Here is a 72,089-nt window from a genome sequence, read left to right on the forward strand (position 1 = left end):
CATGTGGTTAACCGACACATTAATTGGAGTTGATAAATGGCATCGAGAGTGCCAAGCATATTTGTATGGTTATTCACATCTTGTTTGTGATCCTCGGCATCCTAGTCACAAATAGAAGAGCATAATATGAGATTAAACATGCCATTTATAAGAATCAATGAATCTCAAAAGATCTAGGAGTTTCATAGTTCAAAATTGGTGAATTGCTTTTACCTACCTTCATAAATTCACGATAAATTACGGCATCCCTCTTCTTAGTTGTCAATTGTTATTTTGGATCCTAGCCTTAAATATTAATTATGGGTTAAAAATATTAAGGATGATTTTCATCTAAACTAAACTTCTTTTTCTCTATAGATGTCTACTTCTGGTGATGCTTCTACTTCTCAAAACTCCACCCACAACTTCTCGCTTCTCTCGATCATGTCCAAGTTGACATTGGAGGGCACCAACTACAATGATTGGATGCGCAACATCAATAATGCTCTTCAATATGAGGGCAAAGAGTATTTCCTTGATAAACAACTCATTGAGATGGATGAGGTAACTGCTACTCCTAAAGAAACAGCCTCCTACAAGAAACACTGTGACGAAGCGACTAAGGTTGCTTGCATCATGGTTTCCACCATGACTCCTGAGTTGCAAAAGTTCTATGAGGACTACTGGCCATATGAGATGAACCTAGATCTTGTGGAAAGGTTTCACAAGAGAGCTTGTCAAGAAAAATATGAGGTCGTCAAAGATCTAATGGCTTGCAAATTGAAGGAAGGAGAGTATGTCTGCAACCACATGCAAAGAATGTAAAGATACATGGAGCGCCTTGAAAGGCTAAATGTGAATTTCGACGAGGAGTTGGCAATTAACATGGTCCTTAACTCTTTGACACCTTGTTATCATCAGTTCATTGTAGCTTATCATCTTAATAACACAGAAACCACATTGGCCCAACTCCATAACCTATTGTGAACGGTTGGGTCAGGAATGAAGAAGAATCAAACTCCTGCCTCTACTAATGCTCCTATCCTTTCCATTGGTAAAAACAAAGGAAAGAAGAGGAAAGGTGTTCCTAAACAGAACTAGAAGGTCAAGGCCCATGTTGGGTCGTCTTGCATGGCCAAAAAGCAAAGCCCAATTTTGACATTCCTTCTATCAGTGATCCCAAAGATGCCATTTGCTTCTATTACAATGATAAGGACCATTGGAAACGAAGTTTCCCCAAGTACTTCCAGGACATCAAGGATGGAAAAGTGAAGCCATCGTTGGCATGTATTTACACTATTCAAACTAATAACTCACAACATACTCGTTCTTGGGTCCTTGATACAAGATGTGGTTTTCACATTTGTTTTGATTTCCACAGGCTAAAAGAAAGTGAAGAGGTGGAGCATGGAAGGATGAATCTAATCATGGGAAATAGGCGATCTTCTCCTGATACCATTATTGGAACTTATAGTCTTATGCTTAGTGCTGATGTTAGATTAGATTTAGTTAACTATGGCTATTCGTCAGAAATGACGCGAAATATTATTTCTTTTCATGCACTTTTTAGACAAGGTTTTCGATATTTGTTTAATGATTAAAAATGGATCGATTTTGGTTTATAAGAATGGTAGTTTTATATTTGAAGCTTTACCTTGTGATGGTGTGTATAAAACTATGATTTGTGTTGATATCTTAGGTAATAGTGTATTCAATACTGATTCGTCTAATGGTTTAAACAAGGCATGCTTGTGGCATTGTCTTCTTGTGCACATTAACAAGAAATGCATTGCCCAACTCCAAAAGGATGGAGTGTTGGAATCGTTTGACCTAAGGCCAAATGATGAATGTGATACTTGCCTTTTGGGCAAGATGACAAAATCACCTTTCACTGGTTCTTGTGAAGGAGGTGTAGGTTTGTTGGATCTCATACATACATATGTGTGTGGACCCTTCAAATCTGCTACAAGGGATGCTAATCGATTTTATGTGACATTTACAGATGATTATAGCAGATATGGTTATATCTACTTAATCAAACATAAATCAGAAACCTTTGAAAAGTTTAAAGATTTTAAACATGAAGTCGAGAATCAATTAGGCAGAAAGATAAAGATGCTCCAATTTGACAAAGGATGAGAGTATCTCAGTATCGAGTTCCACAACTGTCTCACGGAATGTGGAATAGTTTCACAATTGACTCCTTCTAGGACACCATAACTTAATGGTATGGCTGATAGGCGCAATCGGACCTTGTTAGACATGGTTCGTTCCATGATGAGTCGAGCTTCTCTTCCCGTTTCTTTTTGGGGGTATACCTTAGATACATCCGCCCATATCCTCAATCTTGTCCCTACCAAGAAGGTTGCCAAAACACATCACGAGATGTGGACAGGGAAAATTCCATCGTTAGCAAACATCAAGGTTTGGGTTTTGAAGCTTTTGTTAGACGAGAGACTCACAACAAGCTAGAACCTAGAAGTGAGAGATGTATTTTCATTGGTTACCCAAAAAAGTCCTTTGGATATTTGTTCTACAGACCTAGTGAGAACATGGTCTTCATAGCACGAAGGGGAGTCTTTTGTGAAAGAGAGCTCATCATAGTCAACCCTTTGAGTTTGACCTTCGCAACCAGTCTTGCCTTAAAAGTGTGCATATTTCCTTCCATGTCGGTCTTCTTCTTGAAGATCCATTTGCAACCAACCGTCTTTCGACCAGGCTGTTGATCAACAAAATTCCAAACTTGGTTGTGATACATGGACTTGATCTCGTTGTCCATTGCCTCCTTCCATTAAGCTGCCTCAGGGCCTGCCATTGCTTGCTTGTAGTTATCTAGCTCATCCAAATTTATCAGTGTTTGATCACTGATAAATGTATCACCATCCAAAGTTATATGGAAACCATAGAACTTAGGTGGCATGCTAACTCTACTGGAACGATGAAGAGCTAATGAATTGTCAACTGGCTCAACTGGAATTTTTTCCTCTGGTTGAGTGTTAGTGTCTTCTAAGGTTCCTTCATTGGTTGACTCTTGAATCTCTTCAAGGTCAATTGTGCTCCCATTTTCCTCTTTTCATATGAGCTCTCTCTCTTTCTCTCACGAAAGACTCCTCTTCGTGCTACAAAGACCACATTTGCACTAGGTGTATAAAACAAATATCCAAAGGAATTTTGTGGGTAGCCAATGAAAATACATATCTCACTTCTAGCTCCTAGCTTGTCATGAGTCTCTCTTCTAACGAAAGCTTCACAAGCCCAGACTTTGATATGTGCTAACGAGGGAACCTTCCCTGTCCACATCTCGTGATGTGTTTTGGGCGGCTGTCTCTAAGGCATACCCCCAGAAGGAAATGGGAAGAGTGGCTCGACTCATCATGGAACGAACCATGTCCAACAATGTCCGATTGCGCCTCTCAGCCACACCATTAAGTTGTGGTGTCCTATGAGGATTCAATTGTGAAACTATTCCACATTCCTTGAGGTAGTCGTCGAAGTCGATACTAAGATACTCTCCTCCTCAATCAGATCGGAGCATCTTTATCTTCCTGCCTAATTGATTCTTGACTTCATGCTTAAACTCTTTGAACTTTTCAAAGGTTCCTGATTTATGTTTGATTAAGTAAATATATCCATATCTACTATAATCATCTGTAAACGTTACATAAAATCGATTAGCATCTCTTATGCTAGATCTGAAGGGTCCACACACATCTATGTGTATGAGGTCCAACAAACCCTCACCTATCTCATAAGATCCAACGAAATGTGATTTTGTCATCTTTCCCAAAAGACAAGATTCACATTCATCATTTGGCCTTAGGTCAAATGATTCCAAGACTCCATCCTTTTGGAGTTCGGTGATATGTTTCTTGTTAATGTGCCTAAGATGACAATGCCATAAGCATGCCTTGTTTAATTCATTATACGAATCAATGTGAAATACACTATTGCCTAAGATATCAACACAACTCCTAATTTCATACACACCATTACAAGGTAAAGCTTCAAATATGAAAACACCATTTTTATAAACTAGAATTGAACCATTCAAATCATTAAAAGAGTAGCGAAAACCTTGTCTAACCAATGCATGAAATGAAATAATGTTTCGTGTCATTTCTAAAGAGTAGCAACGATCAATTAAACTAATCCTAACATCACTACTAAGCACAATTTGATAAGTCCCAATCTTGGTAACAGGAGAAGAACGCATATTTCCCATGATCAGATTCATCTTCTCATGCTCCACCTCCGCACTTTATTTTAGCCCCTGCAAATCAAAACAAATGTGAAAATCACATCATGTATCAAGGACCTAAGAATGAGTAGATGGTGAGTTATTAGTTTGAATATTGTATATACCTATTGACGATGGCTTCACCTTGCCATCCTTGATGGATTGTAAGTATTTGTGGGCAGCTCCTCTTCCAATGCCCTTATTATTGCAATAGTAACAAGTGGCCTTTTTTGGGGTCACTAATAGCTTGAATGTCTGATTTGGGCTTTGCCTTTGGCCCGTTGCTTTTTGATCCAACTTGGGCCTTTTTTTTCAGTTGGCTTTAGGAGTAGCCTTCCTTTTCTTCCCTATTCCTTTATCAATGTCAAGAACGGAAGCTATAGTAGAAGGAGCCGAATTCTTCCCATTTAATCCCGACTCAGCAGTCTGTAGCAAGTTATGGAGTTGATCTAATGTGGTTTCTGTGTTGTTCAAATGATAAGCTAATATAAACCGATCATAACAACTTGGCAAGGATTTTAAGACCATGTATATAGCCAACTCCTCGTCAAAATGCACATCGAGCTTAACTAGGCGCTCCACGTATCTTTTCATTCTCTACACGTGGTTGCAGACAGACTCTCCCTCTTTCATCTTACAAGCCATGAGGGACTTGACCACTTAAATTTTCTATTGACGAGCTCTCTTGTGGTACTTTTCCACAAGTTCATTGTTCATCTCAAATGTCTAGTAGTCCTCATAGAACCTCTGCAATTCAGGAGTCATTGTGGCAACCATGATGCAAGCAACCTTTGTTGCATCATCGTAGTGTTTTCTATAGGAGGCTAGTTGTTCAGGAGTAGCAGTTTTTTCATCGACTTCAACGAGTTTCTCTTCAAGGACATATTCTTTGCCCTCGAATCGAAGAGCCATCCTTATGTTGTGCATCCAATCATTTTAGTTGGAGCCATCAAATGTTACTTTGGGCATGATGGAGAGAAAGGAGAAACCCGAGTGGTGGGTATAAGATGATGGAGCAGAGGCATCAACAGGAGTAGACATCTATAGAGAAAAAGAATAGTTTTAGTTAGATGACAATTATCCTTAATATTTTAACCCATAATAAATGATTAAGGCTAGGATCCAAAATAACAATTCACAACTAAGAAGAGGGATGTCGTAATCTTATTACGAATTTACGAAGGTAGGTAAAAGCAATTCACCAATTTCGAACAATGAAATTCCTAGATCTTTTGAGATTCATTGAATCTATCAATGACATGTTTAATCGCAGATTATGATCTACTATTTGTGACTGGGATACCGAGGATCGATGTGAATAACCATACAAATATGCTTGGCACTCTCAATGTCATTTATCATCTCATTTTAGTGTATCGGTTAACCACACGCGCTCCATTAATCAATGATAATTTTCGAGATGCCCATTATGACTCTTTATAGTCACTATTAGTGTGTCGGTTAACCACATGTGCTCCACTAACTACTATAAAGTATAATGTGCAATTTTATGGATTAGCATATTTTTCATATTTTCCTAAAGTAACTAAGAGTGGGATTTTATAAAAAGTGTTTTAGTTACTTTAATAGCATTATACTTTTAATGAAGTTAATGTAATATCATATCTGTTCTGCTAACGACCCTCCACTAAACAAGGAAGCGGTGGGTGATAGTGGACACCCATTCAACTACCATTTTATAGGCAGTTTCCTTATACCCCTCTTATAGTTCGGCTTCATGAATGAGGCATACTAGAGATCTGACTAACTTAGTCTTATACATATAGTAATTAACTTTTAATATTATATGAAAAAGTTTTAAAATACACCTTATATATATATATATATATATATATATATATATATATATATATATATATGTATATATATATATATATATAAAAGGTGTATTTTAAAACTTTTTCAAAAATACTAAGTTTAATTACAAATTCAAAATTAATAAAATTAATTCATCTTAAATTAAACCAATAAGGATTAAACAATTTATTTACCATTAAACAATTAATCAAATAAATTTTAATCCTGATCGAATACCCTCTAATTTCAAAATTAGGGTTTGGGATTTAACAAATCTATACTTATCCAAATTTAAGGCATTTAAAACTAATAATTATCAAAAACAAGGAAACCCTACCAAAACCCTAGCACATTTCGAAAATCAAAGAAGGAGGCTAGGGTTTCTAAAACCCTTTCCCAAATCGAAAACCATCAAAAGTGATTTTGATCTTATTGAACTTTGTGCAATATCACAGAGAACATACACTTTAATACCACTGATGGGTTTTATAGATAACAAAAATCATATTTTTGGCAGAAAATACAAAACCATAAATTCGCATACACCCTAAAGGATCTATGTTCTCACTATGATTTGCAAACAACAATTTGAATTCAAGAACCCTAAAGTACAATTCTATTTTTGAAATTCACAAAGGTTTAATAAAAACATACATGTTGACTATACTGGTAGATAATCAACCAAAGTAACCTTCTTGTAGTTTCTTGGAAGCAAGCACCAGAAATCTAATGTCTCTGATGGTTCACACCCAACCCTAGTAACTAGAAGACTTAAAGAGAGAGGAAAGTGAGGTAGGATTTTTGGCCTTAGCTTGATTATAGGGGATGGCTGAAATATGAGGCTATGGAAGGGTTTATATAGGTGATCAAGGAGGCTGGATAAGGCAGGTTTCCTTGGATAAGCCTTATCCCTTTTGCTTTCCCCCCAAGTTTCCTTAGAGCCCAAGAAAGGCTCTAGAAACTATCTAAAACTCTTCCTAGAATTCGTACAACCCTAGGAAGTTCTAGAATTGTCCAATGCTCAATCTTTTGAACATTTTCACCATTATGCCTTCCACTTTTAATTATTCCAATTAATCTCAGAATTAATTTCTGATTAATTTAGAATTAAACTATATAATTTCTAATTAATATAATTTTCTCAAAACATATTAATAAATTATTTATTTTGATTTCTAATTAATTTATTAATCATATAATAAATTAATAAATCAGTCTCTCTCTCTCTCTCTCTCTAAAAGTCATTCTATTCAATTACCAAGTTTGAGGGAAACCCAAAAGGGTTTTGCTAGTAATTCAAGTTTATGATAATTTAGTTAATAGCTTAGACACCTAATCCAACACTATCAACATGCTCAAAACATACAAAGAGACTTCAACATTAAAATGCTAAAACATAAGGCTCTTTGAAATACATAGATATATCGAAGTTACGTAAACTTTGATGTAGGAAATAGACACTACTATGATACGTTGACCCTAAGAATTTGATACTAAATATCTTCACAACATTCGATACTCTACACACTACACAAATCTTTGGATCCCAGCTGGATATGAGCACAACATATCATCCGCAAACTGATGGTTAGAGTGAAAGGACCATCCAAACATTCGAGGACGATCCACGCTTGTGTTATTGACTTTGGTAATGCATGGGATACTCATTTACCATTGATTTAGTTTTCCTACAATAATAGTTATCACACTCGCATTAAAGTCGCGCATTTTGAGGCCCTCTATGGACGCAAGTTTCGCTCACCGAGATGTTGGGATGGATACGGAGATACCCAGCTGGCCAAGAAGCTTGCAGGAGATATGTTGCTTAGGGGCCCAAAAATAATTCATGAGATTATAGAAAATATTGTGCAAATCAAGGACCGAATTAAAGTTGCACGTGACCGTCAAAAGAGTTATGCTGACGTGAGACGTAAGCCTCTGGAATTCCAGGCTGTAGACAGAGTAATGTTGAACACATATCATATTCATAGACTTATTTATAACCAAACTTATTAAACAAATGACCAGAAACCAAGTTCTTCCTAATCTTTGGAAAATGTATCACATTCTTAAGAAAGAGACTTTTTCCAAAACTAAAACATAAAGACACAGAACCACAACCAACAACATGTGCTTTATTATGGTCTCCCATGTGCAACACTAATCCATAATCTACTACTTCATAATCCTTGAAACAAGAGCAATCTTTACATACATACTGCCTTGCCCCCGAGTCTATCCACCATACATTATCATCATCATCTTGAACATAAAATGATTCAAGAATAAGTGTTACATGACATATGTAGCACCTATTTTCTGGTATGGTTCTTCCGAATTTTATTTTATTAAATATAAGTTTTGGAATTTTGGCTTGGCCATGATGTGCTGATGGAATGACCATGACGTGGCAGCCCAGTTCAGAAAGTGCGCATCCGCAAACCACCACGATGTGACAAGACCTTGGCCACGATGTGATAGTGGTTGGGCTTCAAAACCCTAGATTTAGGGATTAGTGCTCTATTTAAAGGCACAAACTCTTAGGGCTACGTCATTTTTCATCCTCCATCCTCTGAAATCGATCCTCACCCAAAGCCCAGCCTATTTTTGTGTCTTTTTAGTGTGTAAAGCCATCTTTGTGAAACTTGAAGGAAGAAGGAGACCATCTTGTGGTTTGTAAGCTTGGTTCCAGCTTAGATCCAACATCTTCATTTCATTTCAAACCTTGTGGAGGTATAAAGTCTCAACCCTTCTCCTTGCATCTCTAGTTATTGTTCTAGGTCATTTTATGAACTTTTTTGTTCCCAATCTTCTTGTCCTTGGATTTTGAGTGAACTCTAGAGCCTATGAGTGCATTATTTAGCTTCTAGGCCATGGTTTTGGTTGGGAAGTGGTCTTGCATGACTTAGTTTGGTGTCCATGCATTTGATGCAACCATTAAGATCTTAGGATTAGAGATCTTGACTTACTAGAATGTATTAATGGATAAAGTTGGAAACTTTATCCATCAATACCTTAAGGAGGTTCAGATCTGATCTTTGGAGCACTTAGGGTAAAGGGTTAAGGGCTTAATCCATTAAGTTGTCTCTGTATAGTTCCCACGACGTGGTGGCATGCTTGTCACGACGTGGTGGTTAGACTGGTCGTGCCTATTTTGTCGAGAAGCTGCCACGACGTGGCCAATAGGTGGCCACGACTTGGAGGTCGACTAGGTTTGACTTTCAACGTTGACTTTTGGTCAAATGGCTAGTTTAGAGTATAGACTAAGTTTTAACTTTGAATATTTTGATAGGTGGTTTGTAGCACAATTTTCTTGTCAATTTGAGTTGTCGGTTATCCTATTTAAGTATGAAGTGAGTTTGCTCACTATACTATGTAGGATTATAGATTGTCTTTATGAATTTTGTATGGATGTTGGGCGGGGACTGTTATGTTGGGCGGAAACTGTTATGTTGGGCAGGGCCCGTTATGTTGAGTGGGGCCCTTTACGTTAGGCACTTTCCATTATGTGGGTGGGACCCATTAGTTGTATGGGCGGAGCCAGATGTTATGTATGGTATTTGGTATTTTAGGGACTCACTAAGCCTTGTGCTTACGGTTTTATGTTTAAAATGTTTCAGGTGCTTCTAGTTTGAAATGGAAGCCCGACATGATCGCACTGCATCCCCCAGAGATTTATTCTGCAATATCCATTGATTTAATCTAATGTTTGAAAATACTTTATACGTTGGTTAGTTTTGAACAAATTATTGTATGGTTTTTGGTGGTCTAAAAATGAAAATTTTTACTTATTTTTTGGACGTTACTATTTGGTATCAGAGCCTTGGTTTGAGGGATTCGGATACACTTCCGAGTGTGTCAAAACTCAAACTAAGTATTAATAAATGTTTTTATAAAAAGAAAATAGTTTTATAAAGAAAAGGGGTGTGATGCATACAATCATCCGAGCTCAAGTAAGTGATTCCCAAAATACCCATACATGTATGTGATGCTTTAGAATGCTTTTTATATGAGTTGCATGCTAGAATATGGCTAAGGATCTACTAAGAATTGCATGATGAGTATGCATGTTAGGAGAGATGCCTTTATATGCCTGCTATGTCTGGATTTCTTAGATGTTTTAGGGCTTTTGCTGATATTAGAAAACTATTTGGTGAATGCATTAGGGTAGTACATAGGTAAGACTGGATAGCATAAGAATCTTTGATTCATCCTTATTGCATGTTCTTGTATGATGACGGCCTTATGGTAGAGACATCTATTCAAATTTCTATTTTATTGCGACTATGTTCGACCTGCATTCATGGAGTGGTTTGCGGTATTGGCAATGACCTTTCCAACATGTGAGAAGAGAATTAGTGGGAGAGCCTAGGGAGTAATATAGTGTGTTTTGTATGTTATTTATCATAAGTAACTATGAGAGTAGTCATAGGGACTGACTTAGAGGATTCGGGAGGATTCTTGAGGAAAGTACGCGTAGGTGTGGAAGGTAGTATTGGGCCCATACTACTAAAAGCACAAGATCCGTACTCGAATCATAGAAAGTCATGGAAATTCTAAGAAGCTTATAAACTGAGAGATTCTTTGAGTATGTGTTGATATTTTGTTTTGTTGCCTTCCAGTATGGTAGTGATTACTCAAGAAGGTTATGGATCTAGTTCTGGTTCCGGTTTAGGCACTGGCGTTGAACCGATTGATGAGAGGATACGCGAGTTTATCACATCAGAGATCATGTGCGGTATATTAGATGCGACACTTGTGATGTTTGTTATGATCAAGTAGGGTATTATGGAGTTATTGAATAAGAGCCTAGAGCCTTTCATGTAGAGATTGCAGCTAGTCAGCTTGGGACACAGACTCTTACCTTCCGGGAGTTCAAGGATTGTGGGGACCCAGAGTTCTTCGGGAAGAAGGACCCTATTTCTAGGAGATGATGGATTGCATACATTGAGATTTTTCAGTGGACGAGCTTCTACCCTAAGGGGTTGAAGGTGATATTTGCATCTTGCCTTCTGAGGGATAGGTCTTGCGATTGGTGGGAGGAGTTTGGTCATGCTTTGGGAGCAAAGACAGTTGAGGCCATGCCCTGGCCTGATTTTGTTACCATATTCAGATCATAGTTTACACCTGCTACTGTGGTACAACAGTTGGTGAGGTAGTTTCAAGACCTTCGCCAAACTACGGAGATTGTGGAAGAGATCACCGTCGTGTTCTGGGAGAGGGATTTACTAGTTTCACAGTATGTTGCAGATGAGGAGATAAAGAAAACGAGATACCATGATATGCCGAGGGATGATATCATGGAGTTTGTTAGTATTTCGGGATGCAGGACCTTGGAGAACATGATTGACAGAGCCCGGGAGAGGGAGATTAAGTTGGAGATATGGACAAAGCGCAAGCCAACACAGGGTTAGCAGTTGAGGGTCCAACAAAGAGTCCTAATACTTTTGATTCTCGATCTAGAGGCTAGCAGGGTCATGGCGGATGTGGAAAGTATGGGAGGGTGTATGAGGGGAGTTATCGTGATAAGGGTGGGAGTTGCATCAATTGTGGCCAAATTGGTCACTACAGTAGAGATTACATGTGGGGAGCATTAATATGCTTCCACTGCAATCAGACGGACCATAAGAAGGCCGATTACCAGAGATTATTTGGAGAGGCGGCAAGGGAACCCGCTACAGCTACATTGATGATTACCGATGGCTGTGAGGGCAAGGCAGAGGCTCTTGTAGTGAAGAGCATAGCTTTTCAGTTAACGGTTGAGCAGACCCCAGTAGCACCAGACGTTGTCCCTGGTATGTATCCCTTTTATATCTTTCCTGCTTTCGTTATGTATGCTTATGTTTTATCTGCTTGTGATTAGGGATGTTTTTAGTCAATGGTGTGACTTCTCATGTTCTTTTCAATCCGGGGTTGCTTAATCTTTTTTGTCTCTTGCGCTTAGCAAGAAGTTCAGAAACGCTCCGGGAGTGTTGGATTACCTATTAGAGGTTGAAATTGCATATGATCGTACTGTGAGTTCTCCAAGAGTCCACTGGGGTTGCACTCTCGAGTTATTCCTCAAGAGGAATCTGATAGATCTGGTCCTTATTCCTCTACGGGGGACAAAAACTATTGTGGGCATGGTTTTGTTGAGCCAGAATGGGGAAATAGTTGACTGCGAGCATCATTTGGTGAGAGTTCAAACGCCAAGTAGGGGAGAATTGGTTATTCATGGAGAGGGAACTCAACATGGAATGGCTATTTGCTCGGTTGCGAGGGCTGGGAGGTATTTTCATCAGGGATGCTCTGGATTTTTGGTGTATGTTATTGATACTCAGGTTGTAGAGAAGAATATTGTGGATGATGCAGCAATCGTGCGGGATTCCCCCAGTGTATTTCTCGAGGATTTGTCGGGAGTGCCTCCTGAGAGGCAGGTAGAGTTCCAGATTGATTTGGTTCCGTGTGCGATTTCGATAGCCAAGCACCGTATCACCTAGTACCTCCAGAGATGCAGGAGTTGTCTACACAGCTGCAAGAGCTGTTAGACAATGAATTTATCTGGCCGATCAGATCATCATGGGGAGCACCAATCCTGTTTGTGAAGAAGATGGATGGTTCACACATGATGTGTATTGATTACATGGAGTTGAACAAGTTGACGGTGAAGAACCATTATCCGCTCTCTAGGATTGACGATCTGTTTGATTAGTTTCAGGGTACGTCTTGGTTCTCCAAGATTTATTTGAGGTCGAGTTATCATCAAATGAGGGTCAGTGATGAGGATGTATAAAAGACGACCTTCAGAACTTGTTATGGTCATTACGAATTAATGGTCATGCCATTTGGGCTCACCAACGCACCGACAGCATCCATGCATCTCATGAACTGGGTATGTAGGCTGATGTTGGACCGACCTGTGATTGTATTTAATGATGATATATGTTATATTCTAATATGAAGGATCATCATGAGGATCATTTACGAGTGGTTCTTGAGACTTTGAGGAGGGAGAGGCTTTATGTCAAGTTCTCTAAGTGCGAGTTTTGGTTCCATGACGTGCAGTTCTTGGGTATCTCATCAACCAGGATGGTATATTGGTCGATCTGTCTAAGGTCAAGGTAGTGATGCAGTGGGAGATCCTGAGATTCGTAGTTTCGTTGGGTTAGCAGGTTATTAACGGAGGCTCATCAAGGATTTCTCTAAGATTGTTGTTCCTTTGACCAGATTGAAGAAGAAGAATGTGACTTTTCAGTGGGGGCCTAAGCAGCAGGCGACATTCGAGACTTTGAGACAGAGGTCCAGTGAGGCTCCGATATTGGCCCTTCCTGAGGATGTGGATGATTTTGTGGTTTATTGTGATGCGTTGATTATGGGTTTTGGAGCAGTACTTGTGTAGAGGGGCAACATGATTTCTTACGCTTTGAGGCAGTTGAAGCCTCATGAGGCAAATTAATCTACTGATGACCTGGAGCTAGGGGTTGTGGTTTTCGCCGTCAAGATTTGGTGGCATTATTTGTTTGGGGTCTGGTGTCCATCTACATGGATCACAAGAGCTTGAGATATATGATGGATCAGCCGAACTTGAATATGATACAACGTAGATAGTTGGACGTGGATAAGGATTATTATTATTTTGAGATTATGTATCGTCCTGGGAAGGCCAGCGTAGTGGCCGATTCCTTAAGTCGCAAGGTGGCAGGTGCTCCTATCAGAGACCTGTTCTTGAGGATCATTATTACTTCAATACTATTGGATTTGATCAAGGATGCGTAGAATGAGGGGTTGAAGGAAGAGAATTGGAAGAAAGAGAAGATCAGGGTTAGATTTCTTCATTTTTCAAGGATAGTTATGGTTTGTTGACTTAGTGTGGCCAAGTATGGGTTCCTGTTTCTAGTGGAGTGATGCATACACTGTTGGAGGAGGCACACAAGTTAAATTTTTCGATCCATATGAGCTCTATAAATATGTTTAGAGATTTGAGGCATAGCTATTTGTGGCCCTGCATGAAGAGATATATAGCTTGGTACGTTGAGCGGTGCTTGACTTGCCGGAAAGTCAAGGCCGAACATCAGAGACCCCACGAAAAGATGCAGTTGTTACCTATTCCCATATGGAAATAGGAGGATATCACCATGGATTTCATCATAAAATTTCCCAGGACGGCACATGGGGTTGATTCTATTTGGGTTATCAATGACAGGATGACCAAGAGCGCCCACTTCGTCTCGATTCAGGATAGTTCATCCGCTGATAAACTAGTCGAGATCTACATCAAGTAGGTGGTCGCACGTCATAGGGTTCCAGTTTCTGTGGTTTTAGATCGCGACGTCCATTTTACTTCTAGGTTCTAGAGGAAATTTCACGAGGAGCTGGTTACTCGGCTGCTTTTCGGTAATGCTTATCACCCACAGACCGATAGACTAAGTGAGTAGACCATTCAGTCACTCAAGGATATGCTTTGTGCATGTGTATTGGATTTTGTCTTTTAATTGAATTCTCTTACAACAATAGTTATCACGCCAGCATTGGTATGCCTCCATTTGAGCTACTATATGGGAGGAAGTTTCGGACACCAATTTGTTGGGCCGAGGTTGGACAGGAGGTGATGGGGAGCATTGAGGGAGTGCTCAAGACTACAGAGTTGATTCAGAAGGAATGTGGTAAGCTTCGGACCGTGTAGAGCAGACAAAAGAGTTATGTCGATCGACACCGTTCCAACCTTGAGTTTCAGGTGGGGGATATTGTGCTTCTGAAGGTGTCACCTTGGAAAGGTGTCATCCAATTTCAAAAGCGGGGCAAGTTGGGCGCCATATTCATTGGACCTTTTAGGGTTGTCGCCCAGGTAGGCAAGGTTGCGTATCATTTGGATCTACCTGTTAAGCTTAGCCAAATCCACAACACATTTCATGTCTCTCAGTTGTAAAAGTGTTTGGCTGATGATTCCACAGTGGTTTCCTTGGATGACATTTAGGTTGATGAGAGCCTGAATTATGTGGAGAGACTTGTTGCAATTCTAGATGGGAAGACGAAGACCTTGTGCAACAAGGTAATCGGTTTGGTGAAGGTCCAATGGCAATACCGGAAGGGTTCCGAGTGGACTTAGGAACCCGAAGAGGATATGAGGGAGCATTATCCTGAGTTATTTGCAGAAGAGGATTTCGAGGACGAAATACGATTCAAGTGGGGGAGAGTTGTAACACTCGTTTTGTGGTATGGTTCTTCTGAATTTAATTTTATTAAATATAAGTTTTGGGATTTTGGCTTGGCCACGACGTGGTGATGGAATGACCATGACGTAGAAGCTCGGTTTAGAAAGTGTGCATCCGCAAACCGCCATAATGTGGCAAGGCCTTGGCCACGACGTGGTGGCGGATGGGGTCCAAAACCTTTTATTCCTAGATTAATGCCATGTTTAAAGGCACTAACTCCTAGGGTTGCCTCATTTGGCAGCCTCCATCCTCTGAAATCAATCCTCACCCACAGCCTAGCCTATTTTTGTATGTTTTGAGTATGTGAAGCCATGAATAAAGAGACCATCCTATGGTTTGTAAGCTTGTTTCCAACTTAGATCCATCATCTTCATCTCATTTCAGACCTTGTGGAGGTATAAAGTCTCAACCTTGCTCCTTGCATCTCCAGATCTTGTTCTAGGTTATTTTATGAACTTTTTGGTCCCAATCTTCTTATCCTTGGAGTTTGAGTGAACTCCAAAGCCTTTACATGCATTATTTAGCTTCTAGAACATGGTGTTGATTGGAAAGTGGTCTTGTATGACTTAGTTTGGTGTCCATGCATTTAATGCAACCATTAAGAGTTTAGTATTATAGATCTTGACTTATTGGAATGTATTAATGGATAAAGTTGGAAACTTGGGGTAAAGTTAAGGTCTTAATCCATTAAGTTATCTTTGTACAGTTCCGACGACGTGGTGGCTAAACTGGTCACGACTGTTTTGTCAAGAAGCTGCCACGATGTGGCTAATAGGTATCCACAACGTGGAGGTTGGCTAGGGTTGACTTTCATCGTTGACTTTTAGTCAAATGGCTAGCTTAGAGTATAGACTAAAGTTTAACCTTGAATATTTTGATAGGTAGGTTGTAGCATCAGTTTCTTTTTCAGTTCAAGTTGTGGTTGATCTGATTCAAGTGTGAGATGAGTTTGATCACTATACTATGTAGGATGCTAGGTTGTATTTATGAATTTTGTATGTATGTTATGTGGGCCCGCAATGTGGGTGGGGCCCGTTAGTTGTATGGTCGGGGACAAATGTTATGTATGGTATGTGGTATTTTAGGGGACTCATTAAGCTTTGTGGTTACGGTTTATGTTTAAAATGTTCCAGGTGCTTCTGGTTCGAAAGGGAAGGGCCCGACTTGATCACACTGCATCCCCCGGAGATTTATTCCTCATTATCTATTTATTTACTCTGATGTTTGAAAACACTTTATACATTGGTTGGTTTTGAACAAATGATTGTATGGTTTTTGGTGGTATAAAAATAAAAATTTTTACTTATTTTTGGGACGTTAAAATATATTAAAGCACAAGAATTTCCATAAATAAAATTATAGCCTTGTAGTTTTGGACCTTGATCCTGAGATCCATGTCTAGATGTGCTTTTACCATTCTTGTTCTTCCTCAAAATACAATCTTGTTTCATGTGACTAGGTTTGTTGCAATTCCAACATACAAGTTTTGCTTTCGTGTTTGAACCTTTATGATGGTCATCTTTCTTCTTCCGTTTCTTTTGCTATTTTTATTATGTTTATCATCTTCCATCATATTCATAAAAGATCCAGGAACTTCCTTTTCCTTTCCTTTGCCATTTTCTTGATCCCAAAGGCCCTCCTTAATTCTCAAGTGACTGTCAAGTTATACCAGAGACAACTCTTCCTTTTGGTATTTCAGTGTGTGTTTGAAGTCTTTCCATGATAGGGCAATCTATCAATAACACCCGAGACGGAAATGGATTCATCCATCTGTATCTTGTGTTGCTCAAATTGACCCAGAATCCTCATGAGTTCCTTGTATTGTTCCATGACAAGCCTTGAATCCACCATTTTGTAATTATTGCAATTACTCAGAATGAACGTTTTACTAGTAGCATCATTTGCCATGTATTTGCATTCAATTGCACCCTACAGATCATTTATATATTCGTGATTTTGATAGTTATCAAATACAGAGTCAGACAAACCATTCAAAATGTGCCCACGACATATGTAAACATCATTGTCCCACTTGCATCTTCTTCTGGTATGCTTTATGGTTTCATCTTCCATCGATTCTGGTGCAGGAGTTCTTTAAACATGAACGATTTTCAGAGTGGTGAGATGGAAATTCATTTTATTTTTCCAACGACAAAAATCATTTCCCTCAAACTTATCCAGTTTCTTGAATTTGGAACTCATGTCCCTGACAAATCTGTCATTGATATTCTTTACAAATCAAAGATTTTGATTTTTGATTTTTTGGGTCTAAGAATATCAATAATTTCTTGGATAATTCAAAGATCGTGTTTTGCATATATACTTTCCAAAATCTGTGATTTCAACCTTATAGCCTATGGTTACACAAAATATGATTTGGGATAATCCAAGAATAACAATTTGGAATTCATACTGCTTCCAAATTCGAAACACATAAAGTACCTTGCTATTTTGTGTTTTGATGATACATATAGAATAAGAGAATCAATTCCGGGTATCAAAAGTGTTTACCATTTTCTAGAACATTCATCTTCCTTTTATACAAGGAAGAAGGTAGTTAAAAGTGGTTACACACCATATAGGCGCCAAAAATGGTGGATAGAAAGGTAGTTGTAGTACATAACCAACTCTTACATCACCATGATGTCATAAACAATATTTTGGCGGGAAATATAGTTTCTGGACCACCACCAAGGGCTCTTCCCCTTGGACCCCACTAGGGGCGCTGTCCCTAGACCTTGCCAGGGGCATTGTCCTTTGGAACCTTATACCCACGGGTGTTGCCCTTGAACCCCCGTATTCCTAAGTTCATATTTATTACTCCAAGTTTGCACACCGCATCTCGAGTCTCGGTGAGTAAATAGAGCTCAACCTATCTCGATATTAATAATAAGTGCACTAAGATATGCTGATAACACTAAAATCTCACAAAGTATTTGCTTGGGAAATGCAATTCTTTTAAATTATTTCTTGGTTTCTTTAGCCTTTCCACCAAATCTCTGTTGCGTCTGATAAAACAAAATACATAAATAATATATTTTTCATCATTTTATTTTATTTATTTAGTCACTTAAGTATTTCCTATAATGATTAAACTATTACTTATTTTTTTCCTGCTTAGCAGGTTTTGAAAAAGGTTAAAATATAATAAAGTACAACGTACTTTTCACCATTTTATCAATTTAGCCATCAAACTACTAATTTTTTTTTATAATTATTCAAATAGTAGTTCAGTGGTTAAATTATAAAAATAAATAAATAAAATAGTTTGGTTGCAAAATTGATGAATTATTGAATTATGTAATAACATGAGAACCGAATAACCAGCTAAATTGATTTTTTAGATGTTCAAAATTAATGTATACTGGTTTGACCACTACAAAAATAGTTTAGTGGTTAAATAAATAAAATAAACAAAACACAAGTGGTTTTCTACATTAAGAAGTAAGAACCAAACATAAAAAAAGACATCGAAATTGTGTGTAGGGTTTTGGTGATGCAATTTTTGGGTAAATTTGTGTAAACTAACAGTTTAGTTGTGTTGATATACTATCTATTTTTAGATAAAATAGTTTTAATCAATTTATAAAAACACGGTTTCCCAATTTGAAATTTTAAACACGAATTTCAAACCATAAACATTATTAAAATGGATAGACGAATATAAATTTGTGTGCTCCAACATGATACCTTCTTTTTGGTATATCACAATTCCAATATGGATAAAGTGGTTTATTATGTGTTAAGCTATCTAGATAGGTGGTGGAGATCTCTTCGACGTCGTTTGGGATCTCATTGGTGTCATCGTTGAGGTCAATGTTAGTTCATGCGTCGAAAACGTCTAACGAACTCGAATTGCGAGACCTCTTTGATTGTACTTCCAACGATGTTGGAGTTTTAATCCATTTTAGATCTTTCTCACAATCTCTCATATTTTTTCATACTAAAAAACATAACCTATTTCGACGCGATATTGCTCTCTCGCGGCTTTGAACAAATCGAAATTGTTGGTACCACTGTGCTTTTACGAAACAAATTTGTTGTTGATTCCATTAAACTTGGTGCACCTACAACTGATTGGAGTCCACTTGATATGTGAAATCTTCCGAGCACGGCTTGCCAAAAACCAATTTTCCTCATATCATTTCCTATAAGTTCATTTTTTGAAATACCGCACCATGCAACCATCAAAGTGTACTCCTCATCGGGTGTCCACCATAGATGAGGTTCTTCACTTTTCGCGATCACTTTTCCTTTCCTTTTCCATTTCCCTCTCCCTCTCTTATTAACTCCCGGTTAAGTTTCAGCAACCGTATCTTATGATAGTTGTGTGGTGGTGGTTAGGTGGTTGTTTGAGGCATTGAAGCAAAAGTATTGAAAATGTTTTTTTTAGGTTTGGGTTTTGTTGCATGTAGGGTGATGTAGGAAATTACATTTGGGGTGAGGTGGGATTAAAATAGTTTCCTTGAAATGATATTTGTGGTGAGTTTTGCATGTTAAGGAGGTTCATGTAGCTCTCATGTTACGTGAACCCCATCAGAGCGGTTGTGTTTGTGTTTAGTGGAGGGGTGTTCGGGTTTTGCTCCCTAATTTTGGTTGAAAATGGGATTGATTTCTGTAATTAAATGGGAGAAAGAAAAGAGTGATGTGGGGAAAATATCGTGTATGTATGTGTATTTATATATAAAGAGTAATAAGTAAAAAAAAATCTTTTAACCGTTCGAAAACGGTCATTTTGACCGTTCCAATTTTTAAAATAGCGCGTTACAACTCGTTTTAGTGGCAACAGGGGATAACTTAACGGGCAAGGGGGTGCTATTTGCGTTGTTACCACATTGTTGAGGCTTGGCTTTGCGCCGTTGAAGTTTGGCCACGTCGGCCTTAACGCCCCTCAACGGGCCCATACCTTGCGGTCTTAGTATTTTTTTAAAAACAACTCAATTTTAACGGCTTTAATTTAACAACTCCAATTTTCTAAAAACAACTTCAATTTTTCTTGGGGGAAAAAACAGCTTCGGTCTATGAGAAACAACATTGGTTTATTGAAAACAACTTCGATTTTCTAAAATCAGCTTCAAATTCCAATATATATATATATATATATATATATATATATATATATATATATATATATATATATATATATATATATATATATATATATATATAGCATTCTTTCACTTGAAAACAACTTTAGTTTACTAGAAAACTGCTTTAGTTTATGGGAAAACAACTTTGTTTTTCTAGAAAACACAATTTTTAATGGTTTAGAACCTAATTTCGACCCCTAATGGTTTTGGTTGTAATTTTTTGAAAACTTAAAACATGGAAGTTGTAGATCATTATATTAGGTTTTTATAGAAGTTTGAATTACTTCATTCCGATAACGTATGAGTTTTATATGATTTTTATAAGACAATGTATTGTGTTCAAAGGAGAAGTAGTCGCTTTGGTTATGTTGAAACCAAAAAATAATGAATCACTGATATGAATCCATAAAATAATAGAACTGTCATGTAGTAGAGGTATCCAAATACAGACCACAAGAGTACACCATGTGATTCATATCAATATTTTGTATAAAGATAACATATGTTAATGTATGGTTCTTAAAAGATGGAGACCATTAGTCATATGTTTTGTAAATATATGAGATTTTCTTATGGTCATCGAGAAAGAGCGATCAATATTGGAATAATAGAACAGAGCTTCTCTATTGAATATATACTTATTTTGAAGAATGCTCTTTTATGTTCCATTTGTCACAAAATGTGTAATAGTCAGGCATCTATTAACATCAATTTTGATTTAAAAATAAGATTAGAATGTAAAAACCCCATTAATAAGTTAATCAAGCTCCAACTTGCCTATTTCATCATTCACTATGGATTTCTTTGATTAGCCCTAAAATGAATTTTAATAAGATTAGAGTTTGAAAACCTTGTATGCCAAGATATGAAATCAATTTGTTATAAAAATTGTTAATAACTAAATAAGTAAACTAAGATAGAATTGTACTTTTAAATTCACCTCATTTATATACATACATGATACACCACCACTACTTACACCATTTATTCAACAAACCATGCATACACAACAAACTTATCATAAAACAACATACAAAAACCAAAACGTGATACAGAAACAAGATATTATAACATCAAACAATATTACACTCGGTTGAATTTCCATCATCTAAGGAGCCATCAGCATCAGAAAATCCCATGACATAACCATCACCTTCATCTTCTTCCTCATCATCACTTCCAAGTTCATCTCTATTACGTCTTCTTTCTATGTAAGCCAATGCTTGCCTTCTATGAAGCCGCAAAACATGCATTATCACATCAGGCGTCAGTGTAACCCGTGAATGATCTTCCCTCCCTCGCCTGTTTGATTCCACAATCTATACAATCCATGGAAAAAAAACACAAACGTTAAATGAACACACTATACTGTGTTTGGCATCTGACTCAGACGGTCTAAGTCAGATGTGAGTCAAGACAATCTAAGTCAGATGTGTGAGTAAGACTGTCTAATCAGATGTGAGTCAGACAGTCTACTACATGTGAGTCAGACTGTCTGTAGTAGACAGTCAATAAGACGGTCTACTAACTCAAACAACTTGAGTCGGACAGTCTGACAGACTAGACAACTTGAGTCAGACAGTCTGTTTGGGTCAGACAGTCAGTCACAGTCTACTAACTTAGACAATCTGAGTCAAACAGTCAGTCACAGTCTACTAAGTAGACTGAGACAATCTGAGTCAGACAGTCTACTAACTCAACCGAGTGTAATATTGTTTGATGGCTCCTTAGATGATGGAAATTCAATATGGTTCTGTCATAAATGTAAGGCATACACTCGGTTGAGTTAATATTGTTTGATGTTACTAACTCAGACAGCCTACTAGACTGTCTGACTCAGACAGCCTACTAACTAAGTCAGACAGTCTACTAACTAAGTCAGACAGTTTGAGTCAGACAGACTAACTCAAACAATCTGAGTTAGTCTGACTGTCTCAGACAGTCCGACTCAAACAATGTTTTGTGTTTGGCATGCATCGGACTGAGACTCTAGTCGGTCTGACTCAGAAAAGGTTTTGAAAGATCATACCTCTTGTAAATCATGAGGAAGGGGAAGAATGTCATCAGAAACAGGAACCCAAAGCTTTACATTCTTTTCCAATCCAGACGAAGCAAGAACAGGGATACTAGGATGAGGCTCAACTTGATTCACTATACGCCTATCACCTTCCATTACCCTAACAAGCCTACCTCCTTTTTTCTTCCAAATAAAAATATGCCCACAATCCGATCCACTCATGACATACTCACAATTCGGCCCAAAAAAACTAACTCCTTTAACTGTCAATGAATTCCTATGTCCACAATACACTTGTGGATCTTCCAAATCATCCGAACTCATCACATTCAAGGGATTTGGACCTAAACCTCCATTGTTTTTTTGAAAAAGATAAATGAGTTCATCATTGTAGGAGATAAGAAGCTCACTTGTGTTGGAGTATGACATGCCAGTGATGTGGACATCGTGTGTTTCTGTAAGATGTTTTGGGCAAAATGTGTTGACTGGTTGGTCAAAGTTTCTGATGTCGTATAGACGTGCGTATTTATCTGAACCTCCTATGGAGAAAAAATTAGGGTTTCTGGGGTCGATTATGATGGAGTTTAGTCTTATGGTGTTTGAGGAAGAGTGGTTGTGGTTGAGTTCTGTGAATGGGGTGCAACAGAAAAGCTTTGTGGAAGAATTACTTCGCAAATCAAACTGCAAAATATTTGTAAAACAAATTATACTTTTGGAATGTAAGGGTAAAATGGTAATTATAAAACTTACATGTTGAACTAATCCATCTTCACCACAGCTGTAAAATATGTGGGGACTTCCAGGCTCAACTGCAAGCTTGTGAACACGTCCATGGTGTTTACCTAATTTTTTTGTTTGGACATTTCCATTCTCTGCTATTTGACCAAGTCTTACCTGAAAATATAAGTTATGTTTTGAAATTTGAATGAATGTATATATTTGAAACTAAGTGAGCAAATAAGTTTCATAAACAATATAATGTAAACTAACCTGGCCATCAGCAGCAGAAGTAACTATGGTTCTGTCATCAGTGAAAGGCATGATTCTAGCTTGAAATATGTTGTCTACATGACCAGAAGCATATGAAAGGACTAAGGATTTAGTTGCTACATTCCAGAACATAACTCGTCTGTCATCAGAACCTGACACAAGGTGATCACCACAATGGTTGAACTCTATTGTGTTTACACAACCTTCATGCCCATTTAGTTTACCAGCAAGATCAATTCTCTTTACAAGAGCCTGCAACAATCATAATCTAAGGTTAATTCAAGGACATAGAAGACTCGTGTAGTCATAAAGTGAACATCTTGTAATTGTTGGTTGATGGCTTGATTCGATGGTGGAATCATAAATTAGGTTAGAATGGGGTTGCAGATTAGCGTATACTTTATCATCTATCAGTTAAATGGATTAGAATGGTTGCTTATGATGTAATCAATAGTTTTGATTTGTGAACAGACTCTCGATCCTTCATCAAAATTAGAATCTAGCATTACATCAATACTCACCTCGCAAAGTAGAACGCACAATCAATTTAGAATTTGTAAAACTTGAGCTGAAATAAACTGTAAGTACAACTTAAAGATAAAACTCCGAACCAATTTCACGATTTCAATATAAAACTCCCCATTAATTTCACAATCGTAAATATATCTGGGGAAAAACGAACCTCGGAAGCAGAGATTCGGCGAGAGAAGTTTCTGGGAGGATTGAAACCGATTTCTCTCTTAAAAACCTCCAGAATCTCATGTTGCGAAGGATCCCTATTCTTATCATATACGTTACTCTCCATAATAGCTTCAGTTGCGCAACAGATGATGGTGTGATGATAACCGATCGATAATCGGGGTTTCTTGAGGTTTTTCTACAGTGGCTAATTCCTGCGCAACAGTTAGAGTAAATGGCATCTCGTGATGCATCCCCTTTTCCGATTCACCCCTCGTGTTCTCAAGATCTCTAGGAATTAAACTCCCTTTGTGTATAAAATTCCATATACGTCTCCATCATGTTATGTAGTCATGTTATGTGTGTAAAGTTCATTTGATGATGATTTTTTTAAATTATCGTCTATAACCACCATCTAATGTCAAATTTAAATTAACTCCGGTTAATTGAGACCTTTTTTTAGAGGTTAATGACCTAATTTTGATTTTTGTCTATATTTATATAATAATAGTTTTTTCGTATATGTTTGATAAGTTTAAAATAGGGCAATATTATTAGTAATTATCGGTGATATTACCGTATTACGTACATGTCAAACAAGTTTACTAGTCAAACATATATAAAAAAAAAAAAAGACATGGTTACCTAAATATGAATAAAACCAAGTTCGTTAACCATTTTTCTAATATTGGGTTCTTTATGCTAAATGCAAATAGTCATAAGACTCACTGATGTGACATTGAATCGGGTCTTGGTGTCGGATCTGGATCAGAGATCTAAAATACGGGTGGTAACACCACCTAACAACATTGCATGGCCGCACACTCGCATAGCCTAGCCCCTTACTAGCTCGGGCTGAACTGGGTTGGCTCAATGCCTAACCTAATTGTTCATTAACCTAGCTCTATAGATAGAACATCTCATCCTCCATGGAGGATCTCTCATTATGAGACATGAGCCTCCATTGTATGCATACTCTTCCCACAAAGATGGATCTCTCCATCCAAGAGAAACCATCTCCTCACACACGTCGATCTAACTTGATCGTCAGAGCCTACTCCTGGGGCTGGTGCAATTTTAACGGTTTTGTTTTCTAATGACAGCTAGGAATCAAATCCAGAACTCGCTAACGGCACCTACTCCAAATTTGCGATTTGTATCTGACACCAAGACCTAATTCCATGTCACATCAATGGTATTATGTCTATTTGCACTTAGCATAACGAACCTAATATTATCAAAATGGGTAACGAACTTTGGTTTATATCCTTATCTAGGTATTTTGTACACATGACCAATAAACTTATTTAACTTGTTTGACCTATTTATAACAGGGTGATATCACCGATAATTGGTAATAATATTATCTTATTTTGAACGGATCAAACAAGTTTACTTATCAAATGTGTACGAAAATACATGATTACCTAAATGTGGACAAAAACCAAAGTTTGTTACTCTCATAGGTCATTAACCCTTTTTTAATCAAGATCACCAAACTTCCATAAATAAAATCTTCAACACACTAAGTGGTATTTCAATCTCATGTGGAAATCTCTATATACAAATTGTTGATATTTGGCATAAAGTTCATCATTCAAGCATCAAGCCTAAAGTTTTCGTTATAGATGTTTTTGGTATTTTGACCTTTAATATAAATAATACTACAAGTTCGACAATCATATACATTAAAGTCATTAGAACTAGAAATGTTTGGAGTACAAAACTTGGTATTTCATTAAAATATTAGACATGCACCAACACACATGTTAAAAAAAATATAAACATTGAGAGACTATTCCCTTTTTTTCGTATTAAGTTATGCACAAGTAATATGACAAATAAATAATTATATTTTACCTTAAAAATATTAATATTATTAATATTCATCAATTTTAACATGTGGTTGTAATGAAAAAGGAAGAAATACAATAAAGAGTTAAGAGTCTTCATATATTAAGCCGATTTTTTTGGGTTTAATTCATTAAATCATATTGTCCAAAATAAGTCAAAAAAGAAACAACCATATATATAGTTGTCCAGATTAAGTGTTTACTCATTTAAGTCAAAAAGAAACAATTCATAAAGGCTAAGAGTAGTACTTTGTGTAAATTTTGTTTATTATACTACTGAGTAAACAACATAATAGAAAATGTATAGATTGAAAATCTACAGAATACGCGAATCTGATAATGATATAACATCCCCTCTTTACAACACCTACATTGTAATATAAACCATATTTGTGCAAGCAGGGTTTCTACAATGCTATGTTAACTGAAAAGCTGCACATGGGTAAAATAAAAAGTAAAAATAAAAACATATCTAACTACCCAAAAATTCTGTGTTTTAAGGTTGTTGTTACCCTTTTTACGCCTCTGTGGGTGGGTGGGTAAAAAAAAAGACTCTGATTTTGGGGAAAACGTGTACTTGTTCCCGAGAAAATGTGAGGAGAAAACTGTCATTTTACTAGTACTAGAACTAATCTTCATCATCAGCTAATACAGCAGCAAATGAGAAAGGTTTGAATTTATAACCATCGCCTTGATAAAACTTGTTTTGAAATTCCACCCAGTGTAGCCTCAATGCATGAAGGAAAGCACTTAGTGTCTCCATCATTAGCAGTATAAATGCAGTTGCAAAAGCAAACACCGCTAGCCCCACCATTCGGATTAAAAAATTATCATACCTAAAAATCCGCATTTAAATAATTCTTAATCAATGACTAAATTCATAATTTTGGTCCTTGGGTATAGCTGATTTTTGCAATTTTGGTCCTCATTTGAGGTTCTTGTAACATTTTTAGTTCATGTTCCAGTACAATGATTATTTTAAGTCCTCGGTTATGCCTATTTTTGCAACTTTGGTCCAAAAATAGTCTTTTCACTTGGAAGGAGGGCCAAAAACGCTACGAAAACCTCAAATAAGGACCAACTTTGTAACACCAAAATTGAAATTTTCAGTTATACTCAAGGACCAAAAATGTAATTTACTCATTCCAGAGCAAATAACATTTTTGGTCCTAGAGTATAACTGATTTTTGCAATTTTGGTGCAAAAGAGTCATTTTATTTAGTACAAGGACCAAAAATGTAAAAAACAGGCTATATTCACTATTCAGGGACCAGAAATATAATTACATATTTGGTCCCTGGGCATAGCTAATTTGGTAATTTTGCTCGAAAAGAAATTTCTCTTGCAATTTTGGTCCTTGTAATTTTTTGGTCCATGCTTCAAGTAAAACAACTATTATAGTCCTCTCTGAGCATATAGCTGATTTCTTGCAAATTTGGTCCAAAAAATATAGTCAATTTACTTTGAACAGGAACAAAAATGTTACAAATAAGGACCAAAATTTGCAAGAGAAACTTTGTAGGACCAAAACTGAAAAAATCAGGGACCAAAAATGTAATTTACTCAAAATTTAAAAAAGGGTTCTAGAAAGAATCGGCTTACCCCCAAGCAAGGAGGAGAACTTTCTCATAGAATACAGTGGATAATTCTGAGTGAGCTAAGCTGTAACGGAAAAAAAAAAAAAAAAAAAAAAAAAAAAAAAAAAAAAAACATAAAGTATAAGCTAAAACACAGTAAAGAATAAATGAAATTATAATGCATGTGAATGGTGTGTACCTTAAAGCCCATAATCGAAGGTATGAAGCAGTATTGGAAACAGAACCGAGTACAAATTCAATGGAATGTATCATTTGATGTACAAAAACTTCACTAAAATTGAATTCCTCTTCGTGGCGTTGTCTTGCAGAACCGGGTTCGGAATCGGTGTCTACCTCGGACGACCTAAGAATCCCGTATGCACGACCTTGGAATCGCTAAAATACAAAATAAATTACAAAATGATAATATGGAAATGGAAATAATATTTGAAGTTTTAAACAAGTGTTTTGGGTATGGGTAGAGTACCTCAGCATGAAGTCTCTTTAAAATGAAAGGTTTGGGGAAAAGCATCCACGGAACAGCAACAAGAGCTGAAAACAACAATAGGATCTGCAAAATGAATGGAATTTAATCATAAAAATCAAATAATGTTCAGATATACAGCTACACTTTTAGTAACATATTTTTTTGTTATTATTATTATTATTTATTTGAATTTGAATGTATATATTATTTATATAATGAGGGTATTTTGGTCTTTTAATAGAGAAATGAAGAATGGAATCGATTTCCTTCCCCCCACCATAGGAGTGGTCCATCAAACATGGAGTTTGAAGGTATATTATGCAGTAATAGAGTTCTATCCATTTAGCAACCAAACACTCCATGGAGTGGAATCTCAGATTCCAATTCCATCAGAATCCACGAACCAAACACACCCTTATATTCTACGGAATCAAAGAAAGAGAGAGAAACAATAAATAGATCATACCTGAAGAGGCCTTTGTCCCCAAAACAACTCATTTTCACCAAGATCATCAAAGGGACTCAAGAACATATAAATCATGACATGATAAAGATCCGCTTGAGACCCCGTGCACCATTTTATGATAATCAGAAGTGAAAGATACCCAAAAAGGCTGTTTAAAAATATCATCTGTGGGATAAACTGGTACCTGAAAATAAGTTCCACAAATTAATTCATCTATAAACATTTCAAATAAAATATACAGTATATATATATATACCTTATATCCAATGAGTTGTTGAAGAAAATCGAATTGAAGTAACTCAACATGATTCCAAGATTCATCTGAGCAATTCCAAGCAAAATAGACATTTTCATTTTGAGAGAGTTCAAAAAGGGTAACTCTGAACGACTCCCACGCCAGCTAGGATCCACACCAAATGGATATGCATCGCGATATTTGATTAAACCAACTGTATATGCATCACTGTTGATGGAAAGTGGAAACAGAAAAAAATGATTGTTTAGTGCCAGCTGGCGATACTTTTTTCTTTTTCTTTTTTTTTTGGTAAAGAAAATGAAATAATAAATATACCTGCATGAGGGGTCACGGCATCTATATGCGGATGCACCAAATATATGATAAGGAACAGAAAAGAATTCGTTGTAAATTAGACCACAGTAGATGGAAAAAATTGACATTAAAAGAAGTACATAACGTCCACCAAATAACATCTCCATGAAGCTCCCAAGTTTCTGCCAGATATATATATAATTTTAATAAGAGTAATGTGAATTTATTTATAAAAATAAAATTAGGATTTTCTTTTTTAGAGATTGTGTTGTGCACCTGAGTACTAAGCTTTCCTTCACGTGCTATGAGAACTAATGCACCTATCAATAAGCATATTCCATGTCCCCAATCCCCAAACATGACAGCAAAAAGAAATGGAAAAGTAATTACAGTATAAACTGCTGGATTTGCTTCTTGGTATTTAGCAACACTGCAATCAATAGAATTTGGATATCATTAACTCAAATAATATTGTAATTATAAAATGTTTAGGTTGAATGGAATGGAATGAGTCATTCCATGATCATGTTTGGTTGGTTTGTAGGAATGGAATGAACCATTCCATTCCTTTTCCAATTTCCTCGTGCCAAACACTATCATAGCGTTTAGTTCACATAAAGAATGGATGTTAAGTCCAACATGAGCATTCTACAAGCATTTTCCTAGAAAGAAATATATGATTTATAAAATACCTAAATATAATATATATATATATATATATATATATATAGCTTACCCATAGGCATCAACAATTTCTTGATATGCATTTGTAAAACTGTTAGTTCTGAAATATGTTGGAGGCGACTCCACAGCATCCATCACATGAAATATGATGCCCACTTGTGAGTTGCTATCAAATGTTGCACGTTGCAGTGCCTCCTGAATCTAAAACAATACAACAAAATGGAAGCATTAAATAAGTTTCAAAAAAGAAAATCCAATATATATCTAAAAAGGTAATAAACTTAAAGCAAAGTACCTGGGGTTTAGCAAATATCGGACACCATCCCTCTCCAACTAGACACTTTTTTGTAACATCAAAGTTTAACATATTCAAAGTATCAAACACAGCTTTCTCTCTTTTAACCTAGAATGTTATCACATAAAATATACAAGACAATATTTAGAAAAACAGAAATAACATCACTCTCAATGTATGATAATTTTAATACATGAAGCCACAAATAAGCACACCTTACCATGTTCATCCATACTATTAAACGAAACCCAATGGAGTGAAGAGCAGCATTCCTGTGACGAATTCCAACATCCAAAGTGGTTTCCAACTCAGAAAGCCTTGATAGAACCTGTAATAGGATAAGTTCAGAAAACAATTTTGAACTCCTTTAAAGAACATAAAAAAATGAAATTACTTAAACTAACTAAAGTAATATACTAATAGTCTAATACCCATTTTGATTTGAAGACACACCTCTTGAGTTATTTGAGTCTGTTTTGTTATGTCCTCTGGAACAGGGTAGCAACTTGCACCAAATGCTTCACAGATTTTAAGTATTTTTGTCTTTGCCTGCTCTCCCGAAAAGAAAACTACAAATACAGTTTTCTCAACCTGCAAAGAAGCTTATAAATTAAATTCATTGAATTTAAAAAAATAATGATGAATGTAAATTATGAGGGCATCTGAACAAACCATTTCAGATGTTACAGGATCCATGATGAGGTCATCTGCAGTTGCTTGATTGAAAAGTAAATTTCCCCTTGTTGCACGAAACAACATTCTCTCGAATAATAATACCTTGGATTTTGGGATAATGCCACTTATAAATCTAAGACCAGATAAGTTTGAGGGTCCTGATTGTGTTGCCTGTGTGGAATTTCACAAGTTTTTGAGTTTTTTTAATAATATAAAAGGGAGAGTTAAAAAAGGAAAAACATGTGAGGTTTTTACCTGTTCAAGTAATGAGACTGAATCTGGATAGTCACTGACATACACATTTTCTTCTAGTTCTCTGCCATCTGCAGTTTCATAACTTTTACCTGAGAGAAGGAAATCTCCTGCCTGAAGAAATCATGATGGTATTCAGAATTATGATTTTAGGATATGCTAAATATTCTACTAATCAGAAATCTAAAACAGAAAATTTGAGTTAGTTACAAGAATAGTCCCTGTGCTTTCTGAATTTTACCATGTTTAGTCGAAAATTGAAACCTTTTTAAACTTGGGTCCTTATTTCAAGGTTTCATATCTATTCTGGTACCTAGGACTTTCTCTTTTTGGTCCTTATTTCAAGTCTCCATGGACCAAAATCGATATGAAACTTTAAAATAAGGGCCAAAACTGGAAAAAGTTTCAATTTTGGACTACACACGGGAAAATTCAGAAAGCGCAGAGACCATTTTTGTAATTTACTCTCAAAAAATAATTACAAATTAAAGATGTTGACCAAGTGTGAATAATTATGTTGATGAGCATGATGGCCACATGTACTATGTACCATTTACCACAATGTAGGATGCTTTTATAAACTTAAAATAGTCAAAAAAGAAGGTAAAAGGGATACTTTATAAGATGTACATGTACCTTTATTCCACATCTAACAACAAATGAGATTAAGATGAGATGAAACAAGAACAAAAGCATACTATAGCCATTTATATGACATTTTCTATCACAAAAAAGTGAGAAACAAACATTTATGTGCAACGCACCTTCTGCAGCACCATTTTGAACTCCAGCAGCTCATTATATGTCTGTTGTAGTTTCTCACTGTTGGCATTCATCTCAATAAGTTCATGTTCATGCTCAGCAAGTTGTATCTGTGATTAAAAATGAAAATATAATAATAAGTTCATGTTTATACTAAAAAACATGCAATGGCTGCTTATCCTGAAAATCAGGCTAGATAAGAGTTTCTTTTGTTTTTCTGTTTTTTTTAGTTGGTGACTGGTGAGTTTGACAAGGAGTTAAGTACAGACCTCCAATGCCTCCAAGTCCACATCTGGTTGCATTGTAGGAAGAGCAGAAGATAGTAAACCAGCCTTGTGTATCTGATCTTTAAAGAAGCGAAGCTTTCTTGACATCTCAGCACATCTTTTTACCTAACAATCATGGCCAACAGATACAAAAGCAAACAGAAGATGATATAAATATCACCTGATTAATGAATGATATGAGCTATGAATATGATATAACAATTACCTGATTAACAAATGTTCTTTGAAATGGGCTTTTATCTTCATTTAACTATCAATAAGAATCAAAAGCAGTAGATTAGCAACTTGCATGAAGTGTGAAAGAAAAAGAAACTAAACGAATAAAAGGGCATTGATATTTGGATGTACTTTGATCTCAAGGACTTAATAAAACAAGACTTGTAAAGCCCAAGACCAAATATACAGAATTAGATGAAAAGTGAAAGAACACGCTAACATTTAACAGTCACAATGAGCTTCACACAACTCCATTTCACAAGCAATAGCCATTATTTCGACATTCTTAACCCACTCTTAGGGATTATTTAGACAATTTTTATTCAAAGAGTTAAAGACACAGGCCATCACCACTAATTGACATAAAGAACTTGTTTCACTAATTATGTCTTCTGCCACCCATTGTAAGCATTTCAAAGGGCATCTACATCATTAGGATGTACAGAAGGGGGGAAAATCTTCTGCTTTAACAATAGTCTATGTGCAATCCACATCACTCTAGCTCATCCCTCTATATCATAACAATAGTCTCACACATTTTGTTACTCTATGCTTAAACTAATGGAAAAGGGGCTGGGATCTTTAAACCTTCTAGGAGACAAGGACACCATGACTCTATAACATATGATAATCCCCACATGCTTGCCCTACCAGTAAGGAGATGAGAATCCATAAATAAGGTCACCATGCTTACCCTTGCTCTTGGACATTGTGATTTACCTATCATGGCGGTTTTGAGGCTAGTTGTTAGAGCGGTCAGGGGTGCATTTCCCTTTTTACAACCTATTACAAGGTTGGACCTGTGATGCCAAATTACCTTCAACATGCAAGTTCATAGGACCACTAGTGTAAATTTTAATAGCTACAACTAGATTAATGTTCGAGTTACATTCATTCTTAGGTTTACACCAAATTAGCATTCGGCAACAACTAGATTTTAAACTTTAACTTGGATGGAGCATTAACTATACAAAATAACAAACTTCAAAGGATTCTCTATAATAACCAAGATCAAAACCAGAAATACGGATATCAGCAATTCAGGAACCATGAACATAAATGCAAACATACAAAAATTCACATACATATATAAATAAAGTTGGATCGAAAGCATACGTCACGGAACTGGAGTAAACCGAGTTCGCCAAGATAGGATATGGCGCGGTGAGCGGATTCAACCGGAATGATTAACTGGACGAACGTCATCTTCTCCGAGCGCATCAGATCCATCTCCGGTAAATTCTTAAACAATTCCATGGTTATTCCTTCCTACTACTAAAACTTTAAATCTAGCGATTGATGAATGCTAAATTTGAGATATGTAGGGCTAGATCTTCAGATCTGGCCTCTGTAAATTCATGCCGCGTGCTTTCTCTCTCTCTCTCTCGATCCAAAAATGAATCTGATGCGGAGAGTTTTATTAGTGTACAATTATATGATACTTTTAGTGTTTTGGGGCAGATGTCAACTGCCTTTGGACACTCGAAGTTGCCCCTCTAATTCCTTTATGCGCCTAAAAGTTGATTGTAGATCCGGCAAAGAAACGGTTTACTTTGCCACAAGAATGATCTTACTTACCATTAAACGATAATGTCTATTTTGGTATTATTTTTTTTTCGAACTCATTTTTTTTTTAAAGTCAAAATCTACATTATTTCTAAACTATTCATAATTTCATGATTTCATCTATGTCTACTACGGGATTTGAATCTTCAACCTCAAATAGAGAAGGCAACATCGGATACCGTTGGACTCATTAAACGATAATGTTTCTAAATTGAATATATATAATATTATATACATCATTATAGAATATATAATTTATCAAATACAATTTTTAAGTTTAGGATGCGATCACTTCCAAAATTGAAAAATAAAATCAAGAAATCGAAAACCAAACCGACTTATGATGATATGGTATTGGCGAAAGTCCCCGATATATAACTGAACTAAAGTGGTTCTTGAGCCTAAATAAATAAGTATTTATAAAAAATCAACTCTAACAGCTCCTAATATAGGGTGGTGTAATTCATCTATTTTTTAACCAATTAAAGTGGTTCTTGATCCTAAAATATAGTAGCTATAGATAACTAAATTATAGAAAAAAAAATAGTTTATTGGGAACTCATATAAAAATTTAAGATTGTTTAAAGTTGACTGAAAATTTTACACAAACTAAATAGACCGACAACCCATGTTTAGGGATGTATGACTCAAGTCAATTTTAACCAATTAAGTTGGTTCTTGAACCTAATGTGTAGCCAGAACAGAGAACTAAATGTTGAAAAAAAAAATCAACTTATTCCGACCTTGAACGAAAAAGTTATGAGGGTCGGAATATGGTCAAGTGGCCCCTCAAATTTCAGTTCTAAACCTGAAAAAAACGATAACCAAATACTCGAACCCTGCAAAAATCGAAACTGGTTTTTAGGAATATAAGGAATCGAGAACCAAACTATTTACATATTCGGTGCTCATATTGTTTCAGTTTCGGTTCCGATCAGTCGAGTATTTTGGTCATCCATATTTTGAGTTATTCACTAAAATGACTACAATAAGAAGTAATATGTCACTATCAAAATCATTTTGTTTCAAATTTTAACAATGACCAAGCCTCGTGCCAAGCATGGTGGTGATATTGTATGCATTGGACTTTGTTACGTTGGTAGCTTATTTTAATTTGTAAATTTAAATAGTTTCAAGATAAGTTACGAATTAATATGCTTTGTATGATGTTAATCAATATTATTGTGTTCTGTATTGCATTTTTAATTCATAAATAACAATTAGTTGCACAAAACATCCATAGAATAAGACTGATGACAATGTTGGTAAATATTCGTTGGTGGTGAATATGTTTCATGAGAGCCAAATTCACATGTATTCACTAGTAGTGAATATTGGATTAACCTAACCTCAACATGTCAATTCATGGATCGGCATCATTAAGTTAATCTTGAAAATGGTTGTAGCTATATATCCTTCGGCATGAGATATATATAGATTTTTTAATAGGGAAACTCCATAAAAGTCCTTATGATGTAACGTCCCAAAATTCAAAACCAATAATTTTTGTTTTTATATTAAATAAAACATCAACCAATCGTGTTTATCAAAACCAAAGGGAATTCATAATGTGTTCATAATCATCCAAAACACATCAGATTCGAATAAATGAAAAGTCATGGTGTGTGCGATGCGATCATCCCGAGCTCTTCCCCTTCGATCCGGAAGTAATCGCAAGCACGAAGCTTAGTGAGTTCCCCTAAATACCGCATACCATACATATCTTCCAGCTTAAGGTTTTTTTGGGTCTATTTCACCCTCGGGTCTATTTCACCCCCGAGTCTATTTCAACTCATACGTCGGCCCAAAGCCGTACCGGGTCTATTTCACCCCGAGTCTATTTTAACTCATATGTCAGCATAAGGTTGTATCGGGTCTTTTTCACCCCACATACATATAGCAAACAGACATACATGCATACAACACATACATCAGGAGTCACAGAGACTACAAGCACATAACATATCCTAATGTCCTACAGTCTAGTGAGCAAACTCACCTCAGTCTGATGTCAATCAAACAGATGATCGGGTTGTTGAACCGGAGAATCCCCGCACTAACCAATCAAATAAAACCCCCAATTAATAATTGGGTCATAAACCATAACCGAGAATCTAGTTCATTTGTCCAACACCCAGGGTAAAAGACCATTTTACCCTTTCCTCACTTGGCTCAATAACCGAGGCCCAAACATCAATGGCACTAAAAGCCCGGTAGTGGCCCAATTCCTAAAGGACGCCCACAACCCAATATGGGCCCAAATCTAAGAAGGCCTAAAGCCTAACAATGACCTAAATTCAGAAAGGATAGTGGCCCAAAAAATCCCAAAACCCTAATAGTCTGAAGATGGCCCAAAACACATGAGCCCACCGGTCGAGTACGCTAAACGTACCCCTAGTACACCCGATGTACTAGGTTGCTACACGGAGATGGGGATCCATACGCGTACGCGTAGCATATGCTTGCGTACGCCCGAGGTACACACCCATTAAGTTGTTTTTGCCGTTAATCACTTAATGCTTAAAACCAAATGTTCATATCACAGATCCAGACCTTGTGGAATGTCTTATCATATAAAGTCACTAACTTAGAGCCTTTTCATGGCTCAAATGAACTCAAACCCTAGATTTAGCATCCTACTTTCACCAAGTGGACATAAACATATGCATGGTTGATCCTCAACCATCAAGATGCTAACTTTATGGACTAGGGACCTCAGAAACATCAAGGGAAGCAACTCCTAACTTCTGGAGTGGAATAATCCCTCTAGGCAAATTGACCTTGAAAAGCTTCAAGATTTAAGTGATGAAGGAACCTCAAACACTAGCGCTCAACCCGAGGAGGAAACTCCTGTTGAACCAATTGACGAGTCCTTACCTCTGAGACGTTCCAGTAGAGTTAGAATGACACCTGAGTTTTATGGTTTCCATATTACTACATATGGTGATACATTTATCAGTGATAGTACACTGGTAAATTTGGATGAGCCTAATAACTACAAGGAAGCCATGGCGGGCCCCGAGTCTGCAAAATGGAAAAAGGCTATGGACAGCGAGATTCAGTCTATGTATGATAATCAAGTTTGGAACTTGGTTGACAATGCACCAGGTCGTAAGAAAGTCGGGTGCAAATGGATCTTCAAGAAGAAGACCGACATGGATGGGAAAGTACACACATATAATGCACGATTGGTTGCGAAGGGCTTTACTCAAACTCATGGAGTTGACTATGACGAGACCTTCTCACCAGTAGCGAAGATCAAATCTATAAGGGTTAAGCTAGCCATAGCTGCATTTCATGATTATGAAATATGGCAAATGGATGTCAAAACCGCTTTCCTTAATGGGAAGTTGGCTGAAGATGTTTACATTAGTCAGCCAGAGGGTTTTGTCAATGCAAAATACCCTAATAGAGTGTGTAAGCTTGAGAAATTCATATATGGATTGAAACAAACATCTCGCAGATGGAATCTTTGTTTCAATGAGAAAGTCAAAGAGTTTGGTTTTTCGAGAAGCGAGGATGAGTCCTGCGTATACGTTAAAGCTAGTGGCAGTACAATTAGCTTTCTAGTGTTGTATGTGGATGACATACTACTCATAGGAAACGACATCCCAACCTTGCAGGAGGTTAAGTCATGGCTTGGGAAGTGTTTTGCTATAAAAGACCTCGGGGAAGTTGCTTACATTCTAGGGATAAAGAACATGCGTTTGGAGTTCGCCGTAACAACATATGCTTTTTTGCTTTATAAAATAATATTTATACAAAAAAAACACATTTTCACATAAAAAAAACCTTCTTTTTTCTATATAAAATTAAAAAAAAAAAACATTTTTGTATACAAAATACCTATTTATAAAATATTTTTTTATTCTAAATAACTATTTGTGAAAACGTAGGTATATAAAATTGTGTGAAATACACTTGTGTAAAATACGTCATTATACCCATATATACCTTAAAAAAAACTTTTATGAAATAAATATTTATTAAGTACATAAAAACATTTTGTGTGCATATAAATTTAATATATAAATATATACAAATCCGTTTTTATATAAAAGATATATACAAATACGTGTGTGTATATATATATATATATATATATATATATATATATATATATATATATAACTATTTCATAGTAAATGTATTTGAATATATTTATGTATACAAACACGTTTTTATAAAATAAATTCTCTTGAATGACTAACTTATTATAAAAATATTTTCAGTTATAATAAATGTCAAAACGTATAACTCTTAATTCATGATCTTACAATATACGAGCAAAAACTCGAAACACCCATGGTAGACTAACATGAGAAACTTTTACAAGAATGGGCAACAATTAAATTCATACAACAACCACTTTACACTAACCATTTCCCTACAATAGAAAAATTTTAACCTTAAAGTCAGGCTTATTCATCTATAATTGAACTTCCATGGACTAAAAAGCGAGGAACTACATAAAAATTTAAAGGAGTTTTAGCTGTTTACACTATAATGAAATCCCAACACAAAAGACCATATCAATTTAATGGCATTCTCCTTCACTTTGAGAGATCGTGCAAAACTTTGGCTCTTTAGCATACCTCATAGATTCGTGAACACATAGATCAACATGGGTCGTCTCTTTCCCAAAAAGCACTTTTTTTAATTGAGAGCATGACATAATATCATCGATATTTATCAAGGCAAAAGGGAATCGTTTCATGCACATTAGGAAATATTTAAAGAAATGTGTATATATCTTGAAACTGCAATCAATACAGTATTTATTTAAAGGGTTTTTGACATAAAAGTCCTTAAGTTTGTCAAATTTTATCGGTTTTTCAATGTGACGATTTTTTATTCGTTAATGTCCAAAGTTTGTCAAGTTTCTTTTTCCCTTGTTACCTATAATAACAGGTTCCTAGGGATGAAACCTACAAAATTTGACAAACTTAAGAACCGTCAAATTTGGAAAACATAGTTAAGGTAAAAAAATAAAATATTTGTAAACTTAAGGTTTTTTTTTTTTTTTTCAAATTTGATTTCATATTTAAGGTTTTTTTTTCAAATTTGTAAACTTAACGACAAAAATGAAAAAAAAAAACTTTGCAAATTTTAGGCTTTAACACACTTAAAATCGTGGTTGGGACAAAACCTTCACATTTTGACAAACTTAAAAACTTTTATGTCAAGAGCCCTTATATAAATGTCAAGAGCCCTTATATAAATGGCTCACGGACGAAGTCTCACATGCTTAAGAGGCTCCATTTACAAATAATCTTATATATCAATCCATTTTCTATCGACAATTTGTATAATAAATTACGATTTTACTAAATAAAGTTTTCCTTAGAATAGAAGTAAATAGATCATAATTTGAGCCAATTGCATAGGTTATAACTTAAAGCTAACTAGATTGGTAACCCCCGCTTCGCGGGGGGCAGAGGGACCATATATGTTCCTATGATATCGGTTGTAACCTTTGTTCAAGATATTTCGTATCTATTTAAGAATCTGTTAATAGAGCAGATAATTATATTAGGGAATAAGGATCAAAAGATATCATTCATTAGAATTAGTGGTAACAGATAAATATATTAGGTGATAAAGATCAAAAGATATCATTCATTAGTTGATATTCGATTACAAAAGTGTTCATTCATTAAGGGATGACTACTGGACATTTGATTACAAAAGAGTTGGTGTGGTATGCTTCGTCATGGGGCTTGGTGGTCGTGAATGATTTTCTTGCAGATGTCTGTTGCTGCACTCATGTTCTCCTGCATCGCTTGGAACATGTCGAGCATGAGCACGGTGTCTTGGTCGAGGTTGTTGATGAAGGATTCGGTGATGACAACGTGCCTGTAGCATTTCCACTGGAGCTTCTTTTATCATATTCTTGTTGGATTAATGTCTAAGTCCATAACTATATTTGGTATGTACTTGACCCGACCCGACATGGTCCATTTGGGTTGCACTTCACCGGCACAATTTATATGGATAGTCTTTTGAGAATAGTATATTTATGATTTATATTAATATATTATAAGTTCTAATATATTAATATGGAATCATATTATTTAATTAGTATTGATCAAGAATTAATTTAGAATTAATTAAGTGATCAAAAAGAACTAATTAAATATGGACTCTTATATATATGGAATGAGCCAAGTTCATTTAGGTTGGGCTAAGCTTTCATGGATGGTCCATGGAGCTTTTAACCCATGGATCCTATGTAAATGAAAGGTCATGGGTATTAGGGTTTACATGGATGTAACCCTAATCCTCCATAATATATAAAGGGGTCCTTGGCTCACAAAATTGGCACAAGTGTGTGAAAAAAAGTATGGGCTGATTTTAGTGTGCATACATATTCTCTCAAGTTCTTCCAAGGTGTTTTGGTGATTTGTGATTCCATTTGAGGCTTCCACACTATTGGGGCTAAGCTCTTAAAGCTTGAAGACATCAAGCTACATCAAAAGGTATGTCATCTAACTAGAACTTTGTAGTATAGGTGCTTCATAATATGCTAGTTAGGATGAAACCTTGGAATAGTTAATATTTGCATGTATAATAGAGAAAACATAGATCCAAGGTTTATAGGGTTGCATGTACACCATAGGAGTGTTAGAATGCTCAAAACCCAACAGTGGTATCAAAGCCATGGGTTGTTTTCTGTTATATTGATGCAAATGTTTTATTTTCAAGTTGAAAAAAAAAGAAAAAAAAAACCATGACGTTTGTCAAATTTTAAGATAATTACTTGTTTTGTGAAAAAACGAATTATTTGTAAAATTTGAATCATTTGTTATATGAGTTGAATTAGGTCAAATTTAGTAAAAGATAAAATGATATGATTATTTTATTAGTTTTAAAAGTTTGATCTAAATGTTTTAAGGAGTTACATATTTTGTCATAAAATTCTGGAGCTCAAAAGTTTTTTTTAAAGTTGTGATCTTAAGGGTTTTTGAAACTTCCATAAGTTATGGATATGAAAGTTTTTTTTTAAAAAAAAATTGATTCAAAGTTTTTATGGAGTTACAAAATTTGGTGTTAATGTTTTAAAGAATTCCATAACTTATTCTTAAGTTATGGAACATGGAAAGTTTCATCATAAAACACCATTAATTCCATAAGTTATGGAATCCAAAGGTTTTCAAGAATTACAAAACTTGTCCTCAAGTTTTGGAATTTGAGAAAAGTTTTTTATGAAAAAAAGAATTGAATTCTAAAACTCTTGGGTTCATAACTTAAACAATTAATTAAATGGTTTTAATTTTGAGTTTAATAATTGGAATTATGATGTTTTGTTGAATAGTTCAAATTAACTCTTATGGACTTTATTAATAGTTAATTAAAGTGTTTAATTAAAAGAGTATTATTAATCCATAAATATATGGTTTGAGTTTAATTAAATTAAAAGTCTAGTTTAATTAATAGATTAAACCACCAAGTATTTTAAATGTCTAAAATACACCCTTATACTATTATAATATTAAAAGTTTAATATATTATATGTATAAGGGCAAGTCGTCTTACCATTAGTAGGCCTCATTCACGAAGCCGGTCTATAAGGGGGTATAAGGTTACTGCCTATAAAATGGCAGTTTAATGGGTGTCCACTCTCACTCACCGCTTCCTTGACCGGTGGAGGGTCGTTAGCCGAACAGGTAGGACAAGGACTATAATTCTCCCTTCATTATAAGTATAATGATAAATACTAAGAAACTAAACACTTATAAATTCCCAATCTTAGTTACTTAAGAAAATGTGAATAAGGTGCTAATCCATGAAATTACACTTTGCACTTTGTTTAAGCTGTTAGTGGAGCGTGTGTGGTTAACCAGCACACTAACCTGGACTTAACAAGGTAGGCAAAGGGTAACTTAATGTTTATCATAGTATCGTTGGAGCGTGTGTGGTTAACCGGCACATCGATTGAGGGGTAAATATTAAGGGTACCAAGTATATTTGCATGGTTACTTCACACCTTGTTTTGTGATCCTCGGCATCCCAGTCACAAAACTTGAAGGGCACACTCGAGATTGAAACATGTCATTGAAAAGTTCAATGAATCTCAAAAGAGTCTAGGAGTTTCAAAAACCAATTAAAACCTAATAATACATTTCGTTTATCTTGGTGGAAATTGGTGAATCGTCATTCACCTACCTTCAAATATTTTATAGCTTGGATTACGACATCCCTCTTCCAAGTTATAAAATAGTTTGTTCGGTCCTAGCCTTAATATATCATATTGGGTGTTATATTAAGGACTTAAATCAACTTTACGTGAATTTCTCCCATTGTTGATGTCTGGTTTAGACAACAATGATCTTCCCAAACCAAGCTTTCCTAATGAATATGACTTCCCGAGTTTGGCTCATGGAAGTCATACTTCTCTTCCTCCACCTCCTCCAATTATTCTCCCTAACCCACAAGTTCAAGGTCACTCAAGCCCTAATGGCAAGCAAGGTCTATGTGTGATCACATCTTAGAGATGAAGTCACATATTGACAAGCCGGGAGAGTTGGGTGTCAAAGTCTTGAGAAAGTTGGATGTTCAATCACTTTCTAAGTCACATAGTGAATTCCTTTGGGACTACTATGAAACAGACTATGACATGAACCTTAATGATCATATCTATTTGCTTGGTGCTGCTGAATCAGCAATGATTTGGAACGATAGTAAAGCAAATTTGATTAGAAGATCAACTTCCCAAAAACTTTATGGACAGTGACAATGGTGACACTAGAAATCCAGAAAAAGCATTCTCTTCCCAATGGAAAGGGATTGGCCATAGTCAACCCGGTTGACCAAATGGTAAAGAGAAAGGCTAAGTCTGAGATAGTCCCATTACCAAAGGGTCCATATGTTTATTTTGCCAAAGGAAGGGGCGTTGATTGCAAAGCTGCCAAATTTACCTAAGGATGTTAAAGTCAATAAGTTTGACTCTACATCAGGTAGAGCCCATTATCTAACTATGTTAAGTTTTATTCTGAGATCCTCATTACATGATGTGACTGGGTCACATGTTGATGTTTTAAGAATCAAATAATAGAGAGAAATCTTAAAGGAAGTATATGTTGATTCTGATCGCGAAGGTGGATTTCGATCGCATCATAATTTTGAGCAGTTGCTTAAGAAGTTATGATATATTGCTAAAGAATAGATAACAACAATTTTCCATATGGATTGTAAGGATAAGTTTTTCCGCAAAGTTTTAAAATAAAAGAAAATTGTTTAATTTTATTTATTTGAAGTATCCTTACAATGGCATTTGTGGAAATTGTTGCTTATATGATTCCACTGACAGCAATATTGGAAAATGGATTTGATTCTTTCATTTGTGGTAGTGTCTAAATTTACCAAATCAGGAAAGTTCCTCATCGCCCAAGTTTCAATTGGACCGAAACTTGGAATCATGCAAGTTGAATAGTATGATGAATGAGAACTTTCAAGCATTGGAAAATCAAGACTAATTACTTGTTCACATGGATGTGTGAGTCAAGTGAAGGACTAAAGGGATCGAGTACACATTCTTGTGCACTGGTCATGTCCACCACAAAGCTCGTTAAGACTATTTGATTTACTAAAGTTTAGTATATATGGTTATACTTACAAGTTTAAGTATAATTCTGAAACATTGGAAAAGTCTCAATGTATGGCAGAACGAATGGGAAGAATCAAATTAGGCAGAAAGATAAAAGTTTCTCAAATCTGAAAAGATGGGAGAGTACTTTAGTATCATGTTTGTGATCATCTTAATGATTTAGAAATCATATCACAATTAGTCCTCTAAAGGTCATCTTAGTGCATTCTTATAACTAAGAAGAGGAGTCATGAATTGTTGAAATGGTTAGATCAGGAAGATGAGTCATACTTCGTTCCAAAACAATTCTTAGAGTCATACTCCAAGATTGTAACTTGAGTGACATATCTTAAAGAAAGGTTTAAAACACTTGTCAAATGTAAGAGTAAAAGTGTCCTACTCTTGTACATTTGAAATTGGTAAGTTGTGATGTTTTGGATAAAACAAAGACCAACTAAGGCCAATTGTGTGAAGTGTTTGTCTTGATAAAGAATCTGCACTATCTCTTGAATATTTGGCAAGATAGTCTTATATGTCAAGAGGATAGTGGGAGTCTTAAAGATCCTAAAAAGAATTTCAAGAACTAATCAAGAATAAAACCTGAGGTTCTTCACTAGCACACGACTTGAGGTTTATAACCTATCGTGTTGACATATTCTGTGCCCATTCCAGTTAAAGTTGGCTTTGCATAGGAGTTCTGAAAGTTCTCAATTGGTTGCATAACAACTTGGAAGCAATGGCAGGCCCTGTACTGCCAGGTGGCAAGAAGTTAAGATTGCATAAGTTCAGTCCATATGAGTTTGGATTTGTCATTATCCTTGTCTTGTGACTATGGTTTTTACGATTTACATGGATAAGAACACATACACCATAAAATCTAAGGGTCATAAGGTTTCTCTCCGATTCATGAAAATGATGGTGAGGAAACACTTCCACCAAGTAGATTTGAAGCAGATGGCTAAAGGTCTAAACAATTGAGACTATGATTATGGCATCCCTTTTCATAGTTCTGAAATTGTTTAGACACACATGCATGCTATCTAAGGAAAGGTGTATGATTTTGATAAAGTTTTATCAAAGCATCTCGTATCAGAAATCTGAACTTTGGTAAGAAAGTCAATAAAGTATTGATTTCTAGAAGTCCAGCTGATTTCTGAGTACATGTCAAAGCTAGTGGGAGCATAAGTGTTATGCTAATAATCATCATGTTAGTGGGAGCATGATAATTATTGTTAGTGTTGCAAGTTAGCAATGTTAATTATAGAAAACAAAAGTTTCAATTCGTGAGGCTGCAGGGATTGAAAAAGTTGTTTTGCTATAATTAAGGGAGAGGATATACTTCATTTCAGTTCTAAAGGCTTAGATTGAGACCTTAATCATCTTTAGTCAAGAATATATATATGAATTTCATGTTGGCTTGGTTCAACTTAAGGAAATTCTATATATTGCGTTCTCAAAATTCGATTATGATTACGGCATCCCTCTTCATAGTCAAATTTTGAAAACATGGCAAATAAAAATATTGTAGCAAAAGACTGATCTAGAATCATGTCTTTATGTGAGACATCATGAATCGTGTACCATTTGCTTTGGGTACATGATCGATTGCATGTGCTATAATATTTGTCATTTCTAAATTTTTCCAAATGCCCAGAGGCATTAAGAAGGGAAAAGGTCTAGAATTGGATATGACTAAAATGATTAAGCAATTGTCGAGGACAATCTGAGGTTTACCAAAGATTGGTTGCTCAGGGACAGTTGGAAATATAGTGCTAATTTTGGAAGGACCATATTGACATATTCTGAAAAGAGGCATCTCTTATTCAGAAGTGATAGTCAAAATGAGAATATGGAGTTGTCTCCATAGGTGGAAGTTATCTGTGTAAGATTAGAAAACTTAATGCAAGAAGCATGTCCAAAGCAATGTACTTTGAATATGAGACTTAGTTTCCATGGAGTTGATCTCCATTGGAATACCTTATAATGACTGTTGACAAGTCTTTATGGCTTTGTACATATTCATTACAGGAGGGTCAGTGCATATAAGTTTAAAATCTAAACAGATTTCGATAAATGATAGGAATTTGAAATTCTCACATTTTTCGATAAGGATTTGGGAGTGTGAAATTAGAATCATTGAAATTATGTTCAATTGGTTTATTTCACAAAGTAAGGATCATAGACAAACATAGAGTGCATACTTGGTGTATGGCAAAGCTATTGTTTAAGAAAAACATAGTGTACATGCTTGGAGCATGGGACAACTAGTGTTTTTAATTCAAGTATAAAGTTGATAAAACCGAAACAATGAATAATGAGTAATCAGTATGGTGATAAATAAAAGTGTTTATTTATATTCATAGGGTTTGATACCATATTTGATTCATTTATTCTTGTGTTTCACTTTGCATGTTTTGACTTCCAGAATAACTAAGTCGCTCTTCCTGAATGATTAAGTTATTCAAACCATCCACAGTCGGTCATATGTTGGAAGTAGATATGAATCAAGACTGTCATGGGTTGGTTTGTAGAGGTCCAAGTTGGTGGACAAAGTGGTGCTACAACACTCATGAGTGCTCATAAGTTCTAAGTATTGGATTCAACCCGCGCTCATTTGAATCACTTCATGGATTTTATCACGAGTGATCATGAGACGATAATATCTTATATTCTTCAAACCTAGAGATATGAGTTGTTACTATGAGTTGGTTATACATTGATTGCACGAAAACGCATTTGGTAACTCGATGTTATAAAACATGCCTTTGTGTATGATTCAACAAGTAGTAGAACAAGCCATATGAGTCGAAGTTTATCCATTCCTTTTACCTTCGGGATAAAAGCGATATATGTGGGCCCCTCGATGATTTAGCGATGACACATGTGAGTGCTTGGCCAAGCCAGGACTGATTTAATTGTTCAATCAGTCAGTCATCATAAATCGAAAATCGGGAAACAACAAATGGACAGAGAGAATGATTATAATCCATGTCTCAGTCCATATAATATCTAGAATGGAGGAATATATGATCTCTTATCTAATGGACAAGTCATTGACAAGGTCAGAGTTCGACAGCGGCTTTAAGAGCTACGATTGCCAGTTAGGTTTTGAAGTCATACTCAATAATAGTTGTAGACTTATCCAAGTGGGAGACTGTTGGATTAATGTCTAAGTTCATAACTATATTTGGTATGTACTTGACCCGACCCGGCATGGTCCATTTGGGTTGCACTTCACCGACACAATTTATATGGATAGTCTTTTGAGAATAGTATATTTATGATTTATATTAATATATTATAAGTTCTAATATATTAATATGGAATCATATTATTTAATTAGTATTGATCAAGAATTAATTTAGAATTAATTAAGTGATAAAAAAGAACTAATTAAATATGGACTCTTATATATATGGAATGGGCCAAGTTCATTTAGGTTGGGCTAAGCTTTCATGGATGGTCCATGGAGCTTTTAACCCATGGATCCTATGTAAATGAAAGGTCATGGGTATTAGGGTTTACATGGATGTAACCCTAATCCTCCATAATATATAAAGGGGTCCTTGGCTCACAAAATTGGCACAAGTGTGTGAAAAAAAGTATGGGCCGATTTTAGTGTGCATACATATTCTCTCAAGTTCTTCCAAGGTGTTTTGGTGATTTGTGATTCCATTTGAGGCTTCCACACTATTGGGGCTAAGCTCTTAAAGCTTGAAGACATCAAGCTACATCAAAAGGTATGTCATCTAACTAGAACTTTGTAGTATAGGTGCTTCATAATATGCTAGTTAGGATGAAACCTTGGAATAGTTAATATTTGCATGTATAATAGAGAAAACATAGATCCAAGGTTTATAGGGTTGCATGTACACCATAGGAGTGTTAGAATGCTCAAAACCCAACACTTCTGCCTTGCTTCGTTGATGCTGGTGTATGTGTTTTGGACCATGGCCAATGATTCCTTCATTGTCTCCAACTGGTTTTGCAGAAAGAACCGCACTGCCAGCTCTACAGCAATGAGTGTACCTTGCGTGAGCAGCTGTAGAAATATTAAGAGCCCTCTCCACACAGCAGAAAAACGCACCACAATACTCACATATCCAACTACAATCACCACAATCAACGTACTGGGGAAGCACAGGGAGTCCATCAAGACGCCGCCACTTCCGTCGACCACCAATAGGAACAGCAGCAGACGACGAAGCACCGTCATTACGGGTCCGCTTCGACAGAACCGACATGACATAGATACACGACGACACAACGGAAATAAAGCAAGCAAAAAAACTACAATAGAGGAAAGATAAGAAGAACAAAAGACAAATTTTACCTTACAGAAACGAAGAGTGAGGTCGAGAAACGAAAGCAGATGACCACCAAGAAAGAGAAACACAGGGGAAAACAAAAGGAAGTTCAGCAATTGAAAACCAAATTAACAGGAAGAAGACACATGCAAATCGGTAGAAATTGACACGTAGCTGGGAACACATTAAAAAAACAATAAATTGACCACTTTTCACCGATTACGAAGAACATAAAGAAGAGAGTCGGTGCAAGAAGAAAATAAGAAAAGTGACTAAAGTGGGAAATTAAGCAAAATAGAGGGACACAAAGTTAATATAACTTGAGGGACCGCTTTTGACAAAATAAGGGAACGAATACTGTTACAATCTTTCATAATGTATTTTGGTTTTTTGGTAATGAAATTAGAAGAAATTGCAAAAAAAAAAAGGAAAAAATAGGTATAAATGCAAACTGCATTGCTATTTAGTGCATTTTACCCCTAAAATGGAAAATACACCTAATGGCAATGTAGTTGGGTTTTTGGAAAACAAAAATCAAAAGAAATAATATGAATAGCAGGGAAAGAAACGTTTAAATTCATAGTACACTATCGAGATATTTGAGCCCAACTTTAGCTCATATGAAATATTACAAAAAAAAAAAAAAAAAAAAACTGATTATGATACTCTAATGAAGACAAAAAATCATTTATTTATATTTTTCTTACCAAAAAATAAAGAAAATGATACTTACAGGTACATCTTAAGACTTGTAGTGTATGTCAGTTTCTAAAATAGTGGACCGGGAGTCTGCCAAAAAATTTAAAAAAAAAAACATGTTTAAAATGGGATTTATGTCATAATTTGGCAACCAAAAAAAAAGTATTTAGTTTAAAATGAAAATATTAGGAAATCATAATATTTGGAAAGGAAAATGATAATAATCATGAAGAAAAATAGAATATAACCTCAAGAATTAATTAAATCTTCTTTATACCGGTCGAATTATAGTTGTGGTGATTGCATGCCAACTGTACCAGCATAAAATTGCATCAACAACATAAAACACAACATGTATGAGATCATATATTCCTAAAATAATCATAGAAATGCAGTAAGAATATAGATGCTCTGTTGCGACCCTTGGTCAGATGAAGAAGAGGTACACCAGCCTTACAATTCTTAACTTTTTCGCAGTTGCCCATACTCGAACAACCAGCTAAATCATTATGGCAAACCCTCCCTTCCCTTGCAACTGCTTCAAAATCTAACATGATTGCCACAGGAGCAGTTGTTGACACCAGAATATTAGACGATAGATTTCTCATCCAACACGCTAGATCACAAATTGGCTGGTAAAAACAAACCTTTTAAGGATAAGATAACAAACTTGTTAAATTTTCAGAAAAACTGACACAAATACTTGGGAAAAAATAGCATACATCTATAAAAACTTTCTTGCTTCTTGCTTTCAAAAGACTGTCTGAGGGAGGTGGGGGGTCAATTTCAAAGAGGAACAGATTAACAAAAAAAATAAAAGATTTTGGTCCTATATTTTCCTGTCAAATGGACCATTTCCCTTAACTACAGACCTGAAAGCCTTCAATGAAGTCAAAATACCATGAATACTTATGTTATCTGTTACCATTGGCAACAGATGTGTGAAAATGTTTTAACGATGATATAACATTTTAATAAATTCCTAGTACCAATCATATAAGTTGAAAATAAGTCTTATACCCCTTACAATTATATGGGGGAAGCGTAATATCAGGTTAGGGTAATAGCATTTTTTGTGACCTGCTCAAAATCAACTTTTTTTTGTTTATGTTAATGACAATATTCGCCCATATATTATCGAATACCTGCAGAAATGGTAGACGGTCCCAATATTATTAGTTATAACTTATAAATGTCCACAAATGCAAGACTCAACAGAAAATGATTTTTAAGATTAAGAAAGAAGCAATATGTTACCTGAAAAGTATGAAAAGTAAGAAAAAGATGAAGCTTCTGCAGTTGTGCTTCACTGTTATATGTTTTTAAACTTGAAACCTAACTAAATTGTTTAAAAAATATGCTAACATTGAATAAAACGGAATAAAAATTCAAATTTTATAATAAAATGAAAAAAGTGGAGTAAACATTTACCTTCATGCATCGACAATCACCAACAACCCCTTCAAATTGGGTGATGGAGAAATCAATCGTTCATTGTGGGGAAATCATCAACAAAGGCCCTGTCACAATTAGAAAAATTAACTTCAGTAAAATGGATGTCGATGTACGAAAGAGCAAAACGATGCAGTAGAAATTCCATGAAATCTTAGATCGAGGAAGCGATGTTATTTTGATGATACCTTGCGGAAGAACTGGCAGGTGAAGGTTGACAAAAGAGAACTCGGAGGTCTTTCAGATTCTTGGATAATTGTCCGATCCATGCCATTTTCAATCTCCGGTTTAACTGGAAACAGTGGTTGCGTCGCAAGAGTAGATTTTGTGTATGCCTTTGTTTAAGTGAGCAGCTTTATCAGAAGCACAAAGTAGCATGTTGAATTGAATTGAGATAATCTAGTAAAGGAAGATAAACAATGTCATCTAATTACATAAGTAAAGAAATCTAAATAATTATTTCTTACAATAAATGAGGAAAATAAAGAAATGGTATCACAAATTGAACTTTATTGCCATGTATGGCAGCGGCCGGAAAACCAATCCGGAAAATATAGACCGTTGCTTTTTGTCCGTTAATGTGAGGGTAATTTGGTCTTTTCAGGTAGTAGGGACTGAATTTGTGACCACGGGTAAACCATATGGACCATTTATGTAATTTTGGCGGTGGTGGTGGTCGTGATGGCAGATGGTGGGTGGCTTTATGGTATTGGGCTAATAATGATATTAGTAATGTCAATTGACACCCAAGAGTCTCTATTCTTTTTCTGGTCAGATGTAGAAACATCAACACACCCTACTTCATAGGAATCTTGGGACGTACAGCTCCTTGTCATTGTTATGACATTACAAATTTACCTCTTGTTTTCCATATGAATGTCCCACCAGCCACTAACACCCGCATTTGTTTGCAAAAAACAATTGGTTCATTTATTTGTGCATATTACACCATTCTACTTTAAAAAATCTACCTTATAAAATTTACACTCATATAAATTGGTAGATTTTTCAAAATATCCAAAGCAAGGGTATGTGGGGGCTGTAGTCTAGCATACCCTTCCCCACAAATTTTTTTTAACCAAAGTTAACCTTAGTGTGAAATCTACAATACGAATGATTTGTTAATAACTTGTATGGATTTATTTAAAACACCTAGTAAATCAGCAATTTACTTTGGGTTCCGCATCTTCTACTACATATTCATCTTCAATATCAGCATCATCGTTGAATTCCTCTAAATTGCATGATAAGATGAGAAAAGACTGAAATGATGCCTCAATACGAAAAAGAATAAAACTATAGTATTATAATAGAAACAATGAAAGTAAGATGCTATTATAGTAGAGACAATGAAAGTAAGATGCCGAATAACTACATGTTTTGAAATTTGAACTACAATCACTATAAGTTAATCAAAAGCCAAATTCAATGAAATACATTTCATATTTTTAAGTAGATCAAATTCTTTTGGTTTGCAATAACTTACTTGTAATCATGCCTGCCCATCAAAGTGGTTCTCGTAGGTAAGTGTAACCTCTATGTCCTAAAATATTGTGGAGATTAGGGTTAGTTAAATGCATGAAAGAGCAATGTAGTTTCTTTGAGTTGCTTATCGTAGTCATATAAATATACCTTAAAATATCATTCACCAAAGTTGCCATCTTAAGTATTTCTAAGGGTTAGTAGTCTCCATATTACTTCCCTCTGCAATAACAAATTTTATGACAGAATTAGATATGGAATATAACAAATTTGCATTTGAAAATTTGTACGATAAAAGAGGTTGAGCTAAAACTGTTTTTCAATATATATATATATATATATATATATATATATATATATATATATATATATATATATATATATATATATATTAAAAATCTGAAGCAGACTCTAACTACTTATGGGAACCGTAAAAAGAATAAGCATCTTAAATTCACAAAACACCACTTTCATGACAGCTATATAACTAATTCATATGTACACGCTTTGTTAATTTCTTCTTCTGTTATTGGCACTATATTTTTACACTATTGTCCACCATAATAAGAAATGGAAATTAAAAAGCAATACTTCTTCATTTGAGGAAGCTACAAAAGGTTTAGCTTATTGTAGGTAACTATGAACTTTATCACTTCTTAGCTACACACAAATTTTATTCGGCATGTAAAAATGAAAATCCAACATTAATTAATTAATAAAATCATATATCATAGTCAACAAATGTATCTATATTTTATTTTTGTTGTTAGAATTAATTTTGTGTTCAATAGTAAAGTATCTTGTAATAATTATAAATTCATAATATGTTTTTATTTTTAGTATTTATTTTGCAAAGAGCATGTAAATTTTGATGTTGATGGTGTATTGAAGCTATTATTTTTTCAATATTTTGAGATTGAAAACATTTTTTCAGTTTTGCAAGCAATTATTGTTATATTAGGGAGCGGGTTCAAGCATTCAACAGATCAACATATGTTTTCTTATTTTTACACGTCTTTAATTTATATTTACTCCTCTTACTTTGAGTTATGTTTATTATAGACTTAAGTGTCGATATTTATAGGAAAAGATTTGAGTGAAGTAAAATATAGATGTTTGCTATTTGGATTTAACAGAAATTTAATCCAATTAAACAGAAAACTGATTAAACCGAACCTTATTCGGTTCGGTTTTGGTTAATAACCAAAAAACAATAATATACAAAAATTTCTTAAGATGTATTAAATAAATGATGTTCATTGGTAGTACACAAAACACCCTGGATAGAAGTTCTTTGTAGTTAAAGAACTTCAACATATTTCAAAATTGTCATCTATGGTTTAGAAGTTACCTTCACATGTTAGCCAAAAAATAAAATCAGAAGTTGGCCTTGACCTCAATGTGGACCTGTAATGGTTAAAGGGAAGAGGAATATCAACAATTTGAAGAATATCCCCATCTTTATGTTTGCATGTAGTATATTCAAGTATTCAATCCTTGTTAATCAGTGTTTTCTTACAGTCGATGGTAACACCAAAAGAGGTCGTTGGAACCCATTGAAGCTCGAATACCCGCATGATTTCATACACATCACCACCTGAGTCATAAATTGAGTTAGAAAATGTAACTGAAATTGGATTTGAAATAAAAACCGACACAATAGTTTGTTTACTAATTCTCATTCTAATCACCCGAATACAGTATCGTCAATCTTTGGACTTTCTATAACTCTTCTTGTTATTCAAACTATCTGATTATACACAAATGACGTATCTTGAATTTTAAAACCCTTGACCAGAAGCTCTTCCTTGTCCTCAATATCGAGCAATCTGAAACATTTAAAAAATCTAATTTAAAATATAAAATTATTAAGTATACCATCCCACCTAAATTGAGAATTGAATAGCATGATCAACCGATAACCAAAAGCAAGTTGTACGGTTGCAAGTTTTTGGCACCGCGCTCCGTCAATGTCTATTTTCCATGTGAAGGTGAAGGAGACGTATGGGTTCGTCCTGACCTTGAGGAAGTATCGATGAGGTTGGTTTCATGGATTTGAGAGGCAATAAAGTGACGGTGAGCGGCGACAACAGGAGTCTATCCAGTAGTTGAGGCGGTGGAATAACTCTGAAATTCGATCCAAGTCTTGCATTTTAGAACATAATAGAATCAGGAAGAAGGCAGAGAAGAATGGATGATAAAATGGGATGCATACATCCAACTTCCTACAAAAGAGAAAACAGAGTTTAAATATAATCAAAAACCAAATACTAATCGTTCATTTTTAGGTTGTATTATGATGGCAGAAACTTAATCAAATAAAGTCACTAAATTGAAACTAACCATTTAACTGATAAATAGCCAGACCATTCTATTCAAGTACTTGCACAGATGTTGATCATCATGAACAGTAAATAAAGATTATAGGGAAGACCTTCCCTGATACATTAACATATTACATATACAATACCAAAAGTCAAAACACATTAATGAAGGAAATATTTGAATGATATAAGAATCAATACTCACCTAAAACACCAGCACACACTTGTATGGATCCGACCTTTTCCAAAATCTGATTCACATACTGGTCCCTACCAATGAAAAATGTAAAAAAAACCTAAAATTTCAGTGTTGGATTCTAAGCATTTTAACAAACAGTTGGCGGGTATAGGAAGTAACCAAAGTTAATTTACCTCAGCAAGCCGTAGGAATCTTCTTTGGGTTCGAAATTACAAAAAATATGTTGTCTTCTTTCTGTGGCTGTGAAATATAAACAAAGACAAAGAATCGTAGGTATGTGCATCTGATAACGCAAAGAAAAGAAAGAGATAAAGACAAAGCATGAAACCTAAAAGAGGATAAGTTAAAGCGGAGCAACCCAATACAAACCTAAACCACGGGAAATACGACAAAATAGAAGAACATAAAACAAAGAAAAGAAGAAAGTCGGAAGAAGACCTACGAAGATGGTTGTCGTCGACGCCGGCAGCTGCGTCGCACGCCCTTGAATGATGACACAATTTTGTTTCGTCCTGCTTCAGTTCAATCGACTGCACAGAAAAGGAAACTAATTTTAGAAGGCAGATTATTTGGAAATTAAATGGTAGATGGAGAAAGGCGTCGACAAAGTTGAAGCAGGTGTGGAGGGGATCGTGTATGGCACCGATTGATGTTTTTGCGGGTTCATCTGGGTCAGCCACGACGGGACCAACAGTTTTTCCCACCTCCCCTTCGCGATCCGCTACCGGAGCAGCCCCTTTCTTCCATCACAGTTGACGACAGCTCCTGCTGAAGCCTTCGGAAGCAGCAATAGACAACGGATGGCTGAAGATATTTGATAAGGATGCGGTCGGAAGGATCGGGATATAAGAATCTAAATATTTCCATAAAATGCCCAATAAAACTGTGACGAACGTATGTTTATAGTTCAGGGACCATTTATGCCAACATCTTAGGAACTTTACTGCTCCTTTTCTTCATAACTTTAATATATATATAATAAGATTTGTTACATATAGTTCTCCAATTTCATTAATTTGTGTAAAAAAGAAACATGAAATGAAAGGAACACAATTTCTTCAAATTAGAAAGGAACACATTTTCATCAAACCAACTCAAACTCTTTCACCAAATTTGATCTCTAATAGCTAGGTTTCATCAAATTGTATTGCCAAAAGTCCCCAAACATCAAAATTTCATAATTTCTCTATTTTGCAAGTTTAACAATGGACCACGAAACAATGACCTTTCTTTTTCCAATTTCCCACCTTCTATATTTAAAATCTAGCCGACAACTTCTTTTATGCTTCTACTTTAAAGCCTAACGTTCCAACATAATATTTTCTCCTCAATTACTTTGTAGTTTTGGACATATATTCTTCATAGTGAATAAGTGGGTAAAATAACCTGAAGCTTGAATTTTCAACTATTTAATTAATAGGATAATTCTTACAAAAGTTGGGATGTTAAAGCTTGTCGGTTCAATGTTTTTGTTTGTGTTTGAATTTTGGTTTTGGGTTCACAAAATTTCTGGTTTTATAGTGAAATTCCAAAATTGAAATTAAAAAGCACTAACTTTTCTTTAATATATGACATGCAAGTTGAATGACGTCTTGTAATCGATCCATCTTTATATCACTTAATGGGTTAATGGTGTCTTGAAGCTTTATGTTTTTTGTATTTTAGTGTTCAAAAAAGAAACTCAAAAAAGCAAGGCATCAAATTTTTTTTTTTTGCTTGTTAGATGATTTATGAATTTATAATATTTAAACCTACAACCTAAAAGTTGTTAAAATCAATCTATATTGTTTGATATCAATGGGTCAAACAAAATAATTGCCATCATAAGGTACATTCATTATTAATGGAGGTTTACATATGTGTGAAATAAGAAACATATTTGCACATGAAAGTATTTGTGTACGTCCATACAGAAAATTATAGACAATACAAATTCAATGTCTTCTTTCTTTCCATCTCACGAATTTATTAGGGTGGTGGGGTTGATGATATTGTAAGTGAAACGAATCCTTGAAGTAGTGGTACCGAAGCCAAATGTGGGTTATGTAATCCGCTAACTCTTCTCTCTCTTTGCCCTTTTTACTTGTACTTCATACATAAAAACTTGTACAAAATTAGTTTTGTATGTTTTTAATATTTTGTGAATTAGTTTTATATAATTTTAATTAGTTTGTATTTATTTTAAAATTAAAAAATATAGTGAGTTGGGAGAGACGAGAAAAATGAGTTTCAAACTTTTAATATGGTGTGGGATGGAAGGGATGGAAAAGAATGAAGAAAGAAAAATTGATGTTGCATTAATGTAACTAGTGGGTTGAAATAGATGGAATGGTGGACTCGCTCCACCCTTAAAAATGTAAATAAATTCATTCATATTGAATTCCTTCGTGTTCATTTTTATTGGTTCCTGTCATAGAGTTCAATAAAAGAAGAGTAAACAGGAATTATTTTGACCTTAGATTTGATCATTTGAACTTCAATTAATATATTTAAAGTTGTATATAGTTAAATGGTTTTTAACGTAACTTTACAAAGAGGTTAAATCACATGAAAAGTTTATACGAATTTTTTGAAAATCTTTACTCTTTAGGAAATTAGGATCACATATTTTTTTGTGTTGAGGATCTGTCTGCAAAGGTTTTCTTTCTCGATTTTATAATATTATGCAGCTAAAATATGGTATGACTAAATAGAAATTTACGGCCACATAAAAGTTTCGTCATATTATTGGTCACTAACACTTTATCACTACTCCCACCATATTTACTATATTTACTTGGTCTACTCATCGTACCATATCTTTTTCAATATAAAATAAAGAAATAAATAAGTTCAAATACTAGATTTTAATTAAAACTAAGACATTATATTAATTTAAATAAAAATAAAAATTACATAGTAAGAAAAATGTTACATTAATTTAACTAAAATGAAATTATTTAGTATGAAATTTAATTTTCATCTTCAACATTTGCATGTCCCCGCGTAAACGATTTCGAAGAATTACACAACTCATACCAAACATTGATATATAGAAAATGTTTATGGTTAAGTTGAAATTCTTGGTATTGTTTTAGCGTCATATCGATCACCTCAATGTCGTTACTCCTATTTGGATGTGTACTTTTATGGTCGTTGTAAATGTCGTTGAATTGGGTTATTTAAACCTTATATCGAGCCATTTGATGAAAGCCTCTCAAGATGCCGATAAACATCTTTCCTCATTTCGTTGTGGAAGTGGTTTCAAATAGATTGCCAAATAGTTTCTCTTTGTTTAAAGGGGTCTTCGGACACTGAAATCCAAGCACGAACTAAAACGGTTTTTTCCTTTTCATCCCAAGGTTGTTAGGTTTGGAAATTTGATGGTTATGAAAATTGTTCCATTGTATGGAGTAAAAAATTGTATGTGAATGTATTGTGGTTTGTGTAGTAGAGAAAAAATAATGTGGAATATATTATAGTAAAATGGTTATATTTATAGGGAAACATGTTGAATTAATGTGTTTCAAGCCTTCTTCAATGCTATTGTTGCAATCCGCGGTAAACATCACAAAGCACCACGGTCGTGGTGATGGGGATGGTATACACGGGCGTGGTGCCCATGTTACCTGGCCACGAAACCTTCTCGTGACAACCATACTTCATGACCTAATTGTAACGAATATTTATCTTCGTTGTTAAAGATTGATTAATTAATAAAATGTAACATCCCAAAATACGGTCCAAAATTTCGTTTTAAAATCATTATTTAAACCATAAAACATCCATCATCATAATAAAACTAGAACCATGTATCTCAAAAACATCATGTCAAATACTGTATCAAATCATATAAGTAATCATCAGAGTCTAAAAACAATCCCAGGCTGAAACTGTGGTGTGTGTCATGCAATCATCCCGAGCCCTTCCCTTTGCTAGTGGAAGTACCTGAAACCAAAACTGAAAACTGTAAGCATAAAGCTTAGTGAGTCTCCCCAAGCTACCACATACTATACATATAATCACATATTGGGCCTGGCCCACTGCATCGGGCCCCGCCCGGTATCGGACAAGTCCGACATCGGGCCCCGCCCGGCATCGGACCGAGGTCCGACATACTTGGGCCTAGCCCTTGCATCGGGCCCCGCCCGACATCAGACCGAAGTCCGGTATACATATCATGAGCATAATATAATCATATACATAAACATAAGTGTAACAAGAAAGCTAACATTCATCGGGCTTGCCATGACATCGGACCAAGTCAGGAACACCTAATCACACACATGCAAGAATCACGAAGACATCAAGCATACTAACTGCATCGGGCCCCGCCCGGCATCAGAACGGTCTGAAACATAAAAGCTACATCGGGCTAACCCCGACACATACGATCGCACATAAACGGGCCGGCCTTGGTGCCTTAGACCCGTTCCTATAGGAGAAAACTCACCTCGCAAGAATGACTGCTGAAAACTCGAGTGAGGAATCCTTATCTACTGTCCCGGCGACTCTCCGGCTATAAATCCATAATAACACTTAATAAAAAATTGATAACTCTTCGTAGGGTAAAATGACCATTTTACCCCTGGTCAAAGTCAATGCTCTGGTCAAAGTCAACATTCTGGGTTGACTAACTCGCCGAGTCGACCTCTCAACTCGCCGAGTTCTATAGCTCAGAAATCCTGAAAACGCGATTCAACTCGCCGAGTCGTTCCACCGACTCGTCGAGTTCTATCGGACTTCTTAGTCGCGACTTGGCTTATCCACTCGTCGAGTCCTTCTACAAACTCGTCAAGTTCTACTAACTGAAATCGGGACAACACGATACGACTCGTCGAGTTCCCTTATGGACTCGACGAGTCCTTCTGTCTGTTTGGCCATCTTAACAGATTAAGCCCCTATCTCCTAGATCCAAGGTCCTTAGCTCGTTTGTCCACTGGAAAGGCCCTCCTAAGGGTAAAGTTTCCAACTTTACCCGTTTATAGCTCTTCTAAAAGGGTTTAGACAAAACCCTAATTCCTATAAAACATGAATCTTGTCCAAAAGGCCATATAATCTCAACTCCACGCATACAAACCCAGATCCAAGGTTTTAGCATTTGTTGGACACATAAAGCTCTGAACTTTCCTTCCATGCATGGTCTTTTAGGGCTAAAAAGACCATAAACTTTCTTATATGCTTGCATGGGGCTTCCATGGTCATAAAGTTTGCACCTTTATGCCATGGAACCCTTTTTAGATCCTAGATCTGAGATATAAGTCACTTGGGACGTCCCAACCCCAAGGACCAAGGTTCTTGACCCAAAACTTTCATAATATGGAGATAACTAGATCTAAGAGAAGAATGATCAAGTTGGAAGCTTGATTACCAGAAAATGCAGTAAATGAAGTGTAGCTCTTGGATTTACTTCTTCCCCTTTGAGCCTTCTATCTTCTTCTTCTCCCACAAGCTTCACAATGTCCCACAAGCTTCACAATGCACAAAAACACTCAAAAATGGCAAGAACTAGCTCAATATCACTTATGACGGATTAGGGTTTCGATAATAGGGTTTGGAGGTGATGGAGGCTGGGGTGGAGGCCATATATGATGTTTAAATAGGGTGCAAACCCTGAAAATCAGGGTTTCCTCCAGATGGACCTACTCGCCGAGTCCAGGCTCGGACTCATCGAGTAGACCATTTAAATCCCGCGACCAAGCTGGCACTTACTCGACTAGTTAGGGCTACCAACTCGTCGAGTAGCTTTTACAAAAATGAATATTTTAATAAAATAAATGCGTACCAGGAACGGGGGGTTACAATTCTCCCCCACTTGTTCTAGACTTCGTCCTCGAAGTCTGCTGCGTCTGAAAACAACTCCGGATAGTGCTCCCTCATCTCCTCCTCGGGCTCCCATGTCCACTCTGAACCCTTGCGGTGTTGCCACTGCACCTTAACTAACTCAACCCTCTTGTTCCTCAACTCCTTCGTCTTGCGATCTAGAATCGCCACTGGTCTCTCGATGTAGTTCAGGCTGTCGTCAACCTGAATATCCTCAAGGGGTACCACTGCTGAATCATCCACTAAGCACTTCCGCAACTGAGAAACATGGAAGGTGCTGTGGATTTGGCTGAGCTCTGCTGGAAGATCTAACCGGTAAGCAACCCGACCCACTCGGGCCAACACCCTGAACGAACCTATGAACCTGGGGCCCAGCTTGCCCCGCTTCCGAAACCTGATAACACCCTTCCAGGGTGACACCTTCAGGAGGACCGTATCGCCCACCTGGAACTCCAAGTCTGAACGCCGTTTGGCGGCGTAGCTCTTTTGCCGACTCTGAGCAGTTTGGAGCCTGCTCCAGACTTGATGGATCCGCTCGGTGGTCTTGAGTACTACCTACGTACTCCCCATAACTCTCTGACCAACCTCACCCCCAACAGATTGGGGTCCTACACTTCCTCCCATAGAGCATCTCAAAGGGAGGTCAGTCTATGCTGGCATGGTAACTGTTGTTATATGAAAATTCCGCTAACGGAAGATACGTATCCCAACTGCCACCGAAATCTAACATGCATGCGCGTAGCATGTCCTCAAGAGTCTAAATCGTCCTCTTACTCTTTCCGTCCGTCTGGGGATGGAAAGCGGTGCTGAAGTGGAGACGAGTACCCATCTCCTCGTGAAACCGCTTCCAAAGTCTGGAAGTAAAACGGACATCTCGGTCTGACACCATCGAGACAGGCACTCCATGACATGCCACTACCTCTCGAACATAAATCTCGGCTAACTTCTTGGTCGAGATGCTTTCCTGGATCGGTATGAAATGGGCACTCTTGGTCAACCAATCCACGATGAACCAAATCGCATCAACCCCACGTGCGGTCCTGGGAAGCTTAGTGATGAAATCCCATTTCCACAAGGGAATGTCTAACGACTGCATCTTGTCGTGTAGTCTCTGGTGCTCTGCCTTGACCTTCCTGCGGGTCAGGCATCTCTCTACGTACCAAGCTACGTCCCGCTTCATGCAGGGCCACTAGTAATCGGGTCGAAGATCTCTGTACATCTTCGTCGCCCTCGGATGGATGGAGAACCTGCACTTGTGAGCCTCATCCATCAATACATGTCATACTCCGCCCCAGTACGGTACCCAGACCCTCCCATTCAGGGTCAGCAACCCTCGGCTGTCATAATCAAACGAGGCCACCCGACCCACAATCCTCTCGCACTTCTTACGCTCCTCCTTCAAGCCCTCAACCTGTGCCTCTCTAATCTGATCTAATGGTGGAGTAATCACTGTCATCCTCAGACAGATGTCTCGGATTGGGGCTGCTACCGCCTTGCGGCTCAGGGCATCGGCCACTACGTTGGCCTTGCCCAGGTGGTAAAGAATCTCACAATCATAGTCCCTCACCACATCTAACCACCGACGCTACCTCATGTTCAGATTTGGCTGATCCATGAGGTACCTCAAACTCTTGTGATCCGTGTAAATGGTACATCGGACCCCATAGAGGTAATGCCGCCAAATCTTGAGGGCGACCAGCACTGCCCCTAGCTCTAAATCGTGTGTCGGATAGTGATGTGCACAAAATATACCTACCAACTTTTAAATTTATAACCTAACAAACTTATACTAACTATGCACCTATAGGCAGTGTACCTAGTCAGATTATAGTATAACTTGGGTAAGTCGTGTGTCGATCACAGGGAACAGTATTTGATTAATAAAATAATTACTAAAAGCTAAACTAAGAAAAACAACTAAAAGTGGGGGTTTTATCTGATTTTACAAGTTCAGAAAAACTTAAGCACTTGAATAAAAACGATTGTAATCAATATACTAAAACACTTTCGTTTAGTTTCGAATCCACCTTTTTCCTATGGTTAGTTCTTTTTTATGGACTAATGAAGTTGGTTACCAAATTATTGTAATTAGCAATTCAAGTCCAAATTTACTAATATTTTCACCAATTCATGAACTACCTTGTATGGTCATACACACGCAAAACACAAAATTAGTTATTCATTATAGATGGGCTATGTAAGATTTATCTAAACAAACACCATTATGGTCACAATTATGCTCTCCAGCACATCTAAATTTGTTACTTTTATTACTTATCTAAGATTTGGTCGATCCTGGCTCTAGCAATTTAATGGTCACTAAATCACTAGGTAATCAAGTTCATGTAATTTAATGGTCACTAAGCTACACTACACTTGAAATTAAGCAAAAAAGTTACAAACTTTAACATGCTAGGTAATGATAATCAAACACATGCATAAACCAAATTCATATAATCCATAAAGTAAGAAACTAACTCATAGTTTTAGGTTTCAACTAACTAAACAAAAGCAAGGGTTTTTAGCCCATAATCATAGTTGGAAAACACATAAACATAAGGGAAACTAGACTAATCATGATTAAACTAAGCAAACCGAATGTGTAGATGCGAATCCTTGCTCCAATCTCTTTATCCTTTGATCTCTACTTGAATTCTGCCCTCAAAGGGGTCTTGGAAGGGTATTTTTTCGTTAATAGTCGCAACCTTTTAACCCCCTCTCCCCTGGAATCGAACTAATGTCCGATATATATATATATATATATATATATCTTTACTATATTATTAAACATATTGCCCGTTTCTTGAAAATTAAGAGGTACAATACCTATATCCTCATGTACAATAATATTAAGCTTATAATCACATATACACGGTATTACCTTATCGAAGATGTTAACCTAATCTTCTCTACGCACAACAACCGCCATCAGAAAATCGAAACCCTATTCTTTCCGTCTCCTTCCTACACACAACACTACTCACCAAATCAAAGAAAATATCTACTGTCTCTCTCTTGGCGTCGTTGCTGAATGTCTCAGCGCTTCCACCGTCACCATCTGACCTCGGATGGTACGCCACAGGATCTTCGAAGGAGCACAGAAGTGAATGGGACCATGAGACGGCATTATCGTTTATTATCTTCGGTGGAGTATAATTGGTGATGTTTATTGATTTTTTTGGCATTATCGTTTTCGCATGAATAGTAACTTGGTCGCTTTTCTTCTGGTTCTTCTTGGCACAGGTAATTGTTCATTAAATGTAGGCAATCAGTCTTAGGGTTTATAAGGTTCATGTTGATTCTATATAATTAAATTGTTGTGTGCTCTATTTTATTTTGGCTCCGGTTAGCAGGCGTCATCTTTGTTTACGGCAGCTCAGTCGTCGGAGTTCACGGAAAATGACGTAATGCCATCGTGATTGGCTTAATCTTCTGTGAGTTATAATGAACAAGTTAAGTAATTTGTTAACTATGTTTTCAGTTGAATGTGAACACCTTCCTAATTTATGATGTTCGTGTTTACTCTCTCTCTCTCTCTAAGAAGTAAACCCAGCCTCGTGTCGCCTTCAATCACCCAACGCTGCTATGGGCGAAACCCAAACTTTTCACAGCAAAGTTTAATGTGCCACAAAGAAAAGATATGGAGAAATTGAAGACAATTATGACGACAGAACAGATGAAAGCGACTTTTCCTCAGAATTTTTATACCAGTCGGAGGTAAATCCATGTCTCTTCTGTTCGATTCATCTAATAATCGATTTTTTTGTTCATATGTTTTTACTGTTCGTGGGTTATCTTTTATGCAGGTTCATTAACGATCGTATTGGTTTTGTATGACCATCTGTTAGTTTATTTATATGTGCGTACAGGCAAATTTCATTTCTAAAGTTGGGGATCCTCAATCTTAAGAGCAACTAATTTGTTGTAGAAGTATGTCCACCCTATCCTCTGGGTAAAGCATCATATGGAATCGCTAAAGATAGGTACACATAAAATGTACATATTTTTGGAGACATTGAAATTTATGTGTGCAATTCTCACAAACAACTTCTGATATGCTTTTCATTTTTTTTTCTTCTGTAATATGCTCTTCTGTGCACCTCTGTCTGGGGCAACTGAGTCACAGCTTTGGGGATTCACCCATCAGTAAGCGAATTAGGTTTGATGTATTTTCATGTTGTTGAAGCTTGTACTTCCTTTTTTCATATATTATTTAACTATTATGCTTAAAGTAGTTGCTTTTATATGTTAGGAAAAGTTAAATGACGAGGAATTGCTAACTAATGTTCGCTGATGATGCCAAACAATTATTTGATGAAATGCCAAAGTAGGTCATTCATATGTATAAAGACACACCTTCAATGTTAGTATTAGCGGTGAAACAAACATTCTACTAAGTACAACTATTTGATATTTTTGGTTGTGAATTCATCTTTATCATCTAGGTTCAAGGATCGTGTGATGAACAACTTGCTAGCTTCTAAGACGAAGGTATTACAAACCTATTTCCATTGTGTATTAGTAGTTAGTACCATGGTTATAGTTTTGCAATTTGTTTTAGGGTTTATTTAGGTTGGATTTATTGTATGAGAATTAGGGGTTGTATGTTGAATCCATTACCATGTCTCTAACATTGTCTGCATGTTCACATGTATCTGGGACAGCTGGCATTGCCGATCTCTCTTCTCATCTGCTTTAAGCTTTGCTCTTGGAGGTGAGTCACTTTTTGTTTTCCCATAACCTAATTTGACTGGTCACTTGTTTATTTTTGCTATTTGTTTCGTTTTTTAGTTATGTAAGCTTTGATGTGTGGACAAAGGGAATACTCGAATAGGTATTGGGTGTTAAAAGGTCTTTAACTGGGTATAAATTACTTTTTAGGTTTTCATTTGTATATTTCATTGAGATTGTTTTTTTAGGTTCAACAAATTACGCATAAATTTTATGTTCAAATCATTTAAATCAAAGGTACGTTTGTTGTTTGTAATTTGGGTATTACGGTTGCTGAAAATTAGAAACTGATGTGTTGTAGGATGTTGGAAATTTGATAAATTATAGTCATATGTGGAATTCATGACCACTTTAGCATAATTATTACATATCCAACTAGAACCAAGTCTTCATTTCATAAATTGATCCATCTTGAAATTGGGGTTCAAACCTAAAGAAGTTGACTGGTTGGAAACTTTAATGATTTTGTTTTTATCTAGGCTTTCATCTCATTGAATTTAATTTGCTTCTGTCGTATCCTCATACCACGTCTCATACTTGGCTCAGGGGTAGCTGAATTGTTGTGGTAATTCCCTTGCTATTGTTGAATCAGTTGCTGAGTTTATAGCTTTTTACTTTGGAAAGAGTTTTAAAAAATAATTTATTCATTAGTTTGATTTTTAATTTTTTAATCTGATAGCTCTTGAATTCACTTTAAGTTGTGAAATTTTCTGCTTATTTAAATGATTTTCAGAGAACAAGGGAGGATGTAAAAAGTTGTAATCATGGTCCAATTTGTTTGTTTATATCTCAAGAAAAAATGGCAGTTCATACAAAACTAAGGGCCTTGTAATGCTTCATTTACAGAAATTTGTTAAGACAACTTTGTTACTTCACTAATTGTAGTTGCTTGGTGATTATTAATACTGTATTGTCTCCATCTCTCTGTTCATTTCACCATATTCCTGTTCAGCGTGTATACAAGACATAACTTATTTATCAACCATAAGAAGGAACAATATAAACCAGTTATATATAATTGGTACTAAGTCCATGTCCAACAAACTAAACTACACTTGAGTGTAGGGGGATGAGATGATCTTCAGTTTATTGCATCAGATAAAAGATCTTGAGAGATGGGTGAAGGAAATAAAGGAAGCTTGGTCATGATCTTACCGAGTTAAAGATGCTGAGAAAGGAAAGGCGACTAATGAAGATCCTACTATAAATAGACTTTCAAAGATGGAGAATTCTTTGAGGAAAGAAAGTGGGCAAGTAGATAGGGAAAATCAGAAGTAGACGTTTTGAAAATTCTTTTCACATGGTATATATTTTGTTGCTCATTTATTTGTTTGTCATATATATATTTAGATGCTATCGATCTTCAAATCACTTGTAAATAAAAAAGACTTTTTCTGTAATTTTATTTATAGAAGCTGAATCTCCAATATCTTAGTCACAAGTTGCTAAACAATGATCATCTTACAGATAGAAAATATGCTAAACATTAATCATCTTACAGACAAAAAATAAAAAGTATAGAATGAAAAAATTAAAGACAATCAAATCAATTAGAATAACAAATTTGGAAGGATGGCCGTATGAATGTTATGCTATACACTAAACTAATATAATAGTGTAGGAATCGATGTGATAAAAGTGACAAAAATAAAAATAAGATGGAGAGAATACGGATAGTCATTCATAAAGATCCAAACGAAACCAAAGATAGAAAATGTAAAATCCCCAAACTGCCCATATTGAGCAAGGTAAAACAAAAATCTTCATAAAACACGTACCAGTTACCATCCTACTACTTTCATTGATAAACAATTTCGGATAAAAAAAATAGATTTTCGTTAAATCAAACTCTAATTCAATAAGATAATAGCATATCTTTTTTGATAAAGACAAATCATTTTTTAACAAACTAATAAATTCATTTCAAACTTGACAAATTCCAATATCATATATTTCATAATAATGATAATCGTTTTAAATGATTTATTCAAAACTACCTAAACAATAAGATTAATATTAAAATATAAATAAATATCTATTTAAAGTTTAAACTAATACTTTTATATTTTAGTCCAATAAATAGTTTTGGAAAATGACAATTGTTACGAAATTGACATTTTTTTATCAATATTATTTGAAAATGACTATTGTTACACAAAATAACAATATATTTTTTTAACCCAAAATAGTTCCGTACGTTTCTATTTAACCAAAACGACATTTGTTTATATCCAAATTAACTACAAATTATGAAATTGTTTATTTTAGCATCTTACTTATATTTTCTATTTTTATCGTCTAATTGTAAGAAATTATGTACAAACCTTTTTTGATGGTAGTTCCCTTGGACATCGATTAGTCACTTGACCTCAGTCCACCACCTAGACCTATTAATGGTCTCCACCTAAGTGTCATTTATCCGTTATTGTGACAAAACAACAAATTAAATCATAATTATACTGAAAAAAACGAAGATTTAATCGGATTTGTAATCAACAATGTACATTTTTATAAAAAATAACAATGTACATTTATTTTTAATCCATAACAACATTTTCTTTTTTAAACAAAAAACATCAACATGCTTCTATTTTTAATTCAAAACAACAAATAAAAATGGACATTTCCGTATGACAAATAAATAGCGAAAAGAAACGATTCGTCGAAAAGTAACTTATGTTCCTTGAAATATAACGTGTTTCCGAATGAAAATAATTTCCCAAACTAACTATTCGCATCTCCAACTTTATCCAGAAGGATATCACGTATCAATAAAAAATATTCGTGAAGTCTAACGAACAATTCAACGACAATGAAGTTTATACATCAAATGTGTTGTATAAAAATGTTGCACGAATAACAATATACAATCAATCATGTGTTCATACACATTTGTAAACAAGCAAAACACTTCATTTTTATTCTTACTGACTCTACAACTAATTTCTGAGAAATTTTATTTGCACCCGTCGCTTAGCGCGGGTAAACGGCTAGTATATATATATATATATATATATATATATATATATATATATATATATATATATATAGTTACCAAAAATCTCGACACCACGACGTGGTAAAAGCACCACGTCGTGGTCCTCAAGTTTATCCCGTATTCTCCAAGTCGGCGTCAAGAATCGCGAAGATTCCATTCACCACGTCGTGTTGGGGTCACCACGTCATGGTGGTTGAAAATCCGACTTTTCTCAAAACACGAAAGTCATCCGAAATTGTGTGCAGTTTTCAGATCATTTTGAATCTCGTCAATCGGAGTTACGAGTCATGAGATATGGTCAAAATATTGACGAGGGGTCAAGCTGTCTAGCAACATCCTTTTTGTATCTTTTTCAGCTCCAGTCCTCCAAGTATCCATCTTTTGTCGGTTTCAATGATTTTCTTCGAGAATATCCACTTTTGGCTGCCAAATATAATTTAAACATTATAAGTACCAAATATCTTTGCAATTAACTAAATTATAGCTTAAAATGTATTAAAATACTGCCTAGAAATGTGTATAAACATGACACTATCAAAATACCCCACACTTATCTTTTGCTTGCCCCCAAGTAAAACTAATATTTTAAGTTAAACTTTCATCACCAACATCACATAAGACAATCCATTTTGAACTCAGTCATTATACCAAGACCTCAATGCACATATTTGTGTCTAAGGTTCCTAAAAACTTCTCAATCCTAAATACTCACAATCCTTATGAACCTTCACCCCTTAGCTTATACGAAACTCATTTTTGCAACCCTCTGAATCCATCCTCAGAAATCTTTCTTAACCTCAAGGTATTTTTGTTAAGCTACCCAAGCATACATAATCTAGAAATTACAATTTTTTATACCACAATGGAGCTCTTTGGAATTCTTCATTTCTTTGATATTTGATCTTTGATTTCATTGAATTCACCACCTTTTTGTTTGATTTTATGGTATCTTCAACTTTTGATTCTTCGGAATTTTGATCTTTTGATCTTCATACTTGATAGCTCCAAAATTCTTACAAATTTTTTTTTTTTTTAATTTCTCTCTTTTTTTGAACATATATCTCACTTTTTCCGCTCAAATCCTACATGCTTAAGCTAGGGAGCTTAACTTCAACCTTTATTGGTTAGAGATATTAGTCTAAGTGCAATGACTACATAAGCTCTCCTGGATAGATTTCAGGTACAGACTGCAAAACATATTATGCCATATAAACTACCAGATTACCTTTCATATCTCATTACTTTTCACTAAGACTTGGGAAGCCACAAATATACTATAACATATGTTGGCTCAATTAAACATTTGAGCTCGCATTAGATCATCCCATATAACAGTAGCAACTTAAGTTAAAACTATTACTAGATTCAATTTTTAGACTATTATTTCAAATCTATTTCTAAATTTATTTTTAAATTTTTAAATTTTCTAAATTTTCTAGCAATTTACTTTTTCGACCCTTACCCCCACACTTATTACATACAATGCCCTCATTGTATGCAAAATAATATAAAGCAATAAAAAGGAGAAAAATGAACAGACTCCCCTGGGGTAGTAGTGGCGAGATTGACTCTGAAAATGTGGAAAACTTGAACATCTTGTATAATTGTTGGAAACATTACTCCTGGACCTTCTTCTTTAGTCACAGTTCGATTATGGCAAATATTTAACCTTTTAAAAGGCGGTAACTTTATATATATATATATATATATATATATATATATATATATATATATATATATATATATATATATATATATATATATATATATATATATATATATATATATATATATATATATATATATAGGGTGAGGTTCAATAGAGAACCATAATTAACCAAGGAACCAACGAACCAATCGTGAGCGTCGGAAATCATAACGATCAACGACCAAGGAAATAGATGTACACTTTTACATTGGACGCACACACACCAAATTATACCAAAAAATCCACTCTTTACAAAAAAAACCCACCATTTTTTTTTCGTTTAAAATTTTTTTTAGGCCATGTTTTTTATCGAAAAAAAGCCCGAATATACCGTTGTTCACGATTTTTCGTCCTCTTTCCATAGAGATCCATGTTGATATATAAAAATAAAAATTTTTTCGAAGAAAACCCACTTCATTTTGCTATTTTTTTCAATATTTAAGTTTATTTTTATCCGAAAAAAAACTAATTATACCAAAAATATTAAATTTTTGTACTCTATTAAAAAACATCATCACCTTAAAAAAAAAAAACTCGATCATAGTGTATTCACACTGTGAATCTAAACTATAAATATTTCAATTTTTAAGATTCACAAAGTGAAAAAGCTCGATCAGTTCAGATTCACAATGTGAATCTAAGCTGTATATATTTTATTTTGTAACATTCACAATGTGAATTTGACTTACTATTTCAACTTTTTGATCATTCGCAAATTAACTTAGTGAAATTTACAGATGAATCAAAATATATTCCATGTAGTTTTATAATATTTTAACGTTTTCATTACTTATAAATTAGTTTTGTAAAATCAACAAATGGATTTATGCACATTGTGAATCTGACTTACTATTATTCACACTATGAATCTGAGCATGTTCATAATGTGAATCTGAACTGAAATATCGATTTTTTTACATCAGTATGAATCTATGTTTAAAGTGTAGTTCACGCACGTCTTTTATTTGGCGCGTGAAAAGAGCGCGTGTTATTGACGTTAATCTTTTGTTTTTTGGGCGTGAAATACGTTAGTCGGCTTAGGTATCGTGATTCATATAGTAGCTTTGACACTTCCTCTTCCATCTACACACGCGTACATGTTTACATTCCCTAGACGATCGACCGCTTCTATTTGACTACACCTCCACTTCTTCTCTATCATCTGCTCTTCCTCTTTCTTTCATATTTTTCCATTTTATCTCCCTCTATCTCTTTCTTTCTCTATCTATTTGTGTGTGTGTGTAGGAGAGGGTTGCGACCACAGACCACTACAGAACTCAAAGGTATGAATCTTCTTCTTCTATGGTGAAAATATGTTGTTTTCAGTTCCATTTTGCTCTCTTCAAAGTTGTGTTTATATCACTTTATGTTTTTGATTTTTTTTTCGTTTTGATTTTTGATTTGTGTGCGACAAAACTTGTTTCTGTATTCTGTGTATGCTCATCACACATCTATAACGTATGAAGAAATCCATCATCCGCCTCTCTATTTATAACATTTTGTTGGTGGGTTTGAATTGAAAGCTCCATTTCCCTAATCTTTCACGGATCAGAGACATCTCCTATAATTTAGGGTTTTCTCTATCAGGCAAGAAGAATATTTACGAATTGCGTCTTATTTCATCTCCACCTCTGACCCTCCTTTTATTCGTTAAGTCCAATGTTTCTGCAACTTACAACAATTTCACTTCCCCCTTTTCTTCACCTTCTGAAGTCTGGCTTCCTTAGACCCTTCAAGTTCTAGGGTTTTCACGCACCCTCTCTGGTCCTCACATGTCCAATATATATTCCATCACGCCACGAAATACCGACTCAAAAGGATGGATCTGATAATGAATTTATCGGTACATGATTCATTGTCTTCTATATTTCTTCATTTTTCCATTTAATCTGGATGTTCATCTTGATTTTCCATATGATACTTGTGATTAGGTCTTTTTATGGTGGTGGAGGGGTCGTTTTGTTATGGACTCGGGAAATCCAATGCCTTTCCATTTAGAATACGTTAATGCTATTACTGGTACATGAATTTTCAAATTTTATTTTTTAAAATTTCGAACTGTGACTAAAGGGATGCAATTGGCAACAAAAATAATAGGAAATGTTGAACCTTGATTAAACTATTCCAGTTGAACAATTGTATGCTAGTTGTAGGTTTAATGCTTTGGAAACAATATTGCATGTATAATTAGAAAAAACATAGATCCAAAGCATTTAGGGTTGTATGTGCATCATAGGATGTTGTAGTATACTAAAACCCAACAAAAACATGGGGGAGAAATATAAGGTATGTTTGACAAAAATAGTTGGTAGTTGTTAGCGGGAAGTTGTAGCTTTTATTTGAACATGAAAGCTGTAATTTTTATTTGTATAAAACTGTTTGACAAAAGTAACTTTAAACTTTTAAAATATGTAAAATTACATAAAATAATATCTGGATAATACGTACTTGGTATTTTTTAAGGAAAACCTAAAAATTTTGTTATAAGACAAACATTTTTTTAAACGCTACTTGAAATAACTTTTAGATCATAATCCTTTTATTCTAAAATTAAAACTTTAATCTTATACTCAATTTTTTTAATTCGATTTTCTATAAATCTAAAAGGTCAAGCTCCTAAAAGTGAGCAAAGCTTCTTAAAAACTTGTTGTCAAACACGCCCATAATATTCGAATAAGTTTATGTTACTAAATCATGACAATTTATTTTTTGTGCACATATATTAAATAAACACCAACCTTGTTCTACTTGTGTTATGTTTGGTACGCCACAACTAGCTTATAAGCTAACTTGTTTTTCAATCATTTTTAGGTTGTCTTAGGTGGTGTTTATTTTTTTTTCAAGAAGAGTTGTCTGACCTCTTTTGTCTATTCCATGCAGACAGTGCGCAAACGTTTGCTCTTGCAGACTATTTTTTTTCAAAAGACTGCAGACCTAAACATGTTTGCGCATCCTTCTTGGAGCAGACATGGACCAACATCTTCTTACCTATTTATACATCTTCTATCAAAATAATAAAAAAAAAATTAACGATGGCATGTTCTCGTGGTCGTGGATCATATCTGAATTGAGATACATGCTACTGTGTTGATTTAAGGTATTACATTTATTTCTTATTTCTAATATTTTTT

General features: G+C 35.4%; 2 protein-coding genes and 1 long non-coding RNA gene across 4 annotated transcripts; all 3 read right to left on the reverse strand.

Moving 5' to 3' along the window:
- Positions 1 to 21,237: 21,237 nt before the first annotated feature.
- LOC145119969 (Transducin/WD40 repeat-like superfamily protein) lies at positions 21,238 to 24,340 on the reverse strand. Its single transcript, XM_079055753.1, has 5 exons — positions 24,005 to 24,340; positions 23,323 to 23,574; positions 23,083 to 23,226; positions 22,345 to 23,013; positions 21,238 to 21,634 (listed from the first exon to the last, which is right to left on the reverse strand). Exons 1-5 carry the CDS (start codon positions 24,125 to 24,127, stop codon positions 21,389 to 21,391), a joined length of 1,434 nt encoding a protein of 477 aa, XP_078911879.1. The 5' UTR covers positions 24,128 to 24,340; the 3' UTR covers positions 21,238 to 21,388.
- Positions 24,341 to 26,134: 1,794 nt separating this feature from the next.
- LOC145119378 (V-type proton ATPase subunit a1-like) lies at positions 26,135 to 33,653 on the reverse strand. Its single transcript, XM_079055023.1, has 18 exons — positions 33,221 to 33,653; positions 32,094 to 32,138; positions 31,871 to 31,993; positions 31,604 to 31,711; positions 30,843 to 30,953; positions 30,585 to 30,758; positions 30,366 to 30,503; positions 30,133 to 30,240; positions 29,913 to 30,020; positions 29,670 to 29,818; positions 29,210 to 29,363; positions 28,955 to 29,115; positions 28,640 to 28,846; positions 28,384 to 28,567; positions 27,918 to 28,001; positions 27,630 to 27,826; positions 27,456 to 27,515; positions 26,135 to 26,689 (listed from the first exon to the last, which is right to left on the reverse strand). The coding sequence occupies exons 1-18, from the start codon at positions 33,359 to 33,361 to the stop codon at positions 26,482 to 26,484; spliced, it is 2,460 nt and encodes an 819-aa protein (XP_078911149.1). The 5' UTR covers positions 33,362 to 33,653; the 3' UTR covers positions 26,135 to 26,481.
- Positions 33,654 to 50,871: 17,218 nt separating this feature from the next.
- Positions 50,872 to 53,398, reverse strand: LOC145122834 (uncharacterized). Of its 2 annotated transcripts, XR_013714754.1 has the most exons (7): positions 53,136 to 53,398; positions 52,888 to 53,025; positions 52,716 to 52,793; positions 52,548 to 52,603; positions 51,347 to 51,418; positions 51,201 to 51,257; positions 50,872 to 50,948 (listed from the first exon to the last, which is right to left on the reverse strand). It is a non-coding gene; the product is annotated as an uncharacterized LOC145122834 (long non-coding RNA). The 2 variants fall into 2 exon arrangements; XR_013714753.1 differs by having other exon boundaries at positions 52,888 to 53,398.
- Positions 53,399 to 72,089: the final 18,691 nt, after the last annotated feature.

The sequence above is a fragment of the Lactuca virosa genome, chromosome 6 (assembly GCF_052849685.1).
Source record: "Lactuca virosa cultivar CGN04683 chromosome 6, Lactuca_virosa_CGN04683_v6, whole genome shotgun sequence".
Taxonomy (NCBI): Eukaryota; Viridiplantae; Streptophyta; class Magnoliopsida; order Asterales; family Asteraceae; genus Lactuca; species Lactuca virosa.

Bases quoted from the DNA above. Each gene is read 5' to 3' on its own strand.
- LOC145119378 (XM_079055023.1), bottom strand. From the start codon at position 33,361: ATGGAATTGTTTAAGAATTTACCGGAGATGGATCTGATGCGCTCGGAG. The intron at 31,994-32,093 runs GTAATTGTTATA...CATGATTGTTAG, and splicing joins AAAGAACATTTGTTAATCAG to GTAAAAAGATGTGCTGAGAT. The intron at 28,568-28,639 runs GTATATATATAT...ACTTATTTTCAG, and splicing joins AACAACTCATTGGATATAAG to GTACCAGTTTATCCCACAGA.
- LOC145119969 (XM_079055753.1), bottom strand. From the start codon at position 24,127: ATGGAGAGTAACGTATATGATAAGAATAGGGATCCTTCGCAACATGAG. The intron at 23,575-24,004 runs GTTCGTTTTTCC...TGATTGTTGCAG, and splicing joins GCCGAATCTCTGCTTCCGAG to GCTCTTGTAAAGAGAATTGA. The intron at 21,635-22,344 runs GTATGATCTTTC...TGGATTGTATAG, and splicing joins TTCCTCATGATTTACAAGAG to ATTGTGGAATCAAACAGGCG.